At 49.9% G+C, this 70,402-nt stretch overlaps 1 protein-coding gene across 1 annotated transcript; it reads left to right on the forward strand.

The window, feature by feature from the left end:
- The first annotated feature begins 2,425 nt into the window (after positions 1 to 2,425).
- On the forward strand, positions 2,426 to 36,120 carry Mef2d (myocyte enhancer factor 2D). The gene is made up of 11 exons (XM_013030644.1): positions 2,426 to 2,509; positions 19,279 to 19,466; positions 20,056 to 20,259; positions 22,782 to 22,919; positions 23,902 to 24,112; positions 24,347 to 24,403; positions 25,950 to 26,140; positions 27,869 to 27,998; positions 33,474 to 33,714; positions 34,129 to 34,435; positions 34,755 to 36,120. Exons 2-11 carry the CDS (start codon positions 19,413 to 19,415, stop codon positions 34,764 to 34,766), a joined length of 1,545 nt encoding a protein of 514 aa, XP_012886098.1. The 5' UTR covers positions 2,426 to 2,509; positions 19,279 to 19,412; the 3' UTR covers positions 34,767 to 36,120.
- Positions 36,121 to 70,402: the final 34,282 nt, after the last annotated feature.

Below are 70,402 nucleotides of genomic sequence, written 5' to 3' on the forward strand. Positions count from 1 at the left end.
CTACAGGGATTGGGGAGGGGGTTTCTGGGAACTGGCCCTGGGAAAGAATTTGTTTCTGGGCTGCTTGTGTGAGAATCTTCAAGTAGAGCTTAGGCCAGAGGGCTCTCTGGCTTGGAGAGCTTCTAGATTTGAGGCAGGTTGAGAATTTAGCCCCCTTGGTCTCCTAGGGACTTTTTGCCCACCTTCCCCTCTCTGATTTGGGACCCAATGGACTGAAGGCTTCGTTCCCAAGCCTGTTCCTAAGAAGTCTTCCAACAGTCTTGGATCTCTCCAGTCTCAACATTCTGCTTTCCCGACGTCGGAAACAGCCGGAAAATAAACACCCTGATGACTAAACGATTTCTCCAGCTAGAGCCTGGGGAAGCACTAAAAATAGAGGCCACAAGTGAGGGGAGGTTCCCAACTTTGGGGAGGGGGGGCACTTTCCCATCCTGCTACTGCCACTGTGTCAACTCTGGCACAAAGCTCATGCCTCCAATCTGTGGGGAAGTGTTATAAGGGCTCTCCCTGCCTACCCTGATGTTTTGGGGGCAAGCTAGCCTTGTCTGACAGGGAGAACTTGCTCTGATGCTGGATACCCCAAACCAGTGGGGAATTGAGAAACCGCATTTAGGGATAATGTAGGACATTGTATAAATCAGGTTTCCTTACGGAGGGGCCAGGTAGAAAGGTTGGAAACTGAGGCCAAGGAAATAAGAGCCTGCTGGCTTCTAGTTCACGGTACAAAATAAACCTCCAACCTATTTGCAAAACAATCCCACTGCTCTACCCTTCTAAGACTGGTCTGAACTAACTGGAACCCGAAGGAATGTTTTGTCTTGCCCTTTGGCCCAAAAGCCTAAGTTTTTATAATGCAGTGTACTACACAACTTTGGTGAGCTAACTTGATTTTCATACCAAATGTATGTTTGGTGCTGTTATCACCATTTCTACTTCACTCTGGAAGATAATCAGGTAGAGAATTACTGTTCTTGTGTTAACAGTTAATAATAAGTGGTGGAGTAAGGATTTGAACTGAGGCAGGTTGGCTGCAAAATTGCTGCGATATGCTTCCTTTCTCTGTACATATTGGTCTAAGTACTAACCCAGAATTGGGTTTTTGTCCAGTATATTTAGACCCAGCCAGATAGAAATCAGTGTGAAGAACTGAGTGCCCTTCTGTTCTGCAAGATTCTTTGAGATCTATGTCAGATCCGATCATTTCCTCAAGCTTCGGGTTAGAAAGCCGCTTCCCTTGGAAGTATCAGGAATGTTGGCTGATGAGGAAAGCAAATGGGGTCCAGTGTCAGCGACCCAGGCACCTACACTCTTGTAGGGCCCTTAAAAAATCTCACCATTAAGATCTACTACTACTTCTTTACTGAGGTGCTTCTAGATGTTTCCTGGGAGGCAGATGGGGAGTGTGGGGGGCGCGCCCTTCAAATTGCCCCCTCGGCTGGGGCGCGCAGGCACTGAAGATTAGGTCACCCGCGAACTATGAGCGGTCGCTTTAAATTGCTGGGCGTCTGCCGAGCAGGGCCCAGGAAGGGGAGGGGGTTTGTCGCAGGTAGAGGGAGCCGTTGAGCTCCCCAGGTAACCTCTGAGGAGAGAACGTGGTCCTGTAAGTGGAGCTTTGTCACACATAAAGTGGGGAGATGGATTCTTCCCATCACTTACAGTCTCCTCTTAATTTTTCTACTTAAGACTCCTTCCTGCCTCCCAACTCTCCTGGGGCTTGGGGGTGTCAAGGTAGCGTGTGTGCCCGGGAGTGTCTGCGTCTCCCGCGGAGCCCCGAGGAGGAAGCTCCGAGAGCGCGGGGCGGCGGCGGCGCCCGGCGGCTGTCCGCGAGCTGGAGGGGGCACCGGGGGCACGGGACGATCCCTCTCAAGGCCTCTGGAGCCTCGCCTTTCTACTTTGCCTCGCTCGGTCTCCACCAATCTCTCCCTTCTCTCTCCCCTTCCCCGCAGGCGGAGGGATCTGCCGCTCCCCACGCCGCAGCCTGCTCGGGAGGGTGGCGGGGTGGGGGCCGCTGGCCCGGCCCGGCCGGCCCGAGGGAAGCAAGAGGCGGTGCCGCGCTCCGGACCGCCCCTGTCCGGCCCCGCCCCTCCGCCCCCATGGGTTCCTGCCATTGGGCCGCCGCCTGTCCATCACTTCTGGTCTCCCTCCCTCTTCTCCCCCTCCCACCTCTCAAGCTAGGCTGAGCTGTGCCTACGTCGGCCTCGACTCCCGGGGGCTGGAGGAGTTACCTTTGGAGCCCGAAAGGAGGAAGGAAGCAAAATATCAACAACAGTCGAGGCGGCTCCAGCGCTCGGCCCCGGTCCTCTCTCGCCCGCCGCCCGCCCGCCCGCCCGCCCCCGCGCCCACGACGGGGGCCAAGGCCCCCGGCGCCGCCCAGGGCCCGCGCGGACGCCGGCCTCATTTATTATTCCCCCCGCCCCGAGCGGCAGCTTCCCGCTGTGGAAGATACCCCAGACCTGGGGCTAGGGCCATCCCCTCCCTGCTGTGACACCCCATTTCCCCAGCGGGACTGGTGAGTAGAGAAAAATGGTGCGCCTGCCACTTTAAGAGCCCCCCTCCCCCACCCCGGGCCGGGGCTGGGGTGGAGGGGGGTCCGGACCGGCCCCGGAGGGGTGCTGTGGGGGGGTGGCCCCGGGCCGGGCGGAACTCGCGGAGCGGACCGTGTCTCCGCGCGGCGCGGGCGGGGGGTTACCCCGAGAACTGTTTGTGTCAGGGAGTCGGCGGTGGGGGGCCCGTGGAGTGGGTTGTGTGATTCCCTGGGGTGTTGGAGGTGCGGGTGGGGACCGGCGGGTTGCGGGGCGCGCCGGCCTGTTCGCGTCCGAGGAGCGGAAGGCCTCTGAGGGGTCTGGGAAAGGGCGCCATCCTCACAGGGGGTCTCCGGTGACAGCCTGGAGCGACTGACATTTTACCAGCCGGCTCGCCCTCTCCCTCCCTCCCCTCGCCGCCTGTTCCCTCCTCCTTGGCCCGAAATGGTGCCGAAGGGGGCCTGGGAGGGCGGTGCAGGGTGGGGGCGGGGGGAGCCGCAGCTGTTTGGGAAGCGGGGGAGGGAGGGGGGATGTTGTTCAGATGACACCCGGGGGGTGGGTTGGGTTGTGAGTGTGTCTCCCGGCCCGTGTTGGCCGGTGTTTTATGGAGTTGGGACGCCGAGTCGCCCCAGGAGATGGGCACGCCGGACGACCCTCCTTGGGACCTCCCAGCCCGGGTGGTTCCCAGACCCCCGATGCAGTTTGTCAGCAACCCCAGCTGACGAACCCCCTGGCCAGAAGTTTGCAACTGTTCAACATCTGGGCAGAGGAGTTCTCCAGTCTGCCTTTCCACCTATGGCAGGCTGAGCTGGGTTAGGAGTAGGGTCTGGCTAGGGAGGGGGGGTGGGCTTTGGGGAGGTTAGGCCTAGGGGATTAAGATACACTTAGTCTCCCCCCTACGTTTTCAGCCTTTTCACATCGGGGGTCGTGTGTAACAACGGAAAGTACTGGATCTCTGGTGATTCACACTAACCTGGCAGCAACCCTCTAGTGTGCCCCAGGAAAGGAGCACCCCTAGGCATGGGCTCACTTGACCTCGGAGTAGATTATGCCAGGTTCGTTCTGAATATGAGGCCTGGCCTCCCTTACCTCGTGCTGCTGGGTTGGGGGATGGTACAGTGGGTGGATCCTGTGCTCCTTCCCTGTGCCCAGCACCCCCATATATGACTTTTGTTCAGAGGCCTAGTTTCTTTGGTTTGAAGGTGGCAATTATTCACCTTCCCTCCATTCCCTGAATGGGCCCCCAAAGCATTTCAGGGGCCAGCCTGGACTATGGGAAGTTTGCCGGCTGGGGCAGTGACCTTGGGCTGTTCTGGCCTGGAGATAGGAGGGGAGCCCAGGCCAATATGAGATTGAGTATATTGGAGTCAGTGCTGCCCACTTCCTACTCCCCTTCAAGTGCCCCCAGAGGAGGTCTCCGTGGAGAAGTGCAATAAAAAGACACATGTCATTGTCCATAGTTGCCCACCATTTGTGATCGCACCAGCCTCAGGACTCAGTCTAGTTCTTCATCCTGGCTCTCCCAGCTTTCACAGCCTGCCTGGGGAATGAATTTCCTTCCTGTGGTTTCTCAGTGTGTTTGTGCAGGAGATGAGGGTGAGGTGGGACCCATGTGGGAGTGGCTGAGGCACTTACTGTATAGGATGGTTGGGGGACACTGGAATGGTAGCCTTTCTCCACTTGTCCCAAGTGTGGGTGTTGCAGCCCCTGGGTCTCAGTAGTCATATTCTCTTTGTTGAATATCCCGTCCTCCCAACATACTCTGTGTGTGCTTGCATGTAAGTGTACATTTGTAAGGAGTTTCTCTGGAGGAGAGAGGAGCTTTTACTCACATTACTGTAGCAACCAGAGAGGTTGAGCTTTTTACCTCAAAACACAAAGCAAATCTGTGTCAGAGCTTTAGTCCTTTTGCTCTTTCAGACACAGCCTCCTAGCAAGGAGAGACTTCAAAGGAAGACAGGCAAATGAACTCTGGTCCAAGAAGAAAAGCAGGAGCCAGAAAGCATCACAAACCTTGTGATGGAGGATGGGTATGGTGTGTGTGTATGGGGGAGGCAATAGAGCAATAGAGGTTTTGTTACAGTGCCTGTAACAGGATGGTAGAAGATTTGGAAAAGTAGCAGGTGCTGCCCATTGTCCATCCCACTCTGCCCCTCCTAGCTCCTGGCTCTTCTTGTAGGCTAGGAAATGTGCTTGTCTTTCTGACTGCGGTTATATAATCTCTCTCCAGCAGTGTTTTTTCTTTTTCTTTTTAAATCATTCCTGGGTCTTTCCTGGAGACGTGATGGAGAGGAGAAGGTACAGGCAGACGCCTTAAGTTTGGGGGTAGGAAGAGCAGCAGTAGGAACCTGAGGGGTTCCATAGCCACAAAGGGAGTAGGAGGTTAGGCCCTCATTGATTGTGACCCATCTTCCTCTGATCCTGCCCTGGGGTGGTAGCTCTGCTGTGGGTATCCTTGGACCTCATGCCTCCAGAGAGGCCCACACCTCTGCCAGTCTTGTCAACCTTCTCTTCCTGGAAAAACTGGACTCCCTTCCTTCCCTAGTTAGCACTAGGTACAAAATGTGTATTTATACTGGCCTGGTACAGGCCCTTGTTGAATGAACACTTTGCCACCCACCTGTGTACCCCCTTGGGGAGAAGGGATTCCAGGGACAAATGAGTAGGTCCAAGGTTGCCATGGTTGTATTTAAGCTGGCTTCCTGCTTCTCTGCCCTCTGGTCTGGACAGTGATGGCCCTACTGGAAAAGAGCAGTTGGTGGGGTACAGATCTTCCTCTCGGACACAAATATAACTATTTAGCCAGGTTCTGAAAGGGGCTAAGGATTCCATATAGGCAAAGAACCTATCATTTAGGGTCAGATTCCAGGTCTGTGACCATGGTGGTCACCCTTAGGGACCATGGCTGGGACTCTTCCTGCTCTGTAAGGCCAGCTTGTCTGAGGCAATTAGCTCTCTTTTACAGGGAAGAGGGAAGGAGGAGATGGTGGTGGGGCCAGCACAGCTTCAGCATCACTGTAATCGTTGGTGGCTTTTATGAGCCAGTCATGGGGCCAGAGTCCAGCCAAACCTCTGTCCTGTCCCAGTTTGGTGACTTACTCATGGGAAGAAAGGACAGTATTAGGGCCTTAGAGCTCTGTTTGAGAAGCTGGGCATCTGACTGTAGTGGTTAATGTGGCCCTGTCTGTTCAGTTACAGCAGGCAAGATAGAGCTTAGACTTCAGGAAGAACTTCTCAGTGAGACTAGGTTGGGATAGAGAGAGATGGCTTTTAACTCGGCCTGGGAAAGGTGGGGATCTCAAAGTACTTTCTTCTCCAGTGGATCTGCTAAAAGAATACCTTGACCTTTGGCCTAGTAGAGTTGGTGCTATTTGGCTCCTGGAATATTTATTTTCTCTTCTCTCTCCTTGCCTAGGACAAAAAGTATTATGAGGTGAGTTTGTGCTGGAGCTAGCCTTTGAGCTTCTTTCTCCCAGCAAGAGCACTGAGTGTGGGAGGAGGGGTCTCTTGCAGACTGGCAGGTCCAGATGCACCTGGCAGGCCTACAGCATTTAGTGTCATACATGTATGAAGGTGTGTGGTGCATACTTGGGTGTGTAGACACCCACAGAACAGCTGCCACCCTGCGGGAGGTGGGGGTAGTGAGTGGCAAAGATGATTAAAGGATTGGAGAGTGGAGATGGGGTGAGGGGACTGGAGGCAAGAGGCGAAGGGCATAGAAGAACTCTGAAGAGAGAAGTATTGGCTGGAGCAGGAGGGATTGAGGTTAGACCACAGATGGGCAGAGCCCTGTCTGTGAAGTAAAGAGTATGGCTTGTGAGTCAAGGAGCCCTGGCTGACTTGGATCCCATCCCCCATTCTTCTTGGTGGCCCTAGCCCAGCCTACCTCTGCACTTACACTGCCTGTGTCCTTGGGTAAGTTGTCCCCTGTCTGGCCTCAGTTTCCAGGTGTACATGAGTTTCACCTTCAATCATACAAACACCTGGGTGTTTTGGTAGTGTGCTTGGATTAACCCTCCTCCTCCAGGAACAAGGCTACTCAGTCTTTTCAAGGCTGCAGCTGAGCCCTCAGGCGTTTGGGAGCAAATCCTCTGCCTAGGTGATCCTCAAGGCCCTCTGCATCTGCTTTTCCTTTTTCCTAGGCAAGGCCACAGTCTGCCTTCTTGAGAGGCAAGCCATGTTTGTAGGGGCAGGGGGATGACTACAGATTCCTACACGGCACCAGGTCCTGCCTGGGCTGGGCAGGGCAGGGCAGCTATGCTTGTTGTCTGCCTGTCTACTTTCTGCTGTAGGCTGTGAGGGAGGGCCCTGTCCGAAGCCCTGGCCTGTGGCTGGCCACACCCAGGCGGGACCATATTTACTCATTTAAGCTTACTCTCCCCAGAGACTCCAGGCTGTAGGCCTGGTCACCAACCTTGGCTTGGTGCCCCCCAGCCTGTGGTGTGTGAGCCACTCCTCTTGAGCTGGGCAGACAGGCAAATGCACCAGGCAGAAGCTTCCTGCCTGTATCAGGGAAGCTTTGCCCTCATGCTTACCCACTCACCCAGCTCTCTAGCACAGTTCAGAGTCTCTAAATGACAACTTTTGCCATTCTTGGAGGAAGGGTAGTTCCATTTTTATGTCCTTGTGTGCTGAGCTCTGGACTGGACATGATAACCTATGAAGACTATTTGCCTCCACAACTGGTTTTTGTAATGGGGAAAACTGAACCCCAGGAATTTAAGTGACTTACTTAAACTTTCCTGGATAGGAGGGCTTTTTATCCGAGGCTAAAGAAGGGATACTGCCTCAGGGAGCCCTCAGAGGAGGAAGGGGAAGAGATGTTGAGAGTTAGTAAAGTCCAGCCTGGTAGGCGTCCAGACAAAGGGCAGAGAAATAGAGTTTGGTGGCAAGCTGAGGGGAATGTTGCTTTGACCCCATGAGAAGGGATTTTTTTTTTGGGGGGGGTCTGGTCGTGGGGCCTGAACTCTGGGCCTGGACGCTGTCCCTCAGCTCTTCAGCTCAAGGCTAGTGCTCTACCACTTAAGCCACAGTGCCACTTCTGGATTTTTTTTTTTCTGCTTATGTGGTGCTGAGGAATCGAACCCAGGGCCTCATGCATGCAAGGCAAGCGCTCTACCACTGAGCCACCTTCCCAGCCCCGAGAAGGGATGGAAGCAGGCGCCAAGGACAAGCAGATACTCCTTCGAGGTGCCATTAGCACTCCCTTGAGCTGCTGCCATGGGATGGATGAGGAGAGGTGCTGGAGTGGGATGGCTCGGACCACAGAGCTGGGCTCTCTGAAAGCAAAGGCCTGGCCCATGGGAGCCCATGAGAGAGCATGCAACAGCTGGAGGCAGACTCCCTCCCTCTTTGCAGTCCAGATTGGGAGAGTACACACCGTGCTCAGCAGTCAGCCCACCTCTTGCTCTTATTATCCCGGCTGCCCTTGGGCAAGTCCTTTCCCTTCCCTTAACTGGTTCTACATCTCAGAAAAGGAGACCTGCAACCTGCTTCCTATGGGAAAGGAAGGCCAGCAAAGATGTGTCTGAGCTGCTCAGAAAGTGGCTTCATCCTTCCAGACCTTCAGTGCACGCCCCCCTCCCTGCCCCCCAGGACTCACTTGCTAAGGTGGTTACCTAGAGCCTTTGCCATCTAAGTTGAGGACTCAGGAGGTTTTGAGAAGGTGTTTTAGCCCAGGCTCCAGTTTGACCCTGGGGTTGGTGGGGAAGCTAAGCCTTCTCTGAACAGCTGTCTCCTTGTCTCAGGTCCTCCCCTTCTACTTGGCCCTCTGAACCTACCAGGACCCCTCTGGCTGAGAGCTTACTTATTCCTCATGATGTCCTTGCCCCCAAACCCTGCATATATTTGAAACTGAGAGACGAAAGAGAGAGCAATACCTAAGCCCCAAAGGGAGATAAACAGCAGGAAGGGAATATGTAGGGAGAAGAGAGTTTTGGTTTTGTGGAGAGGTCTTGCTACTCCAGTTGGACCAAGTGACATGGAGGCAAGAGTATGGATTGAGGGGGTTTGAGGGAGACCTTGAACCTGGAATTTTTCTTTTTAGAGCATGCATCCTGTTCGATGAGGAGTTCATAGTAGGTTAGGCCAGGAAAATGGGTGTATCCTGAATGCTGCTCTTAAGTGGTTCAGATATTCCCATTGCCTCTCTTCTTGACATCTAGGACCCTTTCTTCCAGACCAGAACCTCCTACCTCTGTATTGACAGCACCCCCCCCATGCATTCCTTGTGGCAAGCCCCTGGTGCCCAGACAGCCTGGGTGGGGACAGGTGTCCTGGCCCAGCTGTTCTTGCTTGTCTTTCCCCCACCTGTCAGCCTGCTGGTGGGGAGCTGAGGCTGGAGAGAGAAAAACCCTTCACCTGTTCCCAGGGGCGGAGCCCTGGTTGTAAAATCCATCAGAGAAATTAAGAATAGACAGCAGGTAGGACTTGCCCTCAGAGGAAGGAGAGAACTCTAGATCATAGGAAAGGCAAGCAGGGAGGGGCTGGGAAGGTGGCTCAGTGTGTCGAGCGCTTGCCTGGCATGCATGAGGCCCTGGGTCCGATTCCTCAGCACCACATAAGCAGAAAAAGCTGGAAGTGGTGCTGTGGCTCAAGTGGTAGAGTGCTAGCTTTGAGCTGAAGAGCTGAGGGACAGCACCCAGGCCCAGAGTTCAGGCCCCATGACCGGACCCCCCCCCCAAAAAAAAAGAAAAGAAAAGAAAAGAAAAGGCAAGCAGGGATGATCGGCAGGCCAAGGTCTTTACTGATAGAAGTCAGAGGGGTCCTTGCACAGTGTCCTCATGAAGGAATGAGATGCCGTGTATTGGTAAGGAGCACAGATCTGGGACCATGTATTTGTATCAACTGTTTCTCAGCCCCTGCCCACCTGTGCCCCCTCTATCTGGCCAGGCATCTCAGCCTCACCTGGCACCTTTCCTGAAAGTAGCAAGCTAATCCTGTAAGAGCTGCCTGGCTGGCCGCCTCAGCAAGCCTGCACAGCCACCATGCCAGTCCTCCCCCACTGCCAGGGGCTTAGAGGACTGTCCTTTGAGTCAGAAGGAGACCCAGCTACTGCCCTGAGCGGCCCCTTTAAATCCTTGGTGGATTCTCGAGGTCGTGATGTCTCTAGGAGGATTTGCTTTCCCTGATTGGATTGGCCTCTTTCTGGTCCCTTGTCCCCTATTGCAAGTACAGGTGGGCACTTCTCTTCTACCCTTCACCTCTTCTTCCAAGGGTTACTCCTTTTCTAAGAGCTGTTGTTTAGGCTGCAGGCCCAGACCAGAGCCCCTGCCCCCTCCTTGCCAAAACTGCTTCAATCAAGCAGCTCTGCCCTCTGTTCTAGAATGAAGAGAAAGGCTCTTGCTGCTCTAAACAGGAGATGAAGCAGTACCCTGGGAGAGAGTGCCTGTTACCTGTTTCTCTTTAGCCTGCTTTCCCTTTAGCCAGAGCCCGTGCCTTCATTCCCCACTGCTCTCATTTCCATGGGAAGTACCTTCTTTCACCTAACCAGCAGTCCGCTGGCTGCAATGGCAGGGAGCCCAAACCCAGCACCAGGGCCATTCACACTCATCCCAACGGCTCTTGAGCTGACTGCCCCCAAAGCCCCAGCTGCCACTTTCACTTCTGTCTCCTGGGACCCCAGAGGGAAGTAGGGTGGGGAGGTGGAAGGTGACACATTAACCGTCCCAACCGCCCCCACCTCCTCTCAGCAAAGGCTTCTTCTGATGGCCAGGGGCCCCTGTCCACCACTCTTGCTAGATGACTGAAATGGGCTTAGATTACAGTGTCAGGGTTAGCTACTGTGGGAAGGATGATAGTTAGATAATAGGAAGGAATTCCCAGGTAGGAGACATTTTCTGGGCTTCACTGTTGGAAAGGATATGACTGAAGTGTAGATGCTATAATGGTCAAAGGGAAGTTAAACTTCAAGGCAGGTAGAGGACTGGTTGTCTCCCACTGGTAGGAGTACAATGCCAGGGCCTCCATGCCTGCCCATGTGTCACCAGGTACCCATGCTTGATTGGGTGGCTTCTGACAAAGCAATTTGGAGCACCAGAGATGACTCTGAGTCCAGGGGTTTCACCCTGAGAAGTTCTCTGTAGTTCAATATCTTAACTTGCTGCATTGGGTCATGTTCTCTCATTCTGTACTCTGAGGCATGGGTTCTAGAACTGATAGGAAAGCTCCATCCCAGCCTGCTGCTTTGGCTCATCTTTGGCACTAGCAGGAGGAGTGGGTTTTGAGAGCTGCAGGCTGTGGTGTAGCCTTCACACTTTGCCCTGGGAACTTTACTAGATTCCTGTAGCTTCAGTGAACATTTCTTCCTCATGATTTTACCCCACCCCATCTGGCAGGCTGGAGGACCAACTGAATGGACTGAGCCAATCACTGGGGATGTTTAGACATTTGAGGGTGCCTTTTGGAGAGAAAGAATGGGGCCAGAGGCCTGGAGTTCAAACTCTACTTGGGGTTCCTAAATGTCATGGGATTTTGGGTAGGGGGTGACCCAGACCCTGGAATGGGAAGTTAAGCTTGAAGGAATAAGGTCAAAGACACTATGCAAATCTCCATGCAAATGAGCAGGAGTGAGTCATTGTTGCTAGGCCTGCTGGGGTGGGGCGAGACACAGGCACAGCTTGGGTTTCAGAACTGGCCTGGCCCCACCAGGGACATGGCAATGACCTTGGGCCAGACCATGGCAGAGACCCTTAGAGGCCCCCAGCTCTGATCTGAGTGGTATTCCAGGGATGTGAGAGGACTGGGTCTGTTGCACCTCTGCTTTGGGGTCCTGTGTGCCTCTCCTGGGTACCTGCCTTGGCTGGTCATGAGGCTTTGTCAACTCTTGGTTATCTGGTGGGAGGTGACTGCTCCTAATGCACATCCCCCATGGTCAGCCCATTCCTACCATTCTCTGTTCTCCATGTTGTCTTTTTTGCCAGCTGGTAAATAATGTGTCCAACCAGGCCATCCCTGGTTACCTTGCCATGGACTCATACCATCCTGACTTCTCTTCTTCTTCTTCTTCTTTTTTTTGACAGTCATGGGGCCTAAACTCTGGGCCTGGGCGTTGTCCCTCAGCTCTTCAGCTCAAGACTAGCACTCTACCCTTTGAGCACAGCACCACTTTCGGGTTTTTCTTCTTATGTGGTGCTGAGGAATGGAACCCAGGGCCTCATGCATGCAAGGCAAGTGCTCTACCACTGAGCCACCTTCCCAGCCCCTGACTTCCCTTCTTTCCAGCCTCTCCACAGAGCATGCGAACAGACCCTCTGGGCAGAAAGAGCTCTTGAAACTTTATTGTCTGTTATGCTGGCTGTTAGGGTGACACTGGAGGGGCATTGTCTAACTCAGAGTCACGCAGAGGAGCTGGAGCAGGGACTAGCACCCAGACCTGGAGTCCCAGCCCAAAGTCCTGTGTTTCCCCTGATCATTGCCCAACATCATTCACCCCTTTTCTACAAGAACTCAATCTCCTGTTGTGTCCCTAATTATTCTCAAGGTCATTTTGGTGGCTCTCGGAGCTTTCTCTGTGGTAGGGGAGACAACCCAGAGGCCAAAAAGGGAAGACCAGACTGGTAGGGAAGTGCAGGAGCCTCCATAGGCAGCCATACAGCCTCACAGCTGCAGCAGGAAGGATGAGAGCTAGACTACAGGAAGGACAGGCTGGGCTAAGGAAATAGTAGAATTTGCTCTGGAGACAGACCCTCACTGGAGAGGCATCTCCTGAGTAGAGAACAGGATGAGCCTATCCCAGGAGGTTTGCCAGGGAGGAGAGGGCGGAAAGCTTTGGGTGGAGCATGGGAGAATTGTCCAGCGGAAGCTGGGGGAGGGCTCCTGACCCTGCTCCCCACACCATGCCAGAGGTTCTTCAGGCTGGGTCCTATCCCTTATGTGTTCCAGAACCTCAGTGCCTGTCCCTAACTTGTGTTTGTAGGTGCCTGGGACCTTAGACCACCCCACCCATGCCCAGCTTTCCTAGACTTTCCCCCCTTAGCCCGCCCCCAGGTCCCCTGTCAGTGAGTTAAAATTAGCTCAGTGCCCAGGCTAAAAATAGCCCCTGCCCAGCCCTGAAGCTGCTGGCTGGGGGAAGGGAGTCCCTGAGGGAGGGGAAGACGGTGGGAACCAGGTTTTGGGGTAGAGAGCCTGCCAGACTGAACTTTGAAGGGTTGAAGCCGGGGCCAGGCTTTGGAGATCTGACCATAGAACGGCGTGGAGAAAGTGACTGCCTTGGGAGGGAGCAGGAGCAGAGAAGAGCAGGGGAAGGCGACTTGAGAGGCTTAGGCCCTCGCCTAGGGGGTAGAGGCCTGAAACATTGGCTGTGTGGGGGAGGGGAGAAACACAGTGGCAGGCTCAGGCTCTGCTTTTGCTCAGACTTCAGAGGGGCAGTACCCCTACCCCTATTGCCTCTATGAAGGAAGGACTCCCTGGGGGACCATGGGAAAGATGCCCCAAGTCGCTGGCCTGGGTGTTTGGGGTGAGTCACAGATTCATCTTGGATCCACCATTGTCCAAAGGTTCTCAGCCTTGGTGTCTGCTTTGGAGGCAGCCCCAGAGCTGAGGTTCAGAGAATGACTGAGAAGTTGTTAGTCCTCTGGACAGGTGGGGATTGAGGACGGATCAGAAGTTGAGTTAGGCAGCTTGATCTTGGAACCTACTCTGCTCCTCTAAGGGCCTGCCTGCCCTTTGCAGGCTTGGCAAAGCCCAAATGCTCCTTCACAGGACCCTGAGGGTCCTTTTGGCTCTCTCTGGCCCTCTCCAAGTGTGGGACCCGCCCTTCCTTGTCTCTTGGCTGGGCCACAAGTTCTCAGAGGGCAAGGAGGGTGCCCAGAGTCCAGATCTGAGCCTGCCTACTCTCCCTGCTTCTCTGGATCTGCCTGGTCACCTGATAAACACTCTCTCCTAGTCTTTCTTCACCTGTGCCTCACACTACCTTCTAACCTCTCTGCCACTTTCCTGTCTCTGTTCTTGTGTCTGTGTTTCTGTCCTCTTCCACCACCACCCCTCCCATGTCTGCCTCACCCACGCCTCCTGCCTCCTCCCTCGTTAGTGAGCAGGCTGCTTGAGGCCGCCTGACTGTGGGGGTGACAGGTGGATTGGATTGTCACCCCCTCCCCCAGCGCCTGCTGCTTATTTCATGCCCTGCAGCCCAGCCACAGGGAAGGGGCGGGAGGAGGGATGACAGCTGTCTCCAGCACCTCCTGCCTTCCCCTCCAGTCCCCAGCCTGCAGCCCCAAGCAGCCTGGGAGGGAGGGGATGAAGGCCTGCCTAATGAGAGATCCTTTTCTCACTGTGGGGAAGAAGTCCATTGCTCCGAGATGTAGGGCACCCACTCAACCTCTCTGGGCATCTGCTCCATTTTGACCCATGCTGGGGTGGGGACTTTGGGAACAGATGCTCTGAATCTGGCTCATGGCCACTGGGGCAGAGGATCCATAGGGATAGAAGAGAATAAAGAAGAACATGTGCTTCTCTCCTGAAGACCAAGAGGGAGGATTGAGGATAGAATTGGAAAGGAGTCCTGTAGCTCCTCAGGCAGGACAGCCCAGCTCAGCCCTGAGGCAACTGCTGTTCCAGGGGGGCTGCCCTGACCCTCCCCTCAGGCTCCCCTCACACAGGAACTGAGATAGCATCATTCTGAAACCTGAGAATGGTTTGACTATTGCTCAGGTACTGGGAGGTGTTAGCACTGGGGAGGCAGTAGCCTGTTTCTTCTTCCATACTTCCTCCAAAGCAGTGACCCTTTAGGGTTCTTTTTGCATTTCATTTGTACTTCATTTGCATATAAACACAACCCCCAGTTCTTACTGGGTCTGTAGCCTACTTGGAAAAAATGGCTTCTCTGCAGCTGTTCTTTCTTCTACCATAAATCCTGGGGCCTCTTCCATCTCCACAGGAAGCCCCCTGTCCAGCCCTGCCCTATCCTAGGAGTTGGTTAGTCTGAAGCAAGCAACTGGAGCCTTCCAAGGCACTTGCAAGTGGCATGGATGATGTCCATGGGGTTGCTATGGGAGCTATTAGAACAGGAAGGCCATCCTGGGGGCCTCCATCTCTTTGATAGCCCAAGTTCTCCTAAGCCCCTGGCAGGTAGAGCCAAGCCCAGGGTTTAGGGAGGAAGCAGCCACTGGCCAGGGCATTGGAGTGGGCTTCTTAGAAGAAGAACAGGCAGGAGAGGAGAGATGGAGCAGGACCAGGCCAGGCTGGAGAGCAGAGTCCACATCTGGAGAACAGATGCCCAGGCCTCTGGCTCCTGGCAGTTGGCTAGGTAATTAGGCAGAGGGCTAATTAAGGAGGGCCAGGTGTTCATTGAAATCTCCTAATGGGGTAAGGAAGCTTGGGAAGCACAGGCCTCCGCACCTTCCAGTAGGGTCAGTTTAGGGTCCTTCGTGCCTGTCTCGGCCCTCGCCATCCTTCTTCCAGTGTCACAGTTAGAGTTCATGTTCTTGCCCAAGGGCAATGTGGAATGGATAACAGAAGAGGAAAAAGGCTAGTACAGACTGAGCTTGCTTTATTGGAGAGCTTGTGGTTAGATAGGAGGAAGGACTGCCCAAGGCAGGAGCATCTCCTCCCACCTCTGGAAATGTTGACAACCGAGGGAGTAGAGTAGGGAAAGGGACCTAGGAGGCATAGAATTAGCAAGAGTGTTCTGAGCTACCTTGGAGAGAGGAGGGATAGAGGGGGCCTGGTCTGACTTCTGTCTGTCAGAAGATACTCAGTGGATCTCTATGGCTTCTCTGCCTTTTCAGCCCTGATCCCTCTCACATCCCAGCTCCCCCAGCATGAGGCGGGGGTGTGGGGGGGGGTGTAGGAGATCAGCCAGGGAGCTGGTTGCCAGGAAACAGTTGCCTAAGCAACCCCATCCTCTCTATCTCCATGTGCTTAGGGCTGCTCCTTAGAAGACTTTAGAGTCTCACCCTCTGTACCAGCCAACCTGAGGATAGGGAAGGTTGCAGACTACTAACCAACCTGAGGGTGGCAGAGGTGGTTTGGAGGGTGGTTGATATCCAAAATGATAAGGTTTAAGAACAGATGGTAGAGAAAAGTTCTAGTTGCACGGATGATTAAAGTGAGAAGAGCTGTACTGCAATAAGACTGACAGAAGTTAGACTGCAAGAAGGACTTATCACATGATCATAACAACAAAATAATCTTTTCTTCTCATATTTCCTGAGCTCCTTTGTATTGGCTATAGCATATGAAAAAGGCAGATCTAGGGGCTGGGAAGGTGGCTCAGTGGTAGAGCACTTGGCCTTGCATACCTGAGGCCCTGGGTTCGATTCCTCAGCACCACATAAGCAAAAAGAAAAAAGCTAGAAGTGGCGCTGTGGCTCAAGTGGTAGAGCGCTAGCCTTGAGCTGAAGAGCTGAGGGACAGCGCCCAGGCCCAGAGTTCAGGCCTCATGACCGGACCCAAAAAAGAAAAAAGAAAAGAAAAAGGCAGATCTAGTTCCTGCCCTCATGAAGTTTCAGTCTCATAAGGAAGCCAGCGTTCAATAGAAGCACGGAATTGTAATTATTTATATTTGTGGTAAGTGCAGGAAGACTTCAGGAGTGGCTTTTTGAGGATGATGAGAACAATGAGAGGTTTTCTTCCAGCTTGGTGGCGATTGTGCTGACCATAAGCTGAGATTCCATTTCAGCAACTGCTTGTGACCAAGGGTGGTGAGAGGCAGCAAGCGGGAGCGAGGCGGAGGACAGCTGCAGGAGCAGAGGGGTACAGTCTAGATGGGGGCCAGAGAATCCAACTTGGTGGAGCTGGGCATGGTGGTGCATGCCTGTAATCACAGCACTCAGGAGGCTAGGGTAGGCCGCTCATGCATTTGAGGACAGCCTGGGCTAGATAGTAACTTTCAGGCCAGCCAGGACTGCAGAGACTCTGTCTCAAAATAAAACACAATACAATAGAAAGCGAACTTGTCATAGGCCCCAATGCCCTCCCATCTTTGCTATCCCATTGCAAGCAGTTTTTAGATTGCCCCCACAAAGGGTGTTGGGGTTGGTCAGTGGGAGTTCAGGGTCCTGGGGGCTGATACTTGTTCTGGGCTAGTTAAAGCTAGTTGAGCCATTGGTGGTATTCTAGGATGTATGTGCGGGTGACGGGAACTGACTATGGTGCATGTTAAGGGCAAGGATAAGGATAGAGGGGTCTTTGAGGAGCGGCAAGGAGCTATGCTGAGGGGCAGAGCAGGGGAGCCTGAGAGAGCAGCCCTGTGATAGTCCAGATTCTTCTTTCTTCTCTTCCTTCTTGCCACAGCTAGAATGAACTTTAGCATTTACTGTGGAATCTTGGGACCACAGTGTGGGACTAGAAAGATGCAGGGATGCTCAGCAGCCATTGGTGGTGGAAACTGGGGGTAGAGTCCTCTGTCATCTCTGTTGTGGCTCTGCCCAACTTAGATGGAGGTCATATGGACACTAGAGTCCACCTCCTTGTGCTCTACAATGGACTGTCTAGGAAGGGTCTTCACAGAGGGGACTCCAGAGGGGAAGGCTGGACTTCTTTGGGTCAGGCTTCTCCCAGGACAGAGCTGAAATGGCTTTAGCAAATATGCCCACCTCTACCATCTTCAAGAAAGTTCCAACCTTGATTCAGAGACTCCTGGAATGATAGAGCTAGAGAGTCATCTCCATCCCATCCTTGGCCCTTCTAGTCTCCAAGGGCCCATTCAACTTAGGTGGCCCCATACAGACCTGGTAGCATACATCTTTTCTGACTTAAACTGTGCCGTTCTTATCCCATGGTTTCCTCCAGAGATGCACAATGCAGGGTTCCCTTTTTGTTGTTGTTGACCATGGGGCCTGAACTCTGGGCCTGGGCGCTGTCCCTCAGCTCTTCAGCTCGAGGCTAGTGCTCTACCACTTGAGCCACAGCACACTTCTGGCTTTTTCTGCTTATGTGGTGGTGAAGAATCGAACCCAGGGCCTCATGCTTGCAAGGCAAGCACTTTACCACTGAGCCACCTTCACAGCCCCGGGTTCCCGTTTTTTTTTTTACCTTGGCTCTGAGAATAGGATTGTAGGCCATTGAGTTGGTTATAGGTATCCCAAGATGGGGATCCTATGATAAAGAATGGTCAAAAATACTCAGATTGGTGTCTTAGACCTGGCCAGGACCTCTAGGGCAGGAGTTAACAGAGTGAGCCCCTTTTGTACATGTAATTCTGTTGTAGCACAGCCCCTATCTACTCACTTGTTCATTGTTGCTTTCAGCTGCTTGCACACTGCCATGGTAGAAATGAATAGTTACAATGGACTGTATAGTCTGCAGAGCCTCAAATACTTTAGCTGAAAGTGGAGTGAAACATCTACAGCACAGTTCCTAGGCCCTGAGTTCAAGCCCTAGTATCAGCCCTAAATAAGGAAAGAGAAAGGAAGGAAGGGTGAGAGGGAGAGAAAAGAAGTGAAGAGAAGGGGCTGGGAAGGTGGTAGAGCGCTTGCCTTGCATGCTTGAGGCCCTGGGTTCGATTCCTTAGCACCACATAACCAAAAAGAAAAAAAGCCAGAAGTGGCGCTGTGGTTCAAGTGGTAGAGCGCTAGCCTTGAGCTGAAGAGCTGAGGGACAGCGCTCAGTCCCAGAGTTCAGGCCCCACGACCGGACCCCCCCGAGAAAAGAACAGCAATGATGCATACTGGGCACCAGTGGCTCACGCCTGTATTTTTTTTTTTTTCTTTTGCTGGTCATGGGGCCTGAACTCTGGGTCTGGGTGTTGTCCCTCAGCTCTTCAGCTCAAGGCTAGCACTCTACCACTCACTGGAGCCACAGTGCCACTTCCAGCTTTTTCTGCTTATATGGTGCTGAGGAATCGAACCCAGGGCCTCATGCATGCAAGGCAAGCACTCTACCACTGAGCCACCTTCCCAGCCCTCATGCCTGTAATTTTAATTACTCAAAAGGCTGAGGTCTGAGGATTGTGATTCAATACCAGGCCAGGCAAGAAAACCTGAGACTCTCATCTCCAATTCAACACCAAAACAGCTGGAAGTGGAGCTGTGGCTTAAGTGGTAGAGTGCTAGCCTTGAGCAGAAAAACTCAGGGACAGCACCCATGGCCTCAGTTCAAGCCCTGGGACTGATATAAAAACTTCAACACTCCAAAAGAAAAAAAATAATTGCTGATTTCTCTAGAATAGTCACCTGTTTCTGTGTATTTAAGCAGCAGAGCTTTCTTCAGATAAATATTTTAGGCCAAGGCCCACTGAATAAAGCAGATTGTTGCAGAGGAGCTCTGGTTGGAGATGGGGATTCTGTAGCTCCAAGCCCCATAGTAGGACTCCCCAGGGTTCTCAGGGTTCCCAGTTCTATGTGAGGAACACTGCTGTGAGTTGGGATGCTGTGCTGGCACCAAGCATCCCCTGGCTGTTGCTTGTGGCTGGAGCAGACATTCCTCAATGTACTCTCTACACTAAGATCCAGAATGGGAGCCCTGGTTCCAAGCCAGAGGGGCAGCTGGGGAGCCAGGGTAAGCTCTAGGGCAAAGAAGAACATGTTCTTCTCTAAGACCCAGACCCTGAGAAGCCAGGAGCTCTATGTCCTTGGTCTGATCCGGAGCCTGATGGCAGCAGTGATGGTGGGGCAAGAGCCTGGACCAGGGTCCTGAGCCTCTGCATGAGCTCAGCTTGGCATACCATTGCCTCAGGTAGCCTGCACTGTCTCATGTTGAGATTGGGATACATGTATCTCCAGATTCTCACAGGTGCTGCGAACTTTATCCACTTCTCCAAGGAGCAAGCTGGGGACTACAGGTGCTGACAGACCTCTTGTTGACTTTCACCTTTCAGGACATTGTACATAAAGTCATATAGGCCATGAACTGAGCACCGATCCCGGACTTTCATGAGCACAGCGTGAGGTGCACTCAGACCTGCCACCCATCAGCCCCTCCCCTCCCTAGCATTGAGGACTTCCAGAGAAGATGGGGAGGAAAAAGATTCAGATCCAGAGAATCACTGATGAACGAAATCGACAGGTGAGGAAGTTCTAGATCCCCACAGGGTGGGTGAGATTAGGAGCCAGCTGGCTTCTACACTGCCTTTTTCTAGCTCTCCACGAGGGCTACCTGGGAGAGGAGGAAGGCAGGAGACTATGACAGAGGAGGTGGGTTTGAGTTGGGAGAAGAGCAGGCCCTACCTCATGTGCCTCCACATTTTTGTCCCAGGCTCCATTACAACCAAATGAACCTGGATCCCCACCCCAGAGCCTACCTGGGGACTTCCTATCCCACCTTCCCAGTGCAAATCTTTTACTTCTTTTCACCCTGAGAGCCTTTCTGCTTTCTCTGCTCCACTGACTTCTCCTTAGCCCCAACACAGAGGTGTGGAGTCCTAGACATCTAGATCCTCTCTCTACTACGAGTTGGCTCAGAGCTGTTTTTGGCCATTGCTAATTGAGGGTTGCTAGCCTTTTTGTTCCATACATCAGGGACTCCTGAGGGTCGTGTCTGTGTCACACTAAGCATAGGGACTACTTCATACAAGTTGTATCTAGCTGCCTATAGACAAGGACTCCTGGCAGCCCTTGACTGAGCTAGACCAGGCTGCCTACCACCACTCCTGCAGGTGACATTCACCAAGCGCAAGTTTGGACTGATGAAGAAGGCGTATGAGCTGAGTGTGCTATGCGACTGTGAGATTGCCCTCATCATCTTCAACCACTCCAACAAGCTGTTCCAGTATGCCAGCACCGACATGGACAAGGTGCTCCTCAAGTACACTGAGTACAACGAGCCACATGAGAGTCGCACCAATGCTGACATCATCGAGGTGGGCCCACATGTGCAGATCACCTTCTGTCTATATCTACATGCACTTAGTAATCTCTCACCTCTGTGCATGCACAGATAAACCCACCTCCTCTTAGGCAAACCCAGGCCTGGAGGAGGAAAGAGAGTAAAGAAGGTACGGAAGGGCCAGAGATTTCTGGCTCCCAGGTGGGGGGTCTCTGACTCTACCTCTTCCCTTTGGGGGTCTGTCTGCCAGAGAGCCTTTTTGTCTTCTCTCAGATTAGTTTCTGCCTCTTCCCCTTTCTCTATCCTTTGGACTGCTCTTGCGTCAGACTTTTCCTTTTTATGTTTGCTTATTTGTATCTATCTCTGCTGTTTCATCTCTGACTCTTGGTGGGTCCCTATGGCTCTGTTTTCTGTTTTAAGAGAGTTGACATTGTGAACTGTTGAAGGACATAAGCTTTGGAGTTCAGCTCTGGCCTTTATGGCCATGTGGCCTTGGCCAAGTGCTTTGGCTTTTTTGAGTCATGATGTCGCCCTCCACAGAAATGGGGCAGTCCTCCTATTATGTTTTTTTTTTTTTGGGGGGGGGTCTGGTTGTGTGGCCTGAACTCAGCCTGGGCACTGTCCCTCAGCTCTTCAGCTCAAGGCTAGCACTCTACCACTTGAGCCACAATGCCACTTCCGGCTTTTTTTTCTTTTTGCTTATGTAGTGCTGGGGAATCGAACCCAGGGCCTCATGAATGCAAGACAAGCGCTCTACCACTGAGCCCCCTTCCCAGCCCCTGTCCTCCTGTTATGGGTATTCTGTAAATGCATTTAAGAGGCCTAACTGTACTTTTTTTTTTTTGCCAGTCCTGGAGCTTGAACTCAGGGCCTGGGTGCTATCCCTGAGCCTTCTTGTGCTCAAGGCTAGCACTTTACCACTTGAACCACTGCACCACTTCCAGCTTTTTTGTTTTTGGTCGGGGCTTGAACTCTGGGCTTGGGCACTGTCCCTATGCTCTTCAGCTCAAGGCAAGAGCTCTACCACTTGAGCCACAGTGCCACTTCTAGTTTTCTAGTGGTTTATTGGAGATAAGAGTCTCATGGACTTTCCTGCCCGGGCTGGCTTTGAACCATGATCTTCAGATCTCAGCCTCCTGTGTAGGTAGGATTACAGGTGTGAGCCACCAGCACCCGGCTCACTTCCAGCTTTTTTGAGTAGTTTATTGTTAAGAGTCTCAAGGGGACATTTTGCCTGGGCTGGCTTCAAATCACAATTCTCAGATCTCAGCCTCCTGAGTAGCTAGGATTATAGGCATAAGTCACTGGCACCTGGCCTAACTGTACTTTTTTTTTTTTGGCCATGGCTCTGTCTCTCAGTTCTTCAGCTGAAGGCTAGCGCTCTACCACTTGAGCCACAGCGCCTCTTCTAGTTTTGAGTGGTTTATTGGAGAAGAGTCTCACGGACTGGCTTTGATCTGTGATCCTCAGATCTCAGCCTCCTAAGTAGCTAGGATTACAGGCATGAACCACTGGTGCTGGGCTAACTGTACTTTCGATACAGTTTTGTGGTAAAGAAAATGGTACCTAGGAAGCCATAGGCCTACTCACAAAGATTTGGAGAAAATGGCCTGGTTTTTATGTTAGAAGAGACAGATCTACTCTAGACTAGAAAGTGGACATTGCAATCTTTTGAAAAACAAAGTATCTGTGAAAGTATTCCAAACCTGGCTCCAGTGGCTCATGCCTGTAATCCTACCTACTCTGGAGGCTGAGATCTGTGGTTCAAAGCCAGCCTGGGCAGGAAAGTTCATGAAATTCTTTATCACCAATTACCCACCAAAACACTTGAAGTGGAGCTGTGGCTCAAGTGGTAGATGGCTAGACTTGAGCAAAAAAGCTCAGAGTTAGTGCCCAGGGCCTGAGTTTAATTTCTAGATTCCCTCCCCCCCCAAAAAAAAAGAAAAGAAAGTATTCCGCATATGATTGCAGCCTTGGGTCTCCTGCAGACTCATAGTATACATACTTCTACTTTGTGGAGGTTACTGTGGCAGGTAAAATTCATGTGAGAAGCTTTGGCCTCTGGACAAGAACAGTGTGGGGGTGCTAAACATCAGGAGCTCAGTAAGTGCTAGTTTCCTCTTTGCTTTCCTCTATCTTGTTCCTCTGCCTCTCTGTCCCTATCTCAATATCTCTTTTCTTATGAGCTGTTCTCTGGTTGGGATAGGGGCAAATCTCCACTGACTATACCCAATCCAACTCCTTGGGGGAGTGCACATTGCCTTCTAGCCTCTTGGCCTTTTGGTCAGGCTGGGGCTGGCCCAGAACACCAGCCCCTCAGCAGTCACTGGAAGCCTAATCTCTGCATCCCATAACATGGAGTATTCTCTCACCTAGCAGTGGCCTAGAAGTACTGTGGGGTAAGGGGAGGGAATTCTGAGGAAGGAGCTGAGGACATCTGGGAACCCTGAGGAAGGTGGTTAGACAAGAATAGGAGTCTTAGGGAGGGCTAGAAGGAACTGAGAGATAAGACAAGAAGGACCCTTGCTGACTGGCTGACAAGTGGTGCGGTTACAGACCCTGAGGAAGAAGGGCTTCAATGGCTGCGACAGCCCCGAGCCTGACGGGGAGGACTCACTGGAACAGAGCCCCCTGCTGGAGGACAAGTACCGGCGCGCCAGTGAGGAGCTGGACGGGCTCTTCAGGCGCTATGGGGTGAGCCCCACTCACTCTCTCTTTCTGTTGGCCCCCTTCTGGCCCCTTCCCCCCAGGCGCTGCACAAGAAGCACAGGGAGTGTGAGAGCCCTGAGGTGGACGAGGTGTTTGCCCTGACCCCCCAGACGGAAGAGAAATATAAAAAGATAGACGAGGAGTTTGATAAAATGATGCAGAGTTATAGACTGGCCGTGAGTAGTCGCATGGAGGAGAGCCTCCCTGTGGTGCATGGTGTGGCTTCTCGCCCGGCCCAGCCCAGGCTGCCTCTGATGGATGTTCTGCTCTGAGCCATGCTGGGACTAGTGGTGACCACCAAGGAACTCCCAACGTTGATTGTGATAGCCATTTGGCTCTTGCTGAGACCCATCTTGAATGGAGCACAAGTCATCCTCACTAGCAAGAAATATGTAGATGACATGTTGTCCTTAGAGGATAGGAAAGTAGTGTGTGTTCTGTAGCAGGTCATTTTGGAGGAGAGGCCCTCTTGGGCTGCTCTGGTGGCCCTACCTAAGGTACTCAGCTTTGTTCAGGGAAATTGATAAGGGAAAGGCCATGAGGTGGGTGCAGATTCCCTCTGCAGCAGGCCAGGTGGAAGGGTGAATGTCAGTGAAGCAATGTCCTGACTGTGACACAGTCCTTTAGCAGCTGTGTGTGTGAATTTGGGGCTGTCCTCAGGTCCTCTAACCTGCTCCCAGTGTGTCCTGCCTGGCTGAGGACTAACCCATCTCCACTAGGGGTATCCCTGGTCCCATCTGCAGTGAGAAGAACCTTGCCTTCTGGGCTAGAGCTGGATCCCACAGTGTTCCTGCCTCCATGGGGAGAGGCAGGCAGGGCTACCAGAAGACCCAGGCTAGGGAGCTCAAACTGCTGCTATAGCAGCATAGCCCATAAACCAGAAGATCCCTTGCCTGCCCTCCCAGGGTGAGTGTGTCTAGGAAAAGGGTTGACTTGGCCTGACGTTACCCTCCATCTTTCTGTCTAGTCAGCTGTACCAGCTCCCAACTTTGCCATGCCAGTCACGGTGCCTGTGTCTAATCAGAGCTCACTGCAATTCAGCAATCCCAGCAGCTCTCTGGTCACCCCTTCCCTGGTGACATCGTCCCTCACAGATCCACGACTCCTGTCCCCACAGCAGCCAGCACTACAGAGGAACAGTGTGTCTCCAGGCCTGCCTCAGCGGCCAGCTAGTGCAGGTGAGTAGAGTGGAAAATGTGTAGGTGAGGTGGAAATGAGCTGTACAGGGGACTCTGGCATTTCATTTTCAACAGGGAGGGAATCTTTCCTTCCCATGGCATTCCTAAATTTGTGTGGCACCTGAGGGAAGGGCATAGGACTCCTTTTCCTGGGTTCCTCTTCCTGTTCAGTCCCAAGACGAATTATAGAAGGGGGAGTGCTATTGGCTTATCATGGTTCTGCTTTTTTCCCAGGCGCCATGCTGGGGGGAGACCTCACCAGTGCTAATGGAGCCTGCCCCAGCCCTGTTGGTGAGTGCAGCTACTTTTCACCTGGCTGGGAAGGTCTACTGCTTGGTGGTTTCAGGTCAAAAGAGCCAGAGGAGAGGAAGGTGACAGGGCCCGAACTCGAACTAAGTCCCTGAATTTTGGTGCCTGTACTAGTAGCTGGTATTGGATGATCAACAGAGTTGAAGGCTGAGAAAGCTGAGAATGGAGCAGCATTGCTAGTTGGAACAGAAGACCCCAGATTTTTCAGTTGAATAGGGGTGTCTGGTCGGGATCTGAAAGATGGGAGTGTCTGGCCTTGCGTAGAACAGTAGGCACAGACTTGAGCATGCATTCCCCTGCACACGGGCCTTTCCATTTGTGGAATATGTAGGCATAGATGCACATTTTCAGGCAGGCACACATATAGGAGCCTTCCTCCTCCCTCCAGCAGCTGACAGCCCTCCTGCTCTGTGTGCCATCCGTCTGGGTGGCTGTGACTCCTAATGTCACTATTGACGTCACTCTGACATTCCTGCCATTCCCAGAATGATCTGGGATTTGGGATGGAAGCAGCCACACACTTTTAGGGTATCAGTATGCTCTTATGGGACAGAACATGGTGGCATTTTCTGACTTCAGTCACCCTCACATCTCTGGACGTCAAAATGTCCCAGCTCAGTGGCAGCTCAGCAGGGTATTGGGGGTATGAATGAATACTCGCTTCTTTTCCAAGGAAAAGGTAAGAGAAATGCTTTCAGACCTTGCTTGTAGGCTTTTGAATGCAGCATGTGGGAAGCAAATTACAGTCCTGCTTGGCCTCTAGCCAGTGGTGTGGCCCTGGACAAGTCATTACGCCTCTCTCATCCAGGCTCAAGTTTCCTCTTCTGTACACAGGGCTATTAATGCATGTCCTGTCTGTCTTGTAGGGTTAATGTGAGGGCTAAATGAGATAATATGTGTGTGCAAGGCCTGTGTACATTGTGGAGCGTGAAATAGACGTAAAAGATAGTTATTATGCCTGTTATTACTAGTCTAATTATGGTGGTGGCTGTGTCGTCAGTTCCCTACTGCCAGTAACAGCATCACCACCAACAAATGGCCTGTCTTCCTCAGGCTATAGGCAGTTCTTCATGTGCTGATCCCAAGTATAGCATCCCCCAGCTCATGGCAAAGGGATCAGTCCTGAGTGGTTAGTCCTGGTGGCCAGGCTCTTCACAGGTTCATTTTGGGTCCTGTTTGGAGGTAGAATGTGGAATCTGAGAATGCTGGACAAAGAGATACTGGGAAGAGGCTTGGCCACAAGGCTTCTTCCTTGTCCATGGCGAGTCAAAAGGCAGTGATCGTTTCTAGTTCTGCCTTCCAGCCTTAATGCTCCCACTAGCCAGTTTCATCAACTGTGGCTTTGGTTTAGATTCAAGGGTGTTCACAGGACAGGAAAGCTTTAGGGAATACCAGGCAGCTAAGCACCCACTCAGAGCTTGAACATGGCTTTGAGAAGTTCTCAGTGTTAGGAGTAGTAGGCCTTAAATACTTAACAGGGCTGAGGGCCAAACTGATGTTTTTCTTTCTCATCATTTCACTTCTGCAGGAAATGGCTATGTCAGTGCTCGAGCCTCCCCTGGCCTCCTCCCTGTGGCCAATGGAAACAGCCTAAACAAGGTCATCCCTGCCAAGTCTCCACCCCCACCTACCCACAGCGCCCAGCTTGGAGCCCCCAGCCGAAAGCCCGACCTGCGGGTCATCACTTCCCAGGGAGGCAAAGGGTTAATGCATCACTTGGTGAGTGTGTATCAGGGCTGTAGCAGAGGGTGGGTGTGAGGAAGAAGAGAAGAGAAAACTTGTAGCAGGAATGATAAAGGTTAGTCACAGTTAGGATTTCTCACAAGAGATCATGAAAGCATGGCTTTTTATAAGCTCTTTCTTCCCCAGGACCCCTTATCAGATTAGAGCACAGAAAATCAGCCTAAGGGCAACAGAAAGGGACAGGAGGTGGGAAAAGGTTCTGTGGTGGGGAGAATACTAGAAGGTATTCATATTATAATAGGATAGTGGGGACCAGATCATTGGTTAAGGTCAGAATGTAGCATCTTCTTGAAATGAGTTCAGGAGAGCTCTGTCCTTATGGGTCAGGGAGAGTATCTTGCTCTTAGACAGAAGAGAGAGCATCCTGCTCTTAGGCAGAAAGGTGAATGGATGGCAATGGGGGGAAGGCAGAGGCCAGACACTGAACCATCCACTTGGTTTTATTTCTGCTCCCAGACTGAGGACCATTTAGATCTGGTAAGTGAGGCTCTGAAACGTTCATAGTGTCTTTGAATTTTGGGTTAGCCCACGGCTCTGCAGCCCTGCAGCATGAAGTATATGTGTCTTGTCCTTCCACCTGTATGCGTAATTGTGTGGTGTTTGATTATTTGCTGGAAGCTATGCTTACTGCCAAGTGGGATACTAAAGTGAATGGGGCAGGGGCAGGGGTTGATATTCATGCATGTATAACCTGTGTGTGTGCATGGATGTCTTTGGGATGTACATTCATTGAGATGTGTCTATGTGTATCTAGAAAGGCTTCAGAGTTCCTGACCATGCTGCTTCAGTTCAAGCCTTGGATCCCACTAGCCTTATGACTTCACTTAGGCCCATACAACATTCCTGAAACCCAGAACAGGAGCCTAATCCATAAGAGGGAAAGTCCAAGAAAGTCAGTTTCCCCAGGGAAATGAGTGGATGCCCAAGCCAAAGCTGGAGTTGTCCTTAGTGGGGGCCTCCCTGCCTTTGTTTCGGCCTTGTGCTCCCTCTTACACTCTGCCCGTCTCACCAGCACCCAGCACCATACACAGCTACTCCTTTTTTTCTCCCTCCCTCCCTCCCTCCTCTTTCTCACACTTACATATTTACCGGCAGCCAGGAATGGGGCGGGGGCTTCTCTCTCCCCAGCTCCCTGACAGGAGGCCAGAGAAGCTGGAAAAGGCAGGCAGACTTTGGCGGCCAACACAGCGGCAGTTTCGGCCCCAGTGTTGAATTGGAATAAACAAGTGACTCAGCGGCAGATGGAGCTGACAGCCCCACACACGTGTGTGCATACATGCAGGCACACGCCACTCCAGGCCCCACATTCCCCTCCCAGATGCCAGCACACGTTTTCCGGGGCATCTGCTGCAGTGTGATGGATGGAGAGTAGACTCTGAGGACCTGGCCACAGGAAGAATGTGTCTCTTGCTTTTATCCCTTTGCCTGAGAGCCCAAACCAGTGTTGGTGTTGGGCCAAAGGGCCAGCACACATACCTTCCTTTGCACGTATGCAGGTGTGAATGAATCTGTGTGCACACATTTCTCTCTGTGGTTCTTTGTGTCTGACTGCACCATATTGTGTATGGGTATTCATGGAGTCTCCATGCTAAGGCACTGCACCTTGGCCTTGGAATTCTGAGACCGCACTTTCGTATGGATGGCTAGCCTAAGGCAGCCCATCCATCCAACCGCTACCTCCTGACAGTTAGTTTGCTCTTACAGAACAATGCCCAGCGCCTTGGGGTCTCCCAGTCTACCCACTCGCTCACCACCCCAGTGGTTTCCGTGGCAACGCCGAGTTTACTCAGCCAGGGCCTCCCCTTCTCTTCCATGCCCACTGCCTACAACACAGGTGAGTGTGTGACACCTCTGCGTACACTTGGGACAGGTGAGTCACCAAAGGAAAAAATTACTAGCTCTACCCCAAAATGAGGAAGGCATTGATTGCTCCACTGGGCACAGGTGGCTCATGCCTATAATCTTGGCTACTCAGGAGGCCGAGATCTGAAGATCTAAGTTCCAAGCCAGTCCAGGTAAGATGCCTGTGAGACTTTTATCTCCAATTAACTACCAAAAAGGCTGGAAATAGAGCTGTGCCTCAAGTGGTAGAGCACTAGCACGAAAGCTCAGAGATAGCACCCAAGCCCTGAGTTCATATTTCCCCCTCCCCCAAAAAAGAACACTCAGTTAAACTTGAATTTCAGATCAAATGAGTGGTATCTTAATTTAAGTGTATTCTGTAGACATTCCTGTGCTAAAATATGTCCCAAAGACATACTTAGGCTATAAAAATTGCATTATTTTGTCTAAAATTCAAACTTAACTAGGCATCCTTTATTTTTATTTATTTGTTTATTTATTTTTGCCTGTCCTGGAGCTTAAGCTCATGGCTTGGGCACTGTCCCTGAGTCTCTCTGTGCTCAAGGGTAGTGCTCTACCACTTGAGCCACAGTGCTACTTTCGGCTTTTTCTGTTGATGTGGTACTGAGGAATCAAACCCAGGGCTTCATGTATGCTAGACAAGCACTCTACCACTAAGCCACATTCCCAGCCTGGCATCCTTTATTTTTATTTATTTGTTTGTTTGTTTATTATTTGTCGGTCGTGGGGCCTGAACTCTGGGCCTGGGCGCTGTCCCTCAGCTCTTTAGCTCAAGGCTAGCACTCTACCACTTGAGTGCCTCTTCTGGGTTTTTTTGCTTATGTGGTGCTAAGGAATCGAACCCAGGGCCTCATGCATGCAAGGCAAGCACTCTACCACTGAGCCACCTTCCCAGCCCCCTTTCTTTTTAATATAGGAGGAAGGAAGGAAGCCTTCAGTGTGAGGAGGAGGGACATAGGACAGAGGTGGCTTGAGCTGAATTATTTAGGCCAACCAGGCTTTCTAGACTACATGTTTGAGGAGTGGGGAGTGAGACATGGTATGGCATACACAAAGGCTTCCTTGGGAAGGAGAATAAAGGGATGAGGAAGAGGAGACAAGAACGGTAAACTGGCCAGAGTGCACTTGCCAGCTTCCTGGGCAAGGGTAGAAGAGGAGAAAGCGACACCACCCCCACCCCCACTGCACCCCCCACCACGTTGACTTGGTGGTAGAATAATAAAGGGGAGGTAGGCAGAAGACTGGGGAAGTTGGGAAGGCATGTCTGAAGGTGAGGAGTCTCAAGTACATGGGAGAGGCCTCTGGATAGAAGAATTCAAACAGAATACCTAGTGCCTAGCTTGTTCTGGGTCTCCAGAGCTTGTTCTGGCTGTATCACCCACTCACACCTGCTTGGGAACAGCCTTACACTTTACCATCCTTGCTCCAGGCTGCTGCATCAAAAGGGACTTCCTGGCAGGGAAAAGGAATGTCACCTGGTTTCACAGCATTTGTGCACAGTGGGCTCCTTCCCACTAAGGAGACCTTTGTCTTCCCCCAGGCCTCTCTAATGTGAGTGTTTTGTTAGGGCTGTTTCTGTGATGAAAGTAGACTAGACCAGGAGACTCTACTCCATTTCCTCTTCATTCCCAAGCCCCATCCCAGAGCTGAAGCAGGTTAGGGACAGATATCAGTACACAAACAGGTACACATACACATTCCAGCCTCAGTTCTCAGTGGCAGGTAAGAGAATTGGAGGACCTGCGTCATACTGAGGCCAGTCTGTGATGCTGGTAAAAATTGTACTGTCCACATTGTGAGCCTCTTGTTCCTCATGTATGTACCCACATACATACCCACTTCCAGTTACTGTGTCTCATAGCTCAAATGGAACTGCTACCAAAATGGTCTCCTGTGGGCTGAGTTTCTGTGGACAAAGGGACTGAGGCCTTGTCAGTGCTACTGTTAGGGTCAGGTCAAGGAGAAAAATTCTCTTCCTCCAGGCTGGAGTGAGGCAGGGTGGACCAGCACACTTGGTGGAGGGCAGCTTAGTCTCATTTTCAGATGGTTTCTGCTGTTTTCTGATTCCAGCAGTTTTTATGAAACATGAAGGCAATTAGTTGGTGTCAGTGAACCTGGGACAGGTGCTAGCTGGGCGGTCTTACGGACTCCTACTTTGTTACTGTGGTGTGAAAACAGTTTCTGCCCTCGGCCTACCTTCCGAGCCCTGTAGAGTGGGCTTTCTCATATTCTCTCACTAGCCCAGGCTTCAGTTGTTGCTACAGGAGTATCTAGTTTAGATAGCAGGTATTTTCAGGTACCCTCAGTATATAAAGAAAACTCCAGTGAACACATGGGTGTTCAGTTGTTCACTGTTTAAAGTCCTGGCCTCTGTTCAAGTTCCGGCTGGGGATGATGTGGCTGTGGTAATGTTTTGGGTAAAAGATGAGCCTGGCCCCTTGTTGACACTGGCTGGAGATATCTGGCTGTGGAGGTTCTGGGAGCAGACTGAGGGGGCAGCCAAGTGGCCCAGGGCCAAGTTCCTCCTGGCTCTTGGGATCCAAGCTTCCCAGTGGATACAGTGGTTGAATGGGCAGTGCAGGGCAAAGAGTTGTGTTCTCTGAGGTACTTCAGGCAAGGCACTGCCTTCTGGGTCTGGCTTGCATGTATGTAAAACATGAGGTAAAAATAATTGGTTCTTGGGCTGGGAAAGTGGCATGAGACCCTGGATTTAATTCCTCAACACCACATAAGCAGAAAAATCCGGGAGTGGCGCTGTGGCTTAAGTGGTAGAGCATTAGCCTTGAGCTGAAGAGCTGAGGGACAGCACCCAGGCCCAGAGTTCAGCCCCACAACCAACAAAATAAAATAAAATAAAATAATTGGTTCCTAAAAGATAGAACGCAACAACAATAACAACAACAATATCAGTTCTGGTCAGGCAGTAGTGGCTCATGGCTGTAACCCTAGCTACTTAGGAGGCTGAGATCTAAGGATCATGGATTGAAACCAGCCTGGTCAGGAAAGCCTGTGAGACTCTCCTCTCCAATTAAACACAAAAAGCCAGAAGTGCAGCTGTGGTTCAAGTGGTAGAGCACTAGCCTTGAGCAAAAAAGCTCAGGAATAGTGCCCAGGACCTGAGTTCAAGCCCTATAACTGGCATAAAACAAACAAAAAAATTGTTCAGAGCCCCCATTTGCCCCTACTCTGCTTTTTAAATATAAAGTATTTCTATTACTTGGGAGATAGAGATCAAGATTAGGGAGGATTGCCAGGTTCTGATGTCCTATGTCTGTAATCCTGGCTACTCCAGAGGCTGAGATTTGAAGATTGAAGTTTGAAGACTATTCCTTGTCATCACCAAAAAACTAGAAATGTAGCTGTGGCTTACGTGGTAGAGTGCTAGGCTCGAGCACAAAAGCTCAGTGATAATGCCCTCAGTTCAGGCTCCAGGACCCATACCCAAAAAAAAGAGCGAGAGATTAAGGAGGATTATGGTTTGAGGCTAACTTGGGAAGGTTAGTGAGGCCTCCAGTCTTAACCAACAAGTACAGAATGGGTGCCTATGGTTCTAGTTACCTGGAGGCATGAATAAAATGATCACAGCCTGGGCAAAATCACAAGATCTTATCTCAAAAGTAACTATAAATGCATAAAAAGAAGGGCTGGAGATACAGGGCTCAAGTGGTAAAGCACCTGTCCATAGGCATGAGGTCCAGTACTGCAAAATTAGCAAAGAAAACTGTGTAATAGAGAATTCTGGGGTCTTGTCCAAATCATGGGGCTTGCACTGTCCCTGAGCTCCTTTTGCTCAAGGTTAGCACTCTACTGCTTGAGCCATAGCTCCACTTCCAGCTTTTTCTGTTTATGTGGTACTGCTTTATGCATGCTAGGCAAGCACTCTACCACTGAGCCACATTCCCAGCCCCTCTTGTCCAAGTTCTTGCCACCAGCCTTCCCTGTGACCTGGGGCTGCAGGTGCTTCATTTGTAACATGGGAAATAGGTAAATCTTTAAAAGCTTACTATGAGCAGGACACCATTCTGTGTGTCTTCTATGTCCTTAGTCCTCCCAGCAGCTGTGCTGCTCCTAGAGATAGGAGTAGGATTACTGTCCTGGTTTCTAAGCAGAGTGTAAGTAACCTGCCCAGGTTCACTCAGCTGGCTTGTCAGTGGAGGTAGCCAGGAAGTTTAGCTCATGCCTTTCGCCTTATAGCTGTGTTGCAGAGATAATACCATCTTCCCTACACAAACAGCTGAATGAAATGACTCCAACACAGCATAGCTTAGGATGACTGGAGGGGCACCCTCTTGCTAGCATGTCCCTCCTGCTCTCATGGTGTTGGATCTGTGTAGCCTCAAGGAGGACATTTCTAAACTGTCCCAAACAGGCTATGACAGCATCACATTGCTGTGTAAATGGTGAAACAATGAGTACCCTCTTGCACTTTTTTTTGTCAGCTGTGGGGCTTGAACTCAGGGCCTGGGTGTCATCCCTGAGCTTTTATTCTCAAGGCTAGCACTCTACCACTTTTTTTTTTTTGGTCGGTTGTGGGGCCTGAATTCTGGGCCTGGGTGCTGTCCCTCAGCTCTTCAGCTCAAGGCTAGCACCCTACCACTTAAGCCACAGTGCCATTTCCAGCTTTTTTCTGCTTATGTGGTGCTGAAGAATTGAACTCAGGGCCTCATGCATGCCAGGCTAGCACTCTACCACTAAGCCAACTTCTCAGCCCCATGCACTTTACCACTTTGAGCCACAGTGACACCTCTGGTTTTCTGGTGGTTAATTGGAGATAAGAGTCTCATGGATTTTCCTGGGCTGGCTTTGAACAGTGATCCTCAGATGTCAGCCCCCTGCGTAGCTATTACCGATGTGACCAGCACCTGTCTCCCTCTTGCACTTTTGCAGAACATCAACCCCTGGTGTACCTCCCCTCCCCTAGGCCTTGAGGCTCCTCTGCTTTCATAGTGTGTGGGTTGGATAACAGACACGATACATGTCCTCTGTCTCTGCGAGCATGGTAGTTCTAGTCCCTGCTACTATCTGAGCATGCATGGCCTGTAGACTCATGGGGCCTGTACAGAAGGTGAGATGGTAGTGGCAGCCTTGCTTCCAGGGCTTACTGCTCTGCTGCCTCAGAAAGGCAATGAAAGCTAAGTAAAGAGACTTTATCTAAAGTATGGTAGACCTTCCCTATCTACCTACCTCCCCTTGCCTTGCCTTTTCCTAATTGTCATTATAAAAGTGATACCTACAAATGATTTTTTTAAAGTTCCACATTATGTTAAAAATCACCTTTATTTATCCTGTTTTTTTTTTTTTAAGCAACTCATGATTACTGACTTGTGCTTCTAACTCTGAGTGCCATTTTTATGGGTTTCTTGATCCTTCACATAAGTGGTGAAACACCACCTGTCTCTCACCTGCAAGGCCCCTCACGGTCTCTCCTTCCTTTTCTCTCCTACAGATTACCAGTTGACCAGTGCAGAGCTCTCCTCCTTACCAGCCTTCAGCTCACCTGGGGGACTGTCGCTAGGCAATGTTACTGCCTGGCAACAACCCCAGCAGCCACAGCAGCCACAGCAACCACAGCCACAGCCACAGCAGCCACAACAGCCACAACAGCCACAGCCACAGCAGCCTCAGCAGCCGCAACAGCCACCTCAGCAACAGCCCCACCTGGTCCCCGTATCTCTCAGCAACCTCATGTGAGTCCTCAGGAGGCTTTCCACAGGGATTCCAAGCGGGGAGGAGAAGAGGGTCCTCTGGAGAATGGGTCCCCTTCAAGGTTGTTTGTATTCAGTAGATAACACGTGAGGTTGTGTAGATGTAAGTGGCAGCCTTTGGCCCACACAGATCCAGGAGACAGCTTTAGCTTGGGCCCCTCCCTCCAGCTAGCCCAGGGAGGATATGAGGGTGGAGGGTGTGCTGGGCACAGAAAGTGTCATGGGATCGAATGGGACTAATATTACCTATTTCCCTCTCTCCCCTTCTTTTGACCCTCTTCTCTCTATCCATGTGTCTCTCCCTCTTTCCCTTCATATATCTCTGTCCTCTCTTGCTCTGTCTTGTATCTTTGTCTGTAATTCACTCTGAACCCTATCCCCATTGCCTGCCTCCAGCCCAGGCAGCCCCTTGCCCCATGTGGGTGCTGCCCTCACGGTCACAACTCACCCCCACATCAGCATCAAGTCAGAACCGGTGTCCCCAAGCCGTGAGCGCAGCCCTGCGCCGCCTCCTCCAGCTGTGTTCCCGGCTGCCCGCCCTGAGCCTGGTGACGGTCTCAGCAGCCCTGCAGGGGCATCCTATGAGACCGGGGACCGGGATGATGGACGGGGGGACTTCGGGCCCACACTGGGCCTGCTGCGCCCAGCCCCAGAGCCAGAGGCTGAGGGCTCGGCTGTGAAGAGGATGCGGCTTGATACCTGGGTACTGTAGCATCACCCTTCCTGTCTGCCAGTGTCTGCTACACCCAGGGACTGCCCCAATGTGCCCCCAACCTGTTTTTTCTCCCACCTGAGAGGCCTTGTGGCCGGGTAGCCCTTCCACCAGCCCTTTGGGGCCAGCACCACTTTCCCCTTTACCCCTCCAAAGGCCCACCTTTCCTCCCTCCCAGCATCAGATCCGTGCTTGATGACCCTCACAGCTGGCCCTGCATTAGAGCCCTGGCCCCATGGGAGAGGGAATGGGGTGTACACTGAAGGCAGGGCCTCCCCTCACATCCCCTCTCCATCTCCTCTCTTCACAGACATTAAAGTGACGGTTCCCACCCCCCTCCTCTCAGCCTCCCTGATGAAGAGTTGACAATCTCACCGCCCACCCCTCCCTGTCCTGGGCTCCTCCCGCTCGACCCCCACTTCCTTTCTTGTGCTCCATGTCCTGTTGACGGTTACATTTGTGTATAATTATTATATTATTATTATTATATTTTTTTTAATTTGGATTCTCGCTTTGGAGAGAGGGATGCTCTCATCCCCTTTCTCACCGCCCCCCACCATTTTCACTGGTGGGGGCTCTCTTTTTGCGGGAAGGGGGGGTCACTTTGCACGTTGTACACATATGCTGCAGGAAGGGGGTGGGGAGCCCGGTACGCCTTTGGGAAAGGACAGGTGCCGAGCCCTGCATGTGGAGCCCTCCCACCCCATCCCCCAGACAGAGGGAAAGAACCAAAAACTACCAAGCAACAAAAACCCATACAACAGACTGAACCCCAAAGTTGGCTTGATGGTGGGTTTGTGTTTCAAGGGGAATGTGAAGAGGCAGAAGTCCTCTGCTTCTGGGCTGTTCACACGGTGGTAGGCACACAGGCCAGTTCCCAAGCCTGGCCCCCCCCCCACCTCCTCTGCACACATACACAAACACTCTGATCCTTGTGCGTGCTGCATCCCTAAGGTCTGCGGGTGCTGGGAAGGCTGCCTGAGATTCTGAAGCTGGGGCAGGGCTTTGAGGTGGAGCCTCTCTGGTAGCACATTGGAGATACAGACACAACCATGAGGAGAGGGCTGAGAAGGACAGAAGGGCTGGGCAAGGGATGAACTGGGGTCCTCCCCCCCCCAGCTTTTTCTCTAAGATATACAGTGCAATAGCTCCCCATCCCTCAGTTGACCCAGCCCCATAAGCTGGCCACAAGTGCAGGGAGACTGGGGAGAGGAACTCCAGTGAGGTAGCCTCAGGGCTGGGCCAGTCAGCCTTAAGCTCCTCTGGGGTGCTTGAGAGCTAGAGCCTTCCATCCGTGGGGCAGCTATGGAGAGGGCACTTTGACCCAGAGGAGTGGACACTGGGATGGTCTGCAGAGGCAGGAGGCCCCCACAGTGAGGTCTACTGGTCCAGGGCCTCCCGGGCCCCTCCTCCTTGTTCCTCTGCCCCAGCTCCCTGCTCTTGGCACCCTCATTGTCTTGCTACCTCCTAGTCCCACCACCTCCAGGCTGCATCCCACCTTCCCTCTTGGCTACTGTAATTGTAAATAGCGACCTTTGGAAAACCTTAGCAGTGTAACAGTCCAGGAAACTGGTTTTTTTTTTTTGTTGTTGTTGTTGTATTGATATGAAATGAGATTCTATTTTTGTCAAAGTATATTGTAATAATAATGACTCAAATGGCCCGTACTGTACAGATGAGATTCTTCTGCTGTTCTTGCTCCCTTTCCCTCCCCAAGTCTGCCCGCTCTGCTGCCTCCTCAGTGGGGCTGCAGGTAGGGGCCCAGGGGCAGTGAAAATACAGAATCCTGAGACTCAGGCTGGATTAGAGATCAAACTGGAGGGGGCAGGCCCCTGGCCTCTTCTGTTCTGCCACACGCCCTCAAGGGCCTGGACTAGGCCAACAGGCCTACCCTCTTACTCCACACAAGCCCAGCCCCTCTGCCCAGGGAGGCAGTGCTCCCATTTGGAGCATAGAGTTAGACAAGATCCATTTTTGTGATAGACTATGGTCTTTGCCTGCCTATGACCCACCCTCTTGCAGTATTTCAACACTTGATGCAAAGAAGGAGCCAGAAGCAGAGGGGTGTGTGACCACACACAACCTGAGTGTGCTCATGAGGGCATCTGGTATTTTATGTGTCTGAGTGTAGTGTACCCTTGTATTTATGTATGTGTGTATGGTTGCAGGGGGTATGTACCTTTGTGTGCCTCTGAGCCTGGCTGGGTGACTCTTAGTATGACTGGAGCTCTGAGGGTTATGTCTCTGTCTGTGTGGCTGGATGTGTGTTTACAAAAGGACAGGTGGCTGTGCCAGCCCCTCAGCCCTGGCTTCCAAGCTCTGTGATCCCACTCCCTTCTACTCCTGCCCTCAGCTTGGATGTGTTCGTACTGCAGTTAGGGGGCCTTTGGCAGTCGGCCCACTTTACTTGTCCCCACAGCCTACCTCTGCCAGGGCTTCCTTCCAAGAGCCTTTGCTTCAACACACAGCGTCCACTTAGTCCCCAACACCTTGACATGCAGTTCCCTTTCCTGGAGTTGTCCTTCCTTTCCTACTTTCAGAGCAAAATTAAGTCCTCTTTCTCCCTGAAGCTTTGTCCTCCACTATACGGTGATCTTTCTCACTCATGGCTTCACTCACTGACTAGGCAAGGACTTTGGCCCACCTCTCCCTACAGTTCTTAGATGGAGTTTCAAGAACTGATGGGACTAAGGGTATAGCTCAGTGGTGGAGCACTTCCTAGCATGCATGAGGTCCTGGATTTCATCCTCAGCACTGAAGGGGGAAAAATACTGATCAGGGCTTTGAAAGAAGCTAGGGTGTAGTTCTGTGCACATGTGCTCTTCAGAGCTTTGCCTAGTGCCTGGTACATAGTAGGTGTTCAATAAATGCTGAATGAGTGAATGGTTAAATGATAGGTGCTCAATAAACATCAAATGACTGGCCTCTTAGGCTATTCCCACCATCACTCTGTACACTTTTCTAGGCTGAGCTTGGCCACCACTAAACGCAGTGGGGGTAGGCTAAGGACCCCTGTAGTTCTTGTTTCAATATTCACCAGTTACCAGTTTCTCCCTCTGCCTCGTGAAGACAGACCTACTTTGTGTGTGTGTGTGTGTGTGTGTGTGTGTGTGTGTGTGTGTGTGTCCCCATCCCCTTCTCTATCCCTGACAAGAGGGGTTGGTCTGTGAATGAATATGTGACATTTCTGCAATTTAGTATCCCAAGGTTTTTCTTAGGGGTAGAGGTTACTTACTGGCTGGCCAGATGGATGGGTCCCTGAGAACCCAAATCTCAAGTGGAGACTTAATTTCTTCTTCCTCTCACAAGCCAAATTTGCCCCCACCCACTCTCTAAAAAAAACTGGGCATTTGCCAAAGTAATCACTGGAGTCATTCAATTCCCCACCCCTCCCCAAGTTTCCCACAGCTTTCAGGGACAGTGGGCAAGAGGACCCCCACACACCTCAATGGAACACACACCATTTCCTGCCCCCCCCCCCTAACAGTGCATTCAATGCAGCGAGACTGACCCTTGGCCCCTACCCAACCCTCCCCATCTTGGACAGGAAGGAAGTAATGCACCTTCTCTTGCTGATTATTTATTTGTTTGGAGAGACAGAAATGATGTAAAAGTGTATCTAGAAATATCTATATCTATATATTTTTAACTTACTCCTTGGAATCCCCTGGGGAAGGGGGTGGAGGGATTGGAGCTGTCATGGAGGCCTGGAGACATGGAGCCTGGGAACTCCTTGTTCTCCTCTCTTTGCCTCTCCCCACCCCTAAGCAGTGAATAGAAGGACTGGGATTTGTATGGGGAAGGGGGGGTGGGTGGGATGTTCCTTGGAGAATCTGGATTCTCTGTTCTACCCCCATTCAAGTCCCAGGGGGGGAGGGGGGAGGAAAGGGGAGGGAGGGAGGGGTGGGACAGCCACAGAGGTGACCCACTCCCAAACCCGACAATCACCCACACTCCTAGGGCTCCTGGGTCCTGGGCAGGGCGAGTCCAAGTGTGTGGCTGTTGATTTGTTTTCAATATTTCTTTTCGTGCTGTATGGTGATGCTTTCTTAGTATTCTACACAATAAGAAGACAAAGTCCTTGAGATTCTTATGAGTTTTGTTTGAAAACTCTTTCACTATATTTGTTGTAAAGAGGTTTACTATTAAAAAAAAAAAGAATACACGTTTCTGATACTTTGGCTTGGGTTTTGCTTTTTTGGGGGGTAACAAAGGAGGGGAAGGCAGGTCTGGGGTGGCTCTGGCATGGGGAGAGGCCAGTGCTTCCCCTCAGCTGGGAAGGTTAGTAGACTTGTTTGGTCATCTGTGAGGGAAGGTGCTACCAGTTCCTCAAGTGCCTGAATTTCTTCCAGAAAGAGACAGCCCTAGGGTTAACTTGATGTCCAGTTAAATACCCCAGGAGAGGTGGAGCAGTGGCTCAAGCATATAATCTCTAGCACGGGGCTAGGAAGGTGGCTCAGTGGTAGAGCGCTTGCTTTGCATGCCTGAGGCTCTGGGTTCGATTCCTCAGCACCACATAAGCAAAAACAAAAAAGCCGGAAGTGGCACTGTGGCTCAAGTGGTAGAGCACTAGCCTTGAGCTGAGGAGCTGAGGGACAGCGCCCAGGCCCTGAGTTCAGGCCCCTTGACCGGACCCCCCTCCCCCCAAAAAAATCTCTAGCACATTGGATTTTTTTTTTTCCGCCAGTCATGGGGCCTGAACTCTGGGCCTGGGCACTGTCCCGCAGCTCTTCAGCTCAAGGCTAGCGCTCTACCAATGGAGCCACAGCGCCACTTCCAGCTTTTTTGTTCATGTGGTGCTGAGGAATCGAACCCAGGGCCTCATGCATGCAAGGCAAGCACTCTACCACTTAGCCACCTTTCCAGCCCCTCTAGCACATTGGAAAGAAGAGATCAGGGGATCTAGGTTTGAGGCCACACTGGGCATAAAAGTTTGTGAGACTCCACCTCATTCAGTAGCTGGGTGCAATGGTGCATACTTGTGACACCCAATGACAAAGAAGCATGAGTAGGATTGCAATCCAGGCTAACCTGGGCATAAGGCAAGAACCTGCCTTCAAAATAACCCACCCAGGCTGGGAAGGTGGCTCAGTGGTAGAGTGCTTGCCTCACATGCATGAGGCCCTGGGTTCGATTCCTCAGCACCACCACATAAACAGAAAAAGCCAGAAGTGGTGCTGTGGCTCAAGTGGTAGAGCGCAGCCTTGAGCTGAAGAGCTGAAGGACAGTGCCCAGGCTCAGAATTCAAGCCCCAAGACCAACCAAAAAAATAAAAAATAAAAATAACCAACCCTAGCTATAATCCTAGCTACTCAAGAGGCTGAGATCTGAGGACTGTGGCTCAAAGCCAGCTTGGGCAGGAAAGTCCATGAGACTCTTACCTCCAGTTAACCACCAGAAGACCAGAAGTGGCACTGTGGTTTAAAGCAGTAGTGCTCTAGCCTTGAGGAAAAAAGACCCTAGGGACAGCACCCAGGCCCCAAGTTCAAGCCCCATGATTAACATCAACAGAGGAAAACAAGGTATAAAGGAGGAGTTGGAGGTAGCTCAGATGATGAGTACCTTGTGGATGTGATGCCCTAAATTAAATCCCCACAGTACAGTTGGGCCAAGGACTAGACGTGAGGACTAGAGGAAGTGGTTCGCTATTGGCAGGGTTTGGCCACTCCTCTAAACCTGGCCTATGCTAACTAAGGAGCTTCAGAAACAAAATGAGTGAGGGATTTAGTAGCCAGAAGAGGTCTACAAATGTCTAAAATTCACACTGCATGTTTAGCTATTGTTGCTGAACATGGAGTTGTAACAGTAGAGTCAGACAAGCCACAAAATGTTTTCGAGCCTCGGATCTTCTTATCTACAAAACACCATCTGCTGATCCTACCTCCTTCACAAGGTTATTGCAGACTTCAGCAAGCAGGGATAGAAGGACAGTGAACAGAATAAGATCTGGGTGCCAGCGGGTCACACTTGTAATCCTAGTTACTCAGGAGGCAGAGATTTGAGGATCGTGATTTGAAGCCAGCCAGTCTGGGCAGAAAGTCCCCATGATACGCTTATCTCCAATTAACTACTCAGAAACTCTTAAGAGTTCAAGCCCCATGACCTACAAAATAAAAAGGGCTGAGAAGGTGGCTCAGTGGTAGAGCGCTTGCCTTGCATGCCAGAGGCCCTGGGTTCAATTCCTCAGCACCATATAAGCAAAAAGAAAAAAGCCAGAAGTGGCGCTGTGGCTCAAGTGGTAGAGCGCTAGCCTTGAGCTGAAGAGCTGAGGGACAGTGCCCAAGCCCAGAGTTCAGGCCCCACAACCGGCCCCCCCCAAAAAAAAAAAGTAAAGGGTTGGGAAGGTGGCTCACTGGTAGAGTGCTTGCCTTGCATGCATGAGGCCCTGGGTTTGATTCCTCAGCACCACATAAGCAGAAAGATAAAAGCCGGAAGTGGTGCAAGTGGTAGAGCACTAGCCTTGAGCTGAAGAGGTGAGGGACAGCGCTCAGGCCCAGACTTCAGGCCCCACGACTGACAAAAACAAAAAAAAACTCTTAAGTGGAGCTGTGGCTAAAAACTGGCAGAGTCGTAACCTTGATCAAAATCACTCAGGGACACTTCCCAGCCAGGCCCTGAGTTCAAGCCCCATAACTGACCAAAAAAAAAAAAAAGAAGATACTGTCCTCCAGAATGGCTTCAGACAATCCCTTCCTGGTGTTTATTCCCTTGTATAGTCCCTTCCCACTGTGAATTCATGGTGTGACCAGTGAAAAAGGTGGAAGAGTTGGCTTGTAGCTTCTAATGCTAAGTCAGCGTCTACTTTTTGCTCATCATTTGTCCTGGGGGGAGCCAGACACCATGCCCTGTGGAGAGGCCCACTTTCAAGGCATGGGGGCCTCCTGCAAGCTGCCACTTGAGTGGGGGCATCTTCTCTGCCCTTGCACTTCCCCAGATATTGCTATAGGTAAAAAACCTACAGGTAAGATGTAATCTCCAAAGCCGGGCGCTGGTGGCTCACACCTGTAATCCTAGCTACTCAGGAGGCTGAGATCTGAGGATCGCGGTTCAAAGCCAGCAAGGGCAGGAGAGACCGTGAGACTCCTATCTCCAATAAACCACCAGAAAACCGGAAGTGGCACTGTAGCTCAAGTGGTAGAGCGCTCACCTTGAGCTGAAGAGCTGAGGGACAGCGCCCAGGCCCAGAGTTCAAGCCCCATGACCGACAAAAAAAAAAGATGTAATCTCCAGCTCACCTGTTACCTTGGGAGGGAGGATCTTTCTCTGATGTGACCAGAACAGCTGGATCCTCTGTAAAATATTTCTGTTCAGTACATTTCTGTGCCTCAAGATGGTCTGATGCCCTTCCTTCCATACAAGCATCACCCCATGTGGTAAGCCTTATTCTTGCCCACAATTATTTCCTGTCCTTTTCCCTTCCTGGTGTTCTATAGTCTCTATGTCGTCACATGGAGTCCTTGGAGTAGTTCTGGCTATTGGGCTATAATGTAATATGTCTCTTCTGAAATGCAGCTGGTACTCCATTGTCCAAGGGCTTGTTCTGTTGTAATTGGGTAAGAATATGTCAATGTAGAATTTCATGAGATCAAAGCAGCCAAGATGGCTAAGCTGCCTTAAGGTGTCGTCCAATGTCAAGGACTCAAGTGAATAGAAAAGTCTGTTTGTAGAGCTGGGAAGGTAGCTCAGTGGTAGAGCGCTTGCTTTGCATACATAAGGCCCTGGATTCGATTCCTCAGCACCACATAAGCAGAAAAGGCTGGAAGTGGTGCTGTGGCTCAAGTGGTCAAGTGCTAGCCTTAAGCTGAAGAACTGAGGGACAGCTCCCAGGCCCAGAGTTCAAGCCCCATGACCGACACAAAAAAGAAAAGTATTTGTTAGGCCACAGAGAAGCTAGGCACTGGTGGCTCACACCTGTAATCCTAGCTATTCAGGAGGCTGAGATCTAAGGATTGAGGTTCCAAGCCAGCCTAGGAAGGGCAGTCCATGAGTCTGTTATCTCCAACTAACCCCAGAAAACCAGAAGTGTCATTGTGGCTCAAAGTGGTTGAGCACCAGCCTTCAGCAATAGAGATCAGGGACTGTGCCCAGGCCCTGAGTTCAAGCCCATGACTGGAAAAAAAAAAAACCCATAAATTTTAGTATTGTGGCTGAAATGTGATCTAGCCTATCTACCCACTCATGGGCAATCTTGTAGTCCTGTCTACTGTGCAACCCTTGAAGTATGCTATGAATTCTGGGTTTGGCATAGTCCAGAAAGTGTCTAATTCCTGATTCTGAAATTTGCTGGCTATGTGGCCATTGGGTATTGACTCTCACTCTAAGCCTGTGTTTCTGTACAACAGAGCTAACCATTGCTTGTTCCTACTTTTCTCCAATCCATGTTCTCATATTGGCCCAGAAATGAGAATATATAACATCCCATAGTTTTCCACTGACCACAATATGAAATGCAAAATCCTTGGCCTGGCTCCTGAGGCCTTCAAAGAGCCGACACAAACCCTTTTCAGGCTTAGTCCATGGTATTCCCTGTGCATCCGTTGGGCTCTAGGTAGATGCTGAAGAATAGAGAGGAGCAAGCGAGACCTGATCTGCTGTAGAGATAGAAACAATTGAACCAGCAATAAGTAGACTTTTGAAATGAGTGGAGGCAGTACCTAATCCAAACTAGTGAAATCAGGGAGGCTTCTTAGAGGAAGTGTATGAATTGGATTTTGAAAACATGTAAGACTTTCTTGAGCATGTAAAAGTATAAAGAGAGAATGGGTATAGAAAATCAAATACTTGATCAAAGAAAAAGCATAGAGTTGGGCAGAGGTGTCATTATAAAGGGCCTTGGTTGTAAGACTTGAACTCTGTTCTGCTTAGTCATCAAAAAATTTTAAACCGAGAAAGAAATTGGCTAGATTTACATTTCAGGGAACCGAGTTGAAGTGATAGAGAGCACTTGCCTAGCATGCTTGAGGCTCTGGGTTCAATGCTAGTGTGGGGGAAAAAAATCCCACAAAGATTTGCGTTACATCCAGGTTTCAGCATGGCAGTGGCTCATGCCTGTAATCGTAGCTGTGCAGAAAGCTGAAATCTGAGGAGCCTGACTCAGAGCCAGCCCAGGCAGAAAAGTCCATGATACTCTTGATACTCTTATCTCCCAATTAACCACCAAAAAGCTGAAAGTGGAGCTGTGGCTCAAGTGATAGACTGCTAGCCTTGAAATGGGAAAAAAAAAAAAAAAAAAAAAGCAAGCTCAGGGACAAGGCTCAGGCCCTGAGTTCAAGCCCCAGGATGGCACAAAATTAACTAATTAGCTTTTTTTTTTTTTCTTGTCGGCCGTGGGGCCTGAACTCTGGGCCTGGGCGCTGTCCCTCAGCTCTTCAACTCAAGGCTAGCGCTCTACCACTTGAGCCACAGCGCCACTTCCAGCTTTTTCTGCTTTTTCTGCTTATGTGGTGCTAAGGAATCGAACCCAGGGCTTCATGCATGCAAGGCGAGTGCTCTACCACTGAGCCACCTTCCCAGCCCCTAGTTAAGCATTTTTAAAAACTGCATTACAGAAAGCTCCAGCTAGATGTTTAGGAGACTAAGGGTGTGGGAAAACTGCCAAAGGATTGTACAGTGGCCTGAGGGCAGGAGGATCTTTTTTTTTTTTTTTTGGGTCCAGTCGTGGGGCCTGAACTCTGGGCCTGGGCGCTGTCCCTCAGCTCTTCAGCTCAAGGCTAGCACTCTACCACTTGAGCCACAGTGCCACTTCCGGCTTTTTTTTTCTGCTTATGTGGTACTGAGGAATCAAACCCAGGGCCTCATGCATGCAAGGCAAGTGCTCTACCATTGAGCCACCTTCCCAGCCCCAGCAGGAGGATCTTTTAAGTTCAAGGCCAGCCTGGCAATGTAGGGTAACCCTGTCTCAGCAACTACAACCAAATGAAAAGATAAGTATTTAGCAAAAATAAATACGGTCCTGCTTTGTAAAGGCTCCTTCTGACTAAAATGCTTTTGGAGGGAATATAGGTTGGGGGCCAGTTAGGATTCTGTAGAAGTTGAAATAAGGAAAGCCTAAACCTGAGGAAGGCAAGTACAGAAAGACGGTGGAGAGAAGAGTTTGAATTTAGTAGATAATTTGGAGATAAATACTTTTATTTGTCTGATAGAGAAATAAGGGCTGAGGCTATATAACAAGAGCACTTGCTCAGCAGAACCAAGTTCCTCAATCCCTAGCAACACACACACACACACACACACACACACACACACACACACACACACACACACGATGAACTTATTTAGCTTACAAGAGATCTTTGAGGGCAAAACAAAACAAAAATCTACAACAGTTCTGTCTTTTTTGCTTGTCTTGGGCCTTGAACTTAAGGTCTGAGGTCCTTGAGTGCTCAAAGCTAGCACTCTACTACTTAAGCTACAGCTTCACCTCTAGCTTTTTAAAGGTTAATTAAATAGATTTGCCTGCCCAGTCTGACTTCAAACACAACCCTCAGATCTCAGCCTCCTAAGTAGCTAGGATTACAGGCATGACACCAACACCCTGCCACTTACAGTTTTCTAGTGGTTTATTGGAGATAAGAGTCTCGAGGGCTGGGAAGGTGGCTTATGGCAGAGTGTTTGCCTTTGCATGCATGAGGCCCTGGGTTCAATTCCTCAGCACCATATGAGCAGAAAAATCCAGAAGTGGCATTGTGGTTCAAGTGGTAGAGTGCTAGCTTTGAGCTGAAGAGCTGAGGAGCAGCACCCTGGCCCAGAGTTCAGGCCCCATGACTGACAAAAAAAAAAGTCTCAAGGACTTTCCTGCCAGGGCTGGCTTTGAACCATGGTCCTCAAATCTCAGCCTCCTGGGTAGGTAAGATTACAGGCGTGAGCCTGGCTTCTTCTTTGCCTTCTTTCTTTGAAATCATTCTTATCATTTAAGGTTTCACTCCCATTTTCCCTCCCAGAAATTTATCCTGATTTTATTCCCATCCAGGTCGCCACCTCGCTATAATGTTCTCTGGCCGAGGTATCGTCGCCCTTTATAGCACCTAATTTCATTCTACTTGGAAATGTAGATAATAGTTTCTACTTTCTACAGCTGGACTGAAGGGCTGATTCATCCTCATCAATGTGTGCCTGGCTCAGTGCCTAACATACATGTTTAGGGAAGCTAAAATTAGATAATGCATGTGAGGTTGTCTAATTCAAGGATTTTCTTGTTTAATGTATACTCGGAGGTGGAATGATGTGGTAGCACAGGCCTGTAATCCCAGCTCCATCTTGGCAGCTAGCAAAAAGAACCAAGACCTATCCTAAAAATAACTAAAGAAAAAAAAAAAGTCTTGGAAGAAGCATGGGGGAAATGGCAGAATGATTGCCTAGCCAGTGCAAGTCCCAGAATTAAAACCCCAGCACCACCAAAAATAATTCAATATACTCAAAGGTGTGGAAAATCTGCAACTTCTCCACTACCTTACAGCTGTAGGACCAGTTCCTGAAGGAGTGCCACACTGAATAGGACTAGTTTTCCAGGTTCGGATACCAGTGCGCAGAAGAATCAGCACCTACTGGCTCCTACCCTCTAAAGAAAAGGTTGTGAGGAAGCCAGAAGCAAAGGGCGGTATCTGAGTGTCCCAGCCAAGGAAGCCCGGCCAGTTCTCCGTAGATTATGCTCTTCTGACTCACCCTTCAGTCCCATGGGCTGAGTAACTTTTCCAGCCTTGTGATTGTGGAAACTTGTTTCAGGAACAGCGGATGTGGAAGGGACACAGGGCGACCCCACCCCAGGCTCCAAAGTGGCTCCTACTGGAGCCAATAATCCCTGCTTATATGTTTGCAGTATTAAATCATTGTGGGCCACTGCCCGGCCAAGGAACACATGTATTCCCTGCCCTGTTTCACAGCTGGTAAATCAAGAATCCTCAAGAAGGCGCTGGGTAGCTCACCCAGCCAGCCTCCTATGGGGTTCTCTCCTCCAGGCCTAGTGCACTTTTTTACCAGGTCAAGTTGAGATCAGTCTTGAGGAGGGGTAGGAGAGGGAGCCAGGATTTAGTGCCACCAGCTGGATTTACCCCCCCCAACCCCCACCCTTGCTTAGTATTTGCTTCCAAGAATGTACACCTCTAAAGGCCTCTCGTAATAAAAATGCGGTCCCCACCTTGGAAGGTGGCCGCCCACAATCCTATTTACAGCGCAGCAGCCACCATGTGCCCAATAAAAGCTGATGACGACGCCACCCGAGGGGGAGGGGACGGGAGGGTGCGCGCTGGAGGAGGTCACGGAGCGGGGCTCGCGCCCCAGGCCCCGCCCCGGGCTCCCCGGCCACTACCCGCAGTCCCTGCCCTACCAGCCAAGGCTGGGCGGAGTGATCGAGTGATCAGGTTCCGGGCAGGAAAGAAAATCTCCATCTAAGGCGAAAGGGTGGAAGGCAGTGGAAAGGCTACCAATCAAGACTGGAAAGGCCTGCCAAAATGCCTCAGGCAACAAGAAAGGACATGCAGGCTACTAGTCTTTCGGACACGGCTCAGGTCGCCAGCTCATCGCCTTTACATAGTGCCCTGGTCCCTCTTCCCCTCCCAGTCACAATCCGCCAAAAAAGATAAGGCAGCCGATATTCATTCCTAAACTGACGCTGGAGACCAACACAAGGGCCGCCACCCCTGCGTCCATACACAAAGAACCCAAAGACAGTCCGGGAACTTCTGCTGCCGGGCGGGAGGCGGATGCCCACGCTCACTCCATTGGCTCTTCCAGAACCTGATGGTGCCACCAGCCAACTACAGCCTAGAGAGGACGCATGCGTATACAAAATATTTGGCTCGGGCCGGGGGCGGGGGAGGGGGAACCCCAGTTCTTCAGACCTATTTTGGCTGTGTCTCCAGAGGGTGGAAGAGAATGTGCGCATGCGTCAACCTGCCCAGCTCCCTCCCCCTCCACCTCAGATTGAGAAAGCGATAGCGCCCTCTGTCGTCTTGGCAGATTGTTAGATTCCTACTCTCCACTAATATTGCATCCAGACGTGTTGGAAAAAATGAAGCACAAAGGGTTGGAAGTGGCTTAAGTGGTAGAATACCTGCCTAGCAAATTTAAGGCACTGAGTTCAAAACCCAGTAGCTCAAAAAATGATGTATGCCGTCTGAAGAAAAACCAGATGACGCAACAAAAATCTTTGAGATAAATATTATTTCCAGGTTAACATATCAGAGAAGCATTTTTTGTCTGTTTCAGTGTTCAGATGAAACCTACAGCATTTCAAGTGCCAGACAATCATTCTACCTTTTTTTTTTTTTCTTGTCGGTCGTGGGGCTTGAACTCTGGGCTTGGGCGCGGTCCCCGCACTCTTCAGCTCAAGGCAAGCGCTCTACCGCTTGAGCCACAGTGCCACTTCCGGTTTTCTGGTGGTTAATTGGAAATAAGAGTCTCACGGACTTTTTTGCCCGGGCTGGCTTTGAACCGCAATCATCAGATCTCAGCCTCCTGAGTAGCTAGGATTACAGGTGTGAGTCACCAGCGCCCGGCATCATTCTACCTTTGAGCTCCTGGTTGGAAATGAAGAAACTCCACTGAGAGTCACTTCAGGCTAATAGGGCCCTACACAGATAAATTTCTCCCATGCCAAACTGTGTCTGGCACAGAAAACACCGAAGATATATTAATGGGTGAGTGACTGGAATTTCTCACTACTCGAGTGTCTCTTAGGGAAAAGAGCTGCCTCCAATAGCACCTTGTACAGCCAGCTGCTGTCTGACCATCATCAGGGGCAGGAGCACTACTGAAGTGATTGTCTGGGTAAAGGGTGGCTATAGCTAATCTCTAAGGTTCTTTTCATTGTACAGGCTCTTTAAGTTTATAAGAAACAGGGCTGGGAAGGTGGCTCAGTGGTAGAGCGCTTGCTTTGCATGCCTGAGGCCCTGGGTTGGATTCCTTAGCACCACATAAGCAGAAAAAAAAGCCGGAAGTGGTGCTATGGCTCAAGTGGTAGAGCGCTAGCCTTGAGCTGAAGAGCTGAGGGACAGTGCCCAGGCCCAGAGTTCAGACCCCACAACCTGACCCAAAAAAAAAAAATTCATTAAAAGTTTATAAGAAACAGAAGACAAGGGGCTTGGAATGAGGCTTAGTGATAGGGGGCTTGCCTCAACTTAGATGAAGCCCTGGGTTCGATTCCTCAGTGCCACAGAAAAAGCTGGAAGTAGCACTATGGCTCAAGTAATAGAAAAGGCTTTTTGTGTGTGTGTGTGCCAGTTCTGGGGCTTGAACTCAGGGCGCTGTCCCTGAGCTTCTTCTACTCAAGGCTAGTGTTCTACCATTTGAGCCACAGGAATCAAACCCAGGGCCTCATGCATGCTAGGAGAGTGCTGTACCACTAGGCCACATTCCCAGCCTTCAAGTAGTAGGGTACTAGCCTTGAACAAAAGAAGCTCAGGAACAGTGCCCAGACCCTGAGTTCAAGCCTCAGGACTGGCAAAAAGAAAGAAAGAAGGAAGGAAGGAAGGAAGGAAGGAAAGGAGGGAGGGAGGGAAAGAAAGAGAAAAAAGAAAGAAAGAAAGACAAAACAAGATTAAAATAATAAGGCTCAAGCTGGCTGCTGGTAGCTCAGGCCTATAATCTTAGCTACTCAGGAGGCTGAGATCTGAGGATTGCAGTTCAAAGCCAGCTCAGTCAGGAAAGTCCATGAGACTCTTATCTCCATTGAACCACCAGAAAACGGCAAGTGGTGCTGTGGTTCAAAGTGGCAGAACCCTAGCCTTGAGTGAAAGTGCTCAGGGACAGCAACCAGGCCCTGAGTTCAAGCCCTACAATCAACATACATACATAAATAAATAAATAACAAAGCTCTCCAATAGAGTAGTAGAAGTGATTGTGAAAGCAAGTCTTGGGTAAAAGAAAAAAAAAAAAACCCCGCATTATCAAGAACAAATTAACAGGATTCATTAGCAGGTATGAGTTGTGTTATGTTTGTGTATATTATTGATTTGATCCACCCTAACTAGAAGAATGCTTATATGATAAGAATACAAAGCAAGATGCAAAACTTGAAAAGTGCCCGGCTTCTGGCCCCTTTTTCTATTGGTTATTATTTCTTTTCTTTTCTTTTTCTTCTTCTTCTTCTTCTTTTTTTTGTTGGCTATGGGGCCTGAACTCTGGGCCTGGGTGCTGTCCCTCAGCTCTTCAGTTCAAGGCTAGCGCTCTACCACTTGAGCAATAGCACCACTTCTCACTTTTTCTGCTTATATGGTGCTGAGGAATCGAACCCATGGCCTCATGCATGCAAGGCAAGCACTCTACCACTGAGCCACCTTCCCAGCCTATTTTCAAGATAGAGCCTTGCCTTATCCCTGGGGCAGCCTGGGCATCAGTCCTCCTACTTGTGACTCCCGGGTAGCTGGAATAACAGGTGTGAGCCACTGCACCTAGCCATTGGTTGAGATGGAGTCTCTGGCTGGCCTTGAATCATGAAGTCTCCCTACCTCCTACCCCCCCCCCCAATCCCTGCCTCCCAAGTATCTAGGATTGATTACAGGCATGAACCACTGGTGCTCTTCTCCACCATCACCCCCTCCTCCTCCTCCTTTTTCTCCTCCTCATTCTCTTTCTTTAAATTTTGGCAGAGGGGCTGGGAAGGTGGCTCAGTGGTAGAGCATTTGCCTTGTATGCCAGAGGCCCTGGGTTCGATTCCTCAGCACCATATAAGCAGAAAAAAAAGTGGTAGAGCGCTAGCCTTGAGCTGAAGAGCTGAGGGACAGCGCCCAGGCTCAGAGTTCAGGCCCCATGACCAACAACAAAAAGAACAAACAGGGGCTGGGAAGGTGGCTCAGTGGTAGAGCGCTTGCCTTGCATGCTTGAGGCCCTGGGTTCGATTCCTCAGTACCACATAAGCAAAAAGAAAAAAGCCAGAAGTGGCACTGTGGCTCAAGTGGTAGAGCGCTAGCCTTGAGCTGAAGAGCTGAGGGACAGCGCCCAGGCCCAGAGTTCAGGCCCCATGACCGGACCCAAAAAAAAATTAAAAAAAAATATTTTGGCAGAGGTGGAGATTGAACCCACTCTACCACTAACTACATTTTCAGCCCCTCCTTTCCTTTAGTTAACAGTGTTTCCTTGGACAGGATCTTTTTCTGAAATCATGTACATACAAGAACTGTAAAGGAAAAGGTGGCCATCCCCTTATTAAGACCCTACATCTAATATTGTAACCTTGCACCTTCCCTCTATTATTCCATAGTATTATGTTCATTTCATCAGTGACCACATTTTACTCTGTTGGCAATACTGTCTTCTCTGCTAGAAGTGAGTGCCTAGCCAGGAAATTATAGTCACGGCTCATGCAGAAGGCTGAGATAGGAAGATCACTTGAACCCAACTGTTTGGGATCAGCTTGACAATATAGTGAGAGTCCATGTTAAAAAGGAAGCAGAGGAAGAGGAAGGAGAAGGAGAAGGAGAAGAAGGAGGAGGAGGAGGAGGAAGAGGAAGAGGAGGAGGAAGAGGAGGAGAAGGAGGAGGAAGAGGAGGAGGAGGAAAAAGAAAAGAAAAAAAATGGGCTAGGAATATGGCTTAGTGGTAGAGTGCTTGCCTAACATGCATGAAGCCCTGTGTTCAATTCCTCAGTACCACATAAATAGAAAACGCTGGAAATGGCACTGTGACTCAAGTAGTAGATCACTAGCCTTGAACAAAAGAAGCTCAGGGACAATGCCCAGGCTCTGAGTTCAAGCCCCAGGACTGGCAAGAAAAAAAAAAGAAAAGAAAAAGAGGGCTGGGAAGGTGGCTCAGTGGTAGAGTGCTTGCCTGGCATGCATGGGGCCCTGGGTTTGATTCTTCAGTACCACATAAACAGAAAAAGCTGGAAGTGGAGCTGTGGCTCAAGTGGTAGGGCACTAGCCTTGATCTGAAGAGCTGAGGGACAATGCCCAGGCCCAGAGTTCAGGCCCTACAACCGACAAAAAAGAAAAGAGAAAAGAATTGTCTTTCCTCCTACAGTACCCTATATAAAGTAAAAGCTCAGTACATGTATATTGCACCAGAGTGAAAAATATTAATCTTTTTGAAACCTCTGTGTGTGTGTGTGTGTGTGTGTGTGTGTGTGTAAATTCACAGCCTTGCACTTGACAGGGAAATGCTTTACCATTTAATCCATGCCCCCAGCTTTTTTTGCTTCTATAGTTATTTTTCAGGTGGTATCACTTTTTGCTTTATTTGTTTATTTAGCCTAGAGCTAACTTCATACCAGCTATGACTTTCTGAGTAGCTGGGATCATAGGGCCAGGCCACAATGCCAGGCTGGTTTGTTGAGATGAGGTCTTCTTAACTTTTTGTACAGTGTGGCATAGAATTGCAATGCTCCCAATCTCTAATTCAAGTAGGAGCCATTGCATCCAGCCAAGATGAAACTTCAGTTTTCTTATGTATCAGTTAAATATATTTATTTATAGAGTTCTTTTGAATTACAGGATTCTGTTATCTAGAATTACAGGATTCTGTTCTATAGATTGAGAAACTATCTGATCTCTAAATTCTCTTCTAATCCCCAATATTCAATGACTTTTTTTTTTTTGGTCGGTCCTGGGGCTGGGCTTGGGCACTGTCCTTGTGCTCTTTAGCTCAAGGCTAGCGCTTTACCGCTTGAGCCACAGCGCCACTTCTGGTTTTTTAGTGGTTTATTGGTGATAAGAGTCTCATGGACTTTCCTGCCTGGGCTGGCTTTGAACTGCAATCCTCAGATCCTCTTGAGTAGCTAGGATTACAGGCATGAGTCACCAGTGCCCGGCTATACTCAATGATTTTTAAGATACTGAGTTGGAAGTAATCTATGTAGACATGATAAGTTTCCAGGGAGAAATGCATAGGAGAAGATAGAGAACAGAAGTATCCGATTATCCCATACAAGAAAGAGAAGCCACTGCAAGTGACACAAAGATCGGTGTGAGAGGTGATGGTAGCAGGAGACAAGTTCAGGGGTCTTTGGGGGGCCGCTGTCTAGATGAGGGTGCTGGTGAGCCCCCATGCTCTCCAGCTGGTCTTGTTTCTGCAACTCAACTTCAGCTCCTTTCTCTTTCTCCCTTTATTCTCTCTGGATTTTCTCACCTACTTCTGGGCCTTTGGTTTTCTCCCTTCCACTGATAATTTGTCGTCTCTATTACATTCCAGATCCAAATTGCATAGATGCCTGCCTGCTAGAGAGCTCTACCTGAATGTGAGCAGAAATACCCCTAAGAACCAAGAGACTAGGTCCCCCCCCCCCACTCCCCCTGCATTGGATTCAGACTTAAACAGACAGCAGTGCTCAGTAGAAGCATATAGTGTCCTGGGCCTAATTCCAGGTGGTCTAGACTCAAGCCTGGGCCCTACCACTCACTGCTTGTGTGACCCAGGGCACATTGCTCAAGCTCTGAGTCTCTAAGTAGACTTCACAAAGTTGTGAGGATTACATACAATGCAAGCAAGGCTCCAGTGCCTGGTAACGATTAAAAGCATGTTTGTTAGGAACTATAGGAATAGCAGGAATGAATACGTTCAAATTGAGTTTCATCTGTAATCAACACCAGGGTAGGTTAAGTGACACTACTTTCTAGACTTCCTCAGCCTGCTCAGTGCCCCAGTCCCTCTCACCTACCTTTCCCTATGCTCAGTAAGGAAGGTTACTGTAGCTTGGCCTGGCCACCAGGAGGTGCATTTGTGCCACAGGAGGAGGCCCAGCTCTCTGGCAGGAAAAAGCCACACTCTGGCTCCATTTCCCTATCTGGAAAGACCTGCTGGCAATGTGCTGTTTTGTGTTGACACCACTAGAACTCTCTAGTTCTAAGCGTCTAGTCTCCAGTCAGACAGCCTGCTTCCAAACAACAAACCCCAAGAGCAGCAAGAAGTCAGCGACTCCTCCCCATAACGCTCCTGCTTTGTCTATGAATCCATGTCCATCAATTGTCTTTCTTTAGCCTCGTTTGCTCACCTGCAAAGTGGGGGTGGGGGTGGGGCAGGGATTAATAGCCACCCTGTGAGTCTCAGGAATGAACTAACCTGACATGTTGTGAGCTATAGTCACACAATGTCCTGCCTCCTGCTGTTTTCTTGTGGGCACTCTCTACTCCCATCAACCCACACCCAGGCTGGAGACACATTGATGGATTAGGAAGAGATTTCAGAACACCTCAGTCTGTCTATCAACAATAGGGAATGAGTGTGAACTGTAACTACAGGGTTGTAATTAAATTCACCTGGAATGCTGAGAGGAGAAAGGCTGGAGCCTCTTCCCACAAAGAGGACAGCAAAGGCTGAGGAGGGCAGCACAATAGCAATAGAATATATGGATGTGTGTGTAGTAGAGAGAGAGAGAGAGCGCGCGCATGCGTGCACTCGGATCCCACTTACTTGGCTTTTTTTTTTTTTTTTTGTCCATCGTGGGGCTTGAACTCAGGCCTTGAGCACTGTCCCTGAGCTTCTTCTTTTTTCTTTTTTTGTTGGTCGTGGGGCTTGAACTCTGGGCCTGGGCGCTGTCCCTTCGCTCTTCAGCTCAAGGCTAGCGCTCTACCACTTGAGCCACAGTGCCACGTCTGGTTTTCGAGTGATGTATTGGATATAAGAGTCTCTTGGACTTTCCTGCCTGGGCTGGCTTTGAACCATGATCCTCAGATCTCAGCCTCCTGAGTAGCTAGGATTACAGGCGTGAGCCACCAGCGCCCGGCTTCCCTGAGCTTCTTTTGCTCATCTGTAGCACTCTATCACTTGAGCCACAATGCCACTTCCAGCTTTTTCTGTGTACGAGGTGCTAAGGAATCAAACCCAGGGCCTCATGTATTCTAGGCAAGCACTCTATCTCTAAGCCACATTCTCAGCCCTCTTGCTTTTTTTTTTTTTTTTTTTTGGGTCCAGTCGTGGGGCTTGAACTCTGGGCCTGGGCGCTGTCCCTCAGCTCTTCAGCTCAAGGCTAGTGCTCTACCACTTGAGCCCCAGTGCCACTTCTGGCTTTTTTCTTTTTGCTTATGTGGTGCTGAGGAATCGAACCCAGAGCCTCAGGCATGCAAAGCAAGCGCTCTACCACTGAGCTACCTTCCCAGCCCGCCCTCTCGCTTTTGTGCTCAAAAATAGTCCTCTACACTTGAACCACACTTCTACTTCTGGATTTTTAATTTTATTTTTTATTGGTCGTGGCGCTTGAACTCAGGGTCTAGGCACTGTTCCTGAGCTATTCTGCTCAATGCTAGTGCTCTCCCACAGCTCCACTTCTGGCTTTTGTTGTTGTTGTTGTTTGTCGGTTGTGGGGGCTGAACTCAGCTTGGGCACTGTCCCTTAGGTCTTCAGCTCAAAGCTAGCCCCTTACCACTTGAGCCACAATGCCACTTCTGGCTTTTTTTCTGCTTATATGGTGCTGAGGAATCGAACCCAGGGCAAGACAAGCACTCTACCACTGAGCCAACTTCCCAGCCCTCCACTTCTGGTTTTGGGGTGTTAATTGGACATGAGTCTGCCTAGTCAGCCCATGCTGGTTTTGAGCCTTGATTCTCAGATCTCAGCCTCCTGAGTAGCTAGGATTACAGGCACCAGCACCTGCCATTAGAATAAAATATTGTTGCTGAAAGATTGATGAGTCAGTGAATAAAAACAAATAATCTCCAGCAACATAGAAATATGAAGGAAGGAAGGAGGGAATCTGAATGAGTAAATGAATGAATGAATCATTCTTCCCCTGGTACAAATTTTAAAGTTTGAGACACTAGGTGGCAGCAGAAGGCAAGAAACCAAAAAAACCGGGGCCCTTTTTTTCCTTTTCCTTTTCCTTTTTTTCTTTTTTCCCCCTGCTCCTGGAGGGGCTGCCCTTAAGGGGTGACATCCAGTATTCCTTGGACCTTGAGCACCTCTGCTGTTTCCACTTTGGTTCTTCTACAAAGATAAAAAGACCTTATCAGACATGGAAGAGGACATCCTGGGGAAGCAACACACCTATTGCCTAGGGTTTCTTGTAGAGTACTGCTGAAATTGGAAACTTTCGACTATGCAAAAGGATATTAGGGGGGCTGGGAAGGTGGCTCAGTGGTAGAGTGCTTGCCTTGCATGCATGAGGCCCTGGGTTCGATTCCTCAGCACCATGTAAGCAGAAAAAGCTGGGGGTGGTGCTGTGGCTCAAGTGGTAGAGCGCTCGCCTTGAGCTGAAGAGCTGAGGGACAGTGCCCAAGATCAGAGTTCAGCCCCCACAACCCACAAAAAAAAGGATATTAGGAAGGGATAAACTGGGGCACTGCATAAGAAAGCTGAAATAGGAGGTAGTAGATGGGGTCTCCAATTTATATGATCAGAGTAACAGAAGGCAACCGACTCCCCCCCTTGACCCCCTACCCCCCCACACACACACTATTGTATCCTGGAGAAATCATTCGTGCCTCAGAGCACCTCAGAGCTACACCCCTGATTTCTTCATAAAGTGAAAGGCCATAGTCTTTGCAATGAGGTAGAACTCCATGTCACTAAGGAAACTCTTCAACACATCCTTCCATCATTCATTAGAAAGTAGGCTCTGCTAAAAGACAGACTTTTGAATAAATCCCTTCTCAGCCAAGAAGCCCAGCTTATCACTGTGGTAGCAGCTATAGGCAGTTGGTCATGCCACTTGGCTCAGAACAAGCCCTCTGTCCTAACAGCACTGGGAGAAAGATCTCTCCACTCTCCCTGGGGTTGTAGCTCCCTTCCTGGACCATATCCATTGCGACTGTTGCTCTGTTCAATGTTCCATTTTAGCAGCTGTCTATGGATAGGAAGCCCAGGAATGCCCTCCCAGCCACCATCCCATCCTGTCCTCTCTCCCAGGTTACAATTCTGGGTCTTACTTGCTTTCTGAAGACCTCACTCCTTCCCATGCTGGAGGACAAGAAGCAGTGGGCACTGTGCTGCTCTTCTTACTAGACATCATACTTGCTGCCTTTACAAGTGTGCATGGAAAGCACTCAGCAAATACCAGTAACGATTGCTGCTGCTTAGAACCAACTGTGGTATTTTACAGTTTAGGAGAACTTTGACACTCATGGGCTCTTTCTCTCCATCTATCTATCCTATAAATCTGTATCAAATGCCTGCTATATGCTCAGCCCTCTTCTGGTCACTTGGTAGAGACATGAACCAAATGAGTCAAATAACCAAATAAACCAAATAATTCCTGACTTCCTGGAACATCCAATGATACGTATGTTTTTTTGTTTTTGTTTTTTAAACTGCTTTCCCAAACAGAAATTCCTTCTTTATCTTCAATGGGTGGCCATTTGTGATCAAACATTATATTTGGTCTTTTCTGGTGGTTTGCATATTTTTCTTAATTCCTGGCTCTAATCTGCCTCCGTCTCGCTCCTAGTCACAGAATCTTCTGCATTATCAAGTAAATCTATCCTATTGAAAATAGATGGTCTACACAATATTTAAAGGCAGATACCAGAACTCTAGGATCCATTTTTTCAAGTTATTTACTTACTAAGACATTCTCCTTTTTAATATTATTATCAAATTATTATCTTTTGATATTACCATCCTCTTTTTTATATTATTATCAAAGGGGTTTAAATTCAACATGTGATATACTTTTTTTTTTTTTTGGGTCCGGTCGTGGGGCCTGAACTCTGGGCCTGGGCACTGTTCCTCAGCTCTTCAGCTCAAGGCTAGCGCTCTACCACTTGAGCCACAGCGCCACTTCTGGCTTTTTTCTTTTTGCTTATGTGGTGCTGGGGAATCGAACCCAGGGCCTCAAGCATGCAAGGCAAGCGCTCTACCACTGAGCCACCTTCCCAGCCCCATACTTTTTATTTTTGTCAGTTGTGACACTTGAACTCTGGGCTCTTCAGCTCAAGGCTAGCACTCTACCAGTTGAGCCACAGCATCATTTCCGGCTTTTTCTGTTTATGTGATGCTGAGGAATCGGACCCAGGGCCTTATGCATATGAGGCAAGCCCTCTATCACTGAGCCACCTTTCCAGCCCTGTGATATATCTTTTTAAAGAATCATTCTCATGCCTATAATCCTAGCTACTCAGGAGGTTGTGATCTGAGGATTTCAGTTTAAAGCCAGCTCTAGCAGGAAATTCCACGAGACTCTTCAATTAACCACCAGAAAACTGGAAGAGGTGCTGTGGCTTAAGTGGTAGAGCACTACCTTGAGCAAAAAGAAAAAAAAAAGAGCTTAGGTACAGTGCTCAGGCCCTGAGTTCAAGCCCTATGACAAACAAACATACCAAAAAAAAAAAAGAGATTCATTCATGCCTTACTCAGGAGGCAGAGATAGAAGGATCCTGGTTCAAGGTTAGCTCAAGCAAAAAGTGGGACTGTAATCTCAATTAGTTCAAACCTCAGTACTGCTGAGAAAGACAGAGAGACAGAGACAGAGACAGACAGACAGAGACAGAGAGAGAGAATGAGCATGGGATATAATCTTTGAAGTATTTTGCCTATGAGCCAGGCTTTAGTAGGATTTTTCATGTATCTCATGTAAGTGTCACTATAAACCCTGTGCAGTACACATCATCTTCATTTACTGATATAGAAAACAAAGATGTAAAAGGTAGAGTGACGTGTCATGGCCCCCACATCTCTCATATATGGCAGAACAACTCATGGGTTTGGCTGGTGTGTTCTTAGCTCTCTCTTGTTTGTCAGCCTCTCACTTCAGGGGCAGACAGTGGTCTGAAGCTCAGGAACACTTGTCACCTTCCTTGGTCTGGATGTGATTCTTCCTTCCACTCACATCACATGGATACACATGAGCTTCTGGCCACTAGATGTCTGATCAACCTCCTGTGAATCTCCATTATCAAGCATGCTCTCATTTTCTGCTGTGTCCCCCAGCGCCATGCTCGGCTCCCACCTTTCCTTCAAAGACCTGTCCTCATTTGTGCCCCTTCCTTCAGGAAACCTTTTCTGCCTAATTTCTTATTGCTCCCATTGAACCTGATCTCCTTTCCTTTCTCCATAGAATTTGTTTTTCTTTCTCACTCTCTCTCACACATACACATACATTTCTCTCTTCTTTTTCCTTCCTTTCTTTCTCCCTCTCTTTTTGAGAATCTCACTGTGTAGCCCAGGTTGGCCTCAAACTTGAGACCTTCCTCCTTTAATTCCCCACCCCATCCACTCAAGGCTGGTGTTATAGGCCTGTGCCACAATACCTGGCTCTCTGAATAGATTCTACCTATACTTTCTAAGCAAAGATTTGTGTCCTTGTTTTCCTTCTTCAGTCAAGACACATGTCTTGTTCCTCCTCTTTTTTTTTTGGTCCTTTAGAGTTTTGTATGGAAAGGTATTCAGTAAATTATCAAATGAGCAAATTGATATCATTGATGTCATTATCCAATGAGAAAATCTGGTCACTAGAAAATTCACATTTTGTCTCTAAATGCAATGCTTTACCTATCCCTGTTAAATCTCTTTGAGCAAACCCTTCCAAACTCTCCAAGATTGAAGGCTTGTTCCTTGCTCTGCCTCGCCTCATGCTTCCTGCAGCCACCTGGGACTGCATGTGTCTCATTGGTATTTTCAGCAGTCCAGTGAGGTTGGCACAGCCTGCCAGGAGGAAGGAGCCTTCCCCAGCACCTCACAGTTCTGAGCAGATGCTGGAATCTGTTCCCATTGAGATCTTGCTCTAGCTGTTTCTGTCCTTGTTTTACCCATCTTTTGCCCCTGCAACCAGAAGAGTCACCCCCAAACAGGCAATCATTTGGCCAGAGCTGGGGTGACTGACTTCTGTATATTGTCCTGTAAGGAGTAAGGGTAAGATTTTTGAGCTGGTTAAGAAGCAGCAGACAAGGATGGCTGAATGGGAAGACGAGATACAGGCAGTCAAGATAGAAGAAAATGAAGAGATTCTATTTCTTGTGTGTGGAACTTCGTCTCTTCCATTCCCTAAGGGACAATTCTCTTACTTCCTCTAAGTCTTTGTTCAAATTCTGCTTTCTCTGATGAGGCCTTCCTCCCTCCCTCACACTGTTGCATATTGCATTCCATTTGCCTTTTAATGTATCTTGTGAATGTTCTCGTTCCCAAAGCCTGGTTGCGCATCCATCCTCCCGGTTTCAGCCATCAACTTCCCCAGAGACCGTGGCTGGATGGCACCCCAAGCCTCCCTTCTCATTTCCCAAGCCCCATTCTGCCAGGAGCAATAGCAAACAAGAGAGCAAGTGTGGAAAAAAAAACCAACCCACAGATAAATGACTTTTAGACGAAATCAAATGTTTATGTGGATTTTCATGTCCTTTACCCCACAGTCCTGCCAAGAGAAGGAGGAAAGTTAGTTATTTCCCAACAGACACAGGTGGGAGGAACTCAGAAAGACTAGAAAGAGACCAAACACGGACTGAGGCTAAGGTGGCCTCAGGGCAGAGACAGCCGGGACCTTAGAGCATAGAACAGCCTGTATCCCCCCCACCAACCTCCACAGGGGGCTGATCCTGAGAGACCCCCAGAGCCCCGGGCCCGCCCCTCTCCCCGATTCCCATCGTCGCAGGCTCCTGAGAAGAATGTAGGTCAGGAAAAGAAGAGACCTTTCACACCTCAGACAAGCTAAGTTTGTTTTCTCCTCTTCTGTCCAGCCCGCAGCAGGAGGGAGGGGGAAATGGGATGGGCCTTGTCCAACTTTCTCCCACTACAATGCCCCAGAGGAGGTGAAGTGGAGAGAGTAAAGGATCTATTTATTTTGGCTCAGGAGGGACAATGTAAGCAGATGGTCTTTGATGGGATTAGCGGCGTAATCTCTAAGACCCTGGTAAATTGGAAAATGATCCATTATATTCCACCAACCTTTGCGAGCTTCAGCTCCTGGGGAGGGAGGGGCAGGGCCCGGGGGCACCTTGTTAGAAAGGGCTCCCCTCTGGGAGTAGCTGAATCCCCCCACATAGAGAATTTGGGAAGAGGTTCGTTAGCTGTGCAACACAAGCCCCTCTCCTCTTGTCTCCTCTTGAGAGAGCACAGAAATAAGAATTCTCCCAGGCAGGGCCTCATTTTCCTCTTTTCCCTTCCCCCCTCCTCTGGATATGCCCCTGTTTCTTCACTACCTTCCGTCTCCCTGCAGTTAGCCTTTCCCATTCCTGGATGCTGAGCATCTTGCCCAGGAAAGCCAGAAAAAATTCTTAGAAGCCAAATTCTGTCCCCTTCAATGCAGTGTCTATCCACTGGTTACTGCCTGACCCAGACAACCTCCTTCCTCCACCCTCCACACACTTCCAGGACATGGGGCGGAGGGGGGGGGGAGAGCCTGGAGGGAGAGGTAGGAGGTAAATTGCTACTGGGACAAGGAATTGAGGTGATGGAAGAAATGTGGAAGAGCACACTAGGCCCTTGAGGAATCGCTATACTCCCACTGTATCCCAGCTCAGCTCTCTTCCCTATTCCCTGCTCCCCAGAGCGCAAGCCTTCCACCTGCAGGTTGTGAGCTGCTGAGCTGAGGTTCCAGGGAGAGCCATCAGTCAAAGAAATGGTGTGATTGGGATATGGTGATGCAAGTCGGCTCCTTCAAGTTATATGCAGCACGTTCCATAGAGCATGTGGCCATTTTTAACTTGGAGGTGCAGAAATTTCATTGGGGTCTGGTAACAACTAACTGAGGAGGGCACTGGAAAGCTCGTAAGAAAGGCTCAGTGATTTGCCCAAGGTGGATTTAGTTCAGATCGGAAATTTAGCAAATAACAGAGTTAGGTCTGAAACATAACTTCCACAGCTTCTTTCCCTTTTCGAATCTGCCATATTCCTCATGTCTATTGCATCCTGATGAGCATGCGAACATACACAGACACAACTACACACAGATACGCACATCTTTCCTTGTTTTCTCTCTCCCACTCTCTTCTATAAGTGCTTTATGTCCACTTCTTGTGTTCCCATCTACATTAGTAGGACAGTCTTCTTTTATCTCGTGCAACTTTCCACTCAGCACTGTTCTATTTAAACCTATTTAGCTTGACAAATACAAGCCTAAATGTTTTCTTCACTTTGCAGTTTGTTTACTCATCTTAGCTTTGGAATAATTTCCCAAACTTTATTGTTACAGCCATTCTTGAGCAGGCATCTGATGGACACTGTATTAAATTTAAATATCCCAAATTAAATCTAATTTGGGGGTATTTAAAACCAAAGCTCAATCAAAATGTGTTTTTTTTTCCATTCAGCTTCTCAAAATTCTCTGAAAATAAATCCACATATAAGCACAGTGAGGCAGGGACAGACCGGAAGGCAGAACAAAGTATTCAATTCCAAGTAGAAATTTCAACACTTTGAAGATTGGGGTGACTCAATGGTGCAAAGCCCTTGGAATCAATTCTTAGCATTGAGCAAAAAGAAAGAAAGAAAGAAAAAAAGAGGGAAGGAAGTCAGTCACACTGATATTTTTATTGGATTCACTTTAACTATAAAAGACAAGCACCAGGAGGACTCTGATTCACACAGTATTTTATTTTGGGCTATTTTAATGCTTTGAAGGATGTTTTATTTCCATAGCATTTTAAATGCAGCACTATGTTATACATGTATTTATTTATTGGCTAGATAATCTGAAGCTAAGATAGGATTCAAAAACTGATCCTACCAGGAAGACAAGAATAGAAAGGCAGCAAGCCACTGCCCACACAGCCCCCACCCCAAACAGGAAAATCCATACACATGGCATTCATGAGGGTCTTTGAAGGGCCAAGTGAGCAGGTACAGGGGGTTAATTTACTGAGTTTTTAACCATCATCCAGGAAAGTAGCTTTCTTCCATTACCTATTCAGAACGAGGTCCAGAGAGTTTAGATAACAGGCAGAGAATCTGGGATTGCCGCCTCAGAGTGCTCTTTCCAACACCTGCACACGCCCCAAGCTGTCTTGTCTTTTGTGCTGCTTTTCTGGCAAAAGCATTGGTTTTTCACCTCTGCATAGGAGCCCTCTGGCTCTAGGTTCTCCCAGGTTTCTCCTTTCTGCTCCCCCAGTGGCTTTCTTTCAGGTTGGTCCACACCTAGACACAAACTAGTAGTGGGTTGTACTGATGAGATCCAAAATGTTGACTGATTCACTAACTAGAGGTTGGTCTTTTCTGAACTGACTTGAGTGCCATGTATTCGTTCTTAGCTCTGGTTATTTTTCTACTTGTTGGACTTTGGGGACTTCAGATTGGGGGGGGGCTCTAAATCCTCCTTTTAAGAAGACCCACAGAGCGAGCCCCAGCAAACCTTTTACTCACCAGTGTTCGGAAGAGAAGGGGTTATGGAGGTTGGGGGCAGATATTTGTTTAGGTTTTAGGAGCGTAAAATGAGACCTGGTTTGATTTCCCGGCTTATTAAGATGGACAGGGCCGGCCTCTTGCTTAGACGCGATCGCAGAAGCAGCTCCGTGCCAGGATTTGGAGATCAGCTTAGGGGGTCCTCCTTTCTCCAAGGCCATTTTCTCTGCGCCCCATAATGTGGCCGTTTCCCCTTCCCCCACAGTCCCTCCACCCGCCTTTGCTTGACTCAGAAAGCCACCAGCCAGGTCTGTGGTCCTCACATCCTTAAACCTGGGGATCCAAGCCCCATTGAGAATGGAGTATCTGGGACAGAATTGGGCAGCTTGGGGAAAGATCCCAAGCGCTCTCAGCTGCTACCGGGGTGGGGGGAGATGTCTGGAGCCTCAGGCCAAACCCGCACGGGAGCGGGGCTTTCTCCACACCCTCTGCATCTCTTTTCTATTTCTACCCATTTTTCCTCTCCGGCCTGGCCTCTCTTACTCTTAGTTCCTTCTTTCTTTTCTTACAGGTTCCCCCCCCCAAAAAAAAACACACCCTCCTGCGCACCCATCTTTTCCTTCTCCCGGCTGGCCAGGCTTTCCTCTCGCCCAGCTTACCCAGGTTATTAATGATTCAGTCTTGGCCCTGCACCACCACGCTGGCACGGGCCACGTGGAGCTTGTGCGCCGAGCGGTGCGGTTCCCTGCCCGCCCGGCTAGGCTCCCTCGTGCGCGCGCGGTGGTGGAGTTCGGGGCGCCGTCTGCAGAGTCCCCCGTGCTCTCGATTCCTCGCGGCGGATCCGGTTCTGCTCTGCACAGCGACCCCGGCCTAGCGTCCGAGAATTCGAACCTAAGAGCTGGCGGCGGGGCGGGCTGAAGCCCCATCCTCGACCCCCCCACCCCCATACCCCGTAGGTTTGGCAGCGGAAATGAGGGCTAAAGGTGGCCCTCGGTGTCGTCCAGCCTTTGGGTGACCCGCTCCTACACCATCCGGCCAGGACTCTTCGTCCGAGCCGGGTCCGGGGAGCTCGGAAGGCCCCGAATGCTCGCTGGGAATCGGCTGCCCTAGCCCGCGCCCCGCTGGGGGCTCCTGATCCCCCAGTCCCGGGTCCTTTCCCCTCGGGGCCTCCGAGCGCCCTTTCCCATTTGTCTCCTTGCGTCCTCCACCCCCATCGTCTAGTTTAAAACCCTTCATGTCTTTGGTATGTTTCTTTTTTTTTTTAACCTTCCTTTACTATTATGGCTTTCAACGTTTTCTTTCTTTCCAAGTGGATTTTGTTATTCTTTCCCATTTGTTTCCGATCTTCTTTTTCTGTCCACTTCGCACCCCGCTCTTTTGCTTTCATTTCTTCTCCAGGTACCCGCCGAGAACCCGTGGGGCGCTAGCGGAGGGCGTTGTCCTTGATGATGGGGTGGCCTGAAAATGCGAGGTCGAGGGCTCCCCCACTCCCCTCGCCCTTCCACCCCGCGGGCCCACACTCCAACTGCCCAGCCTGTCTGCGCCCCGACCTCTGCCGAGCCCGGACTTTGTAGAAAGCGGGAGCCCAGCCCAGCCGATACTGCCAGCTTGAGCTCCCGGGACTGAGCAAGGACGCCTACGAGCAAGCGGGGCGAAGGGCCTGCCGCGTGCCGTGGGCTGGCTCTGCCTTGGTCCTGGGGCTGGCCGAGATACACACAGGGTCTCAGGATCTGCGGACCAGAACCCCCTTCCCTCCCCACCCGTTACCCCAGATCTCACAGCCAGCTCAAGAGAGTTTGTAACACACTGCACCAACCAACACACTGAAGAAGTCCAAAACTACACACCCAGAATGTAGTGGCCATATACACCAACCAGCTGAACTCTGCAGATAGCCATGGTAGAGACACACAGCCACCTAGCCAGATTTCAGCTCTGACAACACCCCATAGTGCCTCTGCAAAGAACTCAGCAATGAGAAGGGAACCCTGCCTTTTTGTTCTCCCAGACACTGTAGTAGCTTAGCACCCATATATACCCACCCAAACTCAGTTACCCCATCCAGGACTGAGATTGTAGGGGCTCCAACACTGGCTGCTCCTTTAGGCTCAGGGATGCAGCCAAAATCCAAGAGCCTAAGCCCACAAAGAAAAAAAAAAGGAATATCAGATCTAGAGAAGTCTAAAGGAGCAGAGTGTACCAAGAAATGGCAGGGAGTTAGTTACAAGCAAGAAGCAGGCAGAGATGTGGGCCAGTGTGGATTCGTACATGTGTGTCACAAGAAGTGCTGTTGTTTGGCCAGCCGCCCATGCAGAGACTTCTTTATGTAAAAACAAGCAGGGGAAATGTATGTGGTTTGCAAATAAGGTACCAATGTACACCAAGATGCATATAAAAAATTCTCCTTCCGACTTGTGGATATTGTAATGAAGTTGGCAAGCTAGCCTTTGCCTCTATGTCAAGGGTCTGGTTCCCATTCAGGACAAAGGGAGTTCTGTGGTGAGACCCTAAGAGAACCATATACACCTGATATATAATCAAGCCACCAAATTAAGGAAGAGATCTTGCCTGCTTTAGGGAAGGATCCTGGAGGAGGAGGTTGTTTGAGCTGTATTTCCACAAAGCCTAGAAGGTACCCTCTGTAGAATGTGGTGACCAGATATGCCTGGCTAATGACAAGGCCTGTCTGGAGGCAGTTAGTGGTGCACAAAGACCATGTTTTGGTTAAACAAAAAAAAAAATCCATGATCTGTTAAGAGGTACAAATGTACCTGCTCCACACACTGAGGCATTCTGACAACCAAGCCAGGTAAGAAACAGCAATGCACAGTCAAAAGTGTCCAACTGAATTGCCAGGGAGATAGATCTAGTTGGAAGGATGAGCTGAGATATTTATGCTTACATATGGAGCCTTGTAGGTTTGGAGCTTAATTGTTGCTCAGGAGAGCTACACAATTCAGAGTGTTTAGATCAAAGAAGTGCTGGCTAGTCCTCATCCTAGAATATCAGGCTTCAGGTAGACATTCAAGACTATCCATTGTCTAAATGACCCCCTATTATTACACAGGGAGAGAACTGTGCCTGGTGAATTGGTCTAATTTCTGGGCTGAGTCTTGGGAGAAATAGACAGGAGTGAAGACCATATCCCATATCTCTAATGTGGCTTAGAGAGACAAAAGCTTGGCACCCTAAGATTGTGTCAGTCTGTGTCTGCCCTCTCCTTCATTGGCTATCTGGTGTCTCTCAGTCCCTTTCTCTTACTTTAACAGATTACTTGTCTTCTTTCAGCTTCTCCAAGTCTCAAATTCTCCCTGCTCAGTTTGTTTACCTCAGCTCTTTCACAACCTGGTACAACTTAGCCACAAAGCCTGAGAACCAGCTGGACTCAGGAGCAAATAAAAATGTCCCAGATACAGAGATCATTGGCAATAAAACCTATCCATTTTTACTGGTTCCCATATATGCAAGACAGCAAATTTTCATTTTTTAAATAAAAACACTAAGGTTTTGTTTCCTTTTGATTGTTTGGTTTCTGCCTCTTTGGATATTTGTCTCTATCTTCATTCTTGTCTAAATGACAAGTGACATTTCTTCCTCATTCTAATATTCAGGGCTTTTGGACCCTGAGTATGATCCTCCCTCTCCCCAGTCTAGAGTTTACTTTAGGTGGGCAAGGATTTCTTTGAAGCAGAGATGGCTGGCTAGCCACCTTATACACAGGACTTAGAGACATTTGAAACAAACAACACAGAGGCTTGTACCTCTAAAGACATAAAAACAAAAAAAAAGGACTTTGGGATCAAACAGAAATACTCTTTTCAAACAGTTGGGAGGGGAAGCCCTCTTCTGAGCTGGGTGGACAGGAGTGCAAATGAGGCTCCTCCAGAGTCCTATCACCATTCTGTGGTCACTAAGGTCCAGCAGAATTCCAGTTAGTGTGAGGCAGAGAATGACGAATCCAATTCAGGAGAGTAAGTCCTAGGAATGATAGAGAGGAAAACCAATAAAAGCTATAAAGGTCCCAGCTTTTCAACTGGATCTGGTATAATGTCCAAGTAAGATGAGGTAGGAAAAGGGTGGCCATGGTGTGAGTCCTTAGAGACTGAGGCACCCCAGAAATGACTGGAGGGTCACCTTGTAGAGCTAAAGACAGCACCAAACTCAGAGGGAAGCTGTCAGCTCATTTCTGGTGGGAAAGTCAACCCCCAGTCCCTTTGATTTGTGCTCAGATGTTAGTTGGAACTAATGAACACACCAAAAGTCACTGCTTGGGGTCTCCTGACTATTTACTAGGTGGTGGGAGGAAAAGGGTTTGATAACATTAGATGAAGTCTGGATTAAGATTCAGCCTGAGCCTCCAGATCCTCAGTGGGTGGGGAGGTCCCCATGCTGGCCCCCAAGTCCAGGGAACGTAGACAGCCCAGCCTCTGCCTCCAGATAAACAGTTCCTTGTTCCCTTCTCAGATCTAAATTCTTTGTGCTTCCTTGTGTGTGAATCTGGGACTCTATCTCAGGCTCCACCGCACCCTGGGAGCCAAACCAAAACCTCAACCCTGTCTTTCTACATCTCTATCTTTGCTTCACAGCTTTTCTGGCTTCATCTGTCTCTGTTTTCAGGTCTCTGTCTCTTCATAACACCCCCTCCCTCTTTGTTAATTCAAAGGCTTCTCACTGAGCCCCTCCCCACTTTCCCAGAATAACATTGAGTAAAATGAGATAAAACCCTGCCACCATCCGCCCATAGGTTTGTGTGTGTGTGTGTGTGTGTGTGTGTGTGTGTGTGTTCCCTATCCTACTCCCTTCAGCCCCCTCCTTCAGGGCTACAACCCCCTCTTATAATGTCAGATAATTGCTGGTGTGCAGCTCCTGAGGAGCCAGAGCTGATACCAGGAAAGGAGAAAGGGGGAGAGAAATAAATAATAATCTGCCTCCATTCAGCGTATATAGGTTACCTGATTTACATATATGCTAATAATGCTATAATTACCCTGCTGTTCTGGCCTATGATCAAGTTCTATAAATACATAGGATAGCAGAGATACTTCTAGCAACACCACCCCCCAGATTAGCAAGCATATGTATGTATACGTGTGCATTTATGTGTACTCAAGTCTGTGAGCTTCTCTTTGTTAGCAGGAGCTCAGCTCTTTGGATGTTCAGCTGGCCCTCCTGTGTTTGAGGCAATTCCAAGGGAGGCAAAATGAGAAACCATTCTACTTACATTTCATTCTTGTATTGTGGAAGTTATGGCTATTTTTAAGAGAATCAATGATTCCCCCAAATTATTGAGTCACTTATTATCACCTCAATGCTTCTACCTTCCACAGTTGCATCCATAGTTTGGAAAACAGAGGAAGGGAAGCTCCCACATCCTTGGCCTATTGAGTTGTTTCAGAAGATGCTGTCAAGAGAGAGGAGGAGGAGGAACATTTGCCCTTGCCCAAATCTGCCTGACTCTCCTAGCACACCCCCAATTCCCTCAGGAACCAGGGGTGAGATTCACAGGGGGTGTGCAGATTTTTGGGTGATGGTAGCAGAAATGGGGAGGAGGCTTGGAGGAACATAAAAGATGCAATCCACAGCTGTCTGCTTTTAATTATAATTATCCCTTTTCGCTTCCTTTCTGGCTAATGAGGGGGGGATTTAAATTCCCCCCCTTTTCTCCTCCTCCCTCCTTTCCCTGGAATTGAGGGGTGGGGTGAGTTCAGGGTCCTCCTCCCCTTCCTCTTCTATCCCCTGGTTACTGGGAGAAAGGCAGACTCCAGAGGGTGGTGACAGTATGAAGAGATTTGTAGGAACAAAAGAAGGACAGGTTTGGATTGCTGGACACGTCCCAGAGTTGGAGAGACCCCCCCCATTCCACTGGCACCCCCTCCCTTCAGCCCCCCAGCTCCCTAGACAAGGAACTCAATGTCTTCCAGCCGGTGAGAAAGGAGCTAACAGGAGCCCCGGTCTAGAGGGAAGGGGGAGGGAAGGGGTGGGTAGTTGGGGGGGGAACTGCAAAATTAGTCTCAAAGGATCTTTATTTCTGAGCTAGTGAAGCAGATGTAATCAAGGGGAGAGAAAATAATCATAATGGAAGGAATGGGGGAGGGGAAGCTGGGCTGGAATGGGGGGAATGGGCCAGGAACAAGGCTGGGAATTAGGGGGTAGAGAACTTTGAGTGGGGGAGTCTAGTGCCTTGTCCTATGGGGAAAGAAGGACCAGGTCTGTAGATTTAGCCCTCAGCCCTCAGAATCTCTCATTCGGATCTTAGGAAAGCCTTGGTCAGGAGGTAGCTGGAAGGCACCGGGAGAAGAGACCCCCCTACCCCACCCCCAGTTGAGGGGGGTAGTGAGGAGAAGGGAGATTGAAAGCAGTGGGGGAGGGTGGGAGAGGGGAGCTGGCCCGAGACTCAAGTGGCCTCCAGGTCTGTGGGACAAAAGTTGGAGGGAGATTTGTGTATGAGAGAAAAGGGGAGGGGGCTATGGGGAACAGGGGGCTTTGACAATGAACTTGAGACAAACTTCATTAGCATGCAGGCCTGCTGTCTGTCACGTTGAGCTCAGACCGAGTTCCCATGCAGGCCAGGAAGAGTGGGAGGGAGAAAAAGGGAGGGGCTGAGGGTGGGGTGAAAGAGAGAAAAGAGCCCCGACCATTGTATCATTCTGGGGCCCAGCTTTCACCAAATATCGGGACCCCAGCCCTGGAAACCAACCCCCAAATCTCTCTCTCCTTGAAGACCAGGGTAATTTATCTCTCACTTTGAGTCTGTGGTCGCACCCCTCCTCTCTGTCTAGACTTCCAAGTACTGACCATCCTCCCTCCTCCGCCCAGCTCCCAGCCTTCATCTTCCAATTGTCACTTTTTCCTTCACAACTAAGAACCTGGATTTACAATTTGTTCAGCTGACAGGGTTAGTGGGTTGAGAAGGAGGCTTGAAAGAAGGGGACTGAACACTCCAACCTTTAGATGGAAACTGGACCTCTGTCTAGGACTCCCATCAACTCTCTACCCTACACACATACACACACACACACACACACACACACACACACACACCAGTCAATCACCTCAAGTTCAAAAGTGAATTAAACTGGAAGGAGTGTTGGGACAGGGGTACTTCTGTCATTCCCTTTCTCCTGTTTCCTTAGGGGACTAGGGTGGCCTGGAGAAACAATAGTGTCCTCTTCCTGTTCAGGTTAGCAAAGGCAGTAGAGGACATGGGAACAGAGGGGAGATGACAAAGACCCCTTCCTATACAGGCGTGAGAAGGTAGGCGGGGGCTCCTCATCTGAGTGGGCTGTTATTTTGGTGGTAGTGGTGTCTCCGGATAGGGTCAGCACCCCCTTTTTGCCGCCTTTCTAGGGAGCAGCAAGAGAAAGAAAGAGAGAGGCAAGCAAAATTCCTGAATGGATAGGCAGATGCTACGTCACCAGAGCTGCATCCTCCGCTCCACAAGAGGCTAGGAGCCGGGGGGAGACAGGCAGTCCAGCCGCAGGGGCCACCCGCACAGCCTCTCCTCTTCACAGAAGCTGGGTAAGTAGTCACTTGGATACGGGGAGGGTCCTGACCCTATCAAACATCTGGGCAAAGGGTGGGAAGAGAGCTTCTAAAATGAGTCAGGGCACCCTAACCTTCCTCCTACTTTGCCTACTAGTTAATGGTGGCTGGTGTAATAATCACAGAAAGAAAAGGCTGAGAAAGATTTAGCGGTTCCTCAGAAAGGAAGAGGTATGTGTGGAGGTGGAGTTGGTCCACCGCCTATCTGCCAACCAGACCAGCCTGCCAGTGGGGTTTCATTCCGGCTTCCAGGGAATCCATAGTGGAAGCTGGAGGCAGGGGCTCTGCCCTG

The sequence above is a fragment of the Dipodomys ordii genome, unplaced genomic scaffold (genome assembly GCF_000151885.1).
Source record: "Dipodomys ordii isolate 6190 unplaced genomic scaffold, Dord_2.0 Scaffold131, whole genome shotgun sequence".
NCBI classification, from domain to species: Eukaryota; Metazoa; Chordata; class Mammalia; order Rodentia; family Heteromyidae; genus Dipodomys; species Dipodomys ordii.

Excerpts from the sequence above, each read along its gene's own strand:
- Mef2d (XM_013030644.1), top strand. The coding sequence starts at position 19,413 with ATGGGGAGGAAAAAGATTCAGATCCAGAGAATCACTGATGAACGAAAT. Across the intron at positions 19,467-20,055 it reads CTGATGAACGAAATCGACAG|GTGACATTCACCAAGCGCAA; the intron begins GTGAGGAAGTTC and ends CCACTCCTGCAG. Across the intron at positions 24,113-24,346 it reads TCAGCGGCCAGCTAGTGCAG|GCGCCATGCTGGGGGGAGAC; the intron begins GTGAGTAGAGTG and ends CTTTTTTCCCAG.